Source organism: Eurypyga helias, unplaced genomic scaffold, assembly GCF_000690775.1.
Source record: "Eurypyga helias isolate BGI_N326 unplaced genomic scaffold, ASM69077v1 scaffold5967, whole genome shotgun sequence".
NCBI classification, from domain to species: Eukaryota; Metazoa; Chordata; class Aves; order Eurypygiformes; family Eurypygidae; genus Eurypyga; species Eurypyga helias.
In genome coordinates this window covers 518-54059 of record NW_010259753.1, presented here as the reverse complement: position 1 = coordinate 54059, position 53542 = coordinate 518, and the positions used below count along the sequence as shown (strand labels likewise).

Below are 53542 nucleotides of genomic sequence, written 5' to 3'. Positions count from 1 at the left end.
CACCCCCACCCCCCACCCCCCCAAAAGCCAAAAAACCCCAAACCCTAACATTAATATTCCATTCTTTAAATTGTCAAGTCATACACTGGCTACCTTTTCCCCCTATATATCACTTTGCATCCTGGTGAACATTTATTCTTATGGCACATCCCTTCTTGAGTGATTTATAGCATTTAAAAGCTTAGATGATCTCGTGGGCTTCTTGGTGCTTAAGTGGACTCTTGGCTCTGCAGCAGTGATTCCAGATGTAGCAGGCAGACGGGTGCTACCGCAGTGCTTGATTGCTACCATACTCATCCAAGGACATAACTAGCAGTATGAAAGATTTCTCCAAAGACTGATGCATGCAATTAACTGAATTACTTCAAAAGGGTGTAGATAGGATAGATTTAAAATGGAGCCTGTTACTGTGCCAGTGGCTGCATGAGGATCCTGCCGTGCCAGTCAGGGGAAAGATAATCCTTCTCTGCCAATTCTCAAAGAAGTTCTTGCTGTGACAGCAGATCTAGCTCACACACTTGATTTAATGCCCTCTGTTACCATATCTTTGTAATTATCATCCATGTCTGATAGGTCTTGTGGAAACTATCAGGTCTTGAGTAGAGGATCTAGGAGTCTTGTAAGAATATAATGTCTTGAATTGATCTTTCTGTTTAATGTTTCATCACTCTGCTACCGATTGATCATTCTTTGAATAAAATGATAGCATAGCTGTATGCCAACACTTGTGATTCATTTTCACTTAGCTAATCAAAATGTTGTTTCACAAGACCCTGATGATGTTCAGGATGCCTTTTAGGAGGTATTACCTTCCTCCAAGCTGGCTGACTCAGATGGTCTATTTCTTATAATGTTACCAGACCAAACCTCATGATTTATAGGGCACATTTTCCTCTAGCAAATAGTTATTATGGAGGTACAGCCCACATTCACAAGCCTTGTTCTGCACTGGGAGGACTTCAACCAACCCGATGTCTGTTGGAGGGACAACAGAGCAAAGCACAAGCAATACAGGTGATTCCCGAAATGTGTTGATGATAACTTCCTTCTGCAAGTAATAGAGGAGCCGACAAGGAGGGGTGCCATGCTGGACCTTGTTCTCACCAACAGGGAGGGGCTGATGGGGAATGTGAAGCGCAAGGGCAGCCTTGCAGTGACCATGAAGTGGTAAAGTTTGAGAACCTTAAGGTGGCAAGGAGTGTGCACAGCAAGCTCACTACCCTGGACTGCAGGAGAGCAGACTTCAGCCTCTTCAGGGAACTGATTGGCAGAGTTCCATGGGATGAAGCCGTGGAGGGAAGAGGAGCCAAAGACAGCTGGCAAGTATTCAAGGATCTTTTCTGCCAAGCTCAGGAACGATGCATCCCACTGAAGAGGAACTCAGGTAAAAGAGCCAGGAGGCCTGAATGGATGAACAAGCAGCTCCTGGAAAAACTGAGGTACAAAAAGGAAGCCTACAGTGGGTGGAAGCAGGGACAGGTAGTCTGGTAGGAATACAGATAAATCGTCCAAGCAGCCAGCAATCAGCATAGGAAAGCTAAAGCCTCTGTAGAATTAAATCTGGCTAGGGACATCAAAGGCAAGAAGAAAAGCTTCTGTGGGTATGTTGGTGATAAAAGGAAAACTAGGGAAAATCTAGGCCCTCTCCAGAAGGAAATGGAAGACATGGTTATCTGGAATATGGAGAAGGGTGAGGTACTCAATGACTTTTTTGCCTCAGTCTTCACTGTCAAATGCTCAATCCAGACTGCCTAAATCACAGAATGTAAAGGCAGGGACCAGCAGATTGAAGAACCTCCCACTGTAGGAAAATATCATGTTCAAGACCATCTAAGGAACCTGAAGGTGCACAAGGCCATGGGACCTGATGAGATGCATCCATGGATCCTGAGGGAATTGGTGGATGATGTTGCTAAGCCATTATCCTTCATATCTGAGAAGTCATGGCGGCCTGGTGAAGTTACCACTGACTACAAAAGGGGAAAAATAATCCCCATTTTTAAAACAGAGAAAAGGAAAATCCAGGGAACTACAGGCCAGTCAGTCTTACCTCTGTCTCTGGCAAGATCATGGAGCAGATCCTCCTGGAAACTATGCTAAGGCATATGGAAAGGACATGATTGGTGAAAGCCAACATGGCTTCATCAAGGGCAAATCATGCCTGATAAATCTGTTGGCCTTCTACAATGGAGTTACAGCATTGAATAAGGGAATAGCAACTGACATCACCTACCTGGACTTGTGCAAAGCATTTGACACTGTCCCGCAAAACATCCTTGTCTGTAAATGGAGAGAAATGGATTTGACGTATGGACCACTAAGTGGATAAGGAATTGGCTGCATGGTCACACTTAAAGTGTTGCAATAAACAGCTCAGTGTCTGAGTGGAGACCAGTGACAAGCAGCGTTCTCAGGGATCAGTATTGGGACTGGTGCTGTTCAACATCTTGATCAGTGACACGGACAGTGAGATTCAGTGCACTCTCATCAAGTTTGCTGATAACACCAAGCTGTGCAGTGCAGTCGACATGCTGGAGGAAAGGGATGCCATCCAGAAGGACCTTGACAGGCTGGCAGTGTGCGCTGGCAGCCCAGAAGGCCAACCATATCCTGGGCTGTATCCAGAGAAGCATGGCCAGCAGGTAGAGGGAGGTGATTCTCCCCCTCTACTCTGCTCTTGTGAGACACCACCTGGATTTCTGTGTCCAGCTCTGGAGCCTTCAACATAAGAAGATTATAGACCAGTTGGAGTGAGTCCAGCAGAAACCACGAAGATGCTCAGAGGGCTGGAGCACCTCTCCTATGATGAAAGGCTGAGAGAATTGGACTTGTTCAGCCTGGAGAAGAGAAGGTTCTGGGGAGACCTTAGAGCACCTTCCAGTACCTGAAGGGGGACTACAAGAAAGCTGGGGAGGGACTTTTTGCAAAGGCCTGTAGTAACAGGACAAGGGGTAATGGGTTTAAATTGAAAGAGGGGAGGTTTAATTTGTGTATCAAGAAGAAATTCTTCACAGTGAGGGTGGTGAGGCACTGGAACAGGTTGCCCAGAGAAGCTGTGGATGGCCCATACCTCCTGGAAGTGTTGGAGGCCAGGCTGGATGAGTCTTTGAGCAACCTGGTCTAGTGGAAGGGGTCCCTGCCCATGGCAGGGGGGTTGGAATTAGGTGGTGTTTAAGGTCCCTTCCAACCCAAACAATTCTATGATTCTACAGAACTGTTTCATTACGAAGTTTTTCAAATAGCGAGAAATCATAGTTGGTTTTTTTTTTTTTCAGTTGAAGTAACTGCAGCATCTCAGCATATCCTAGATCAATAACTGCAGGTTTTCTCTTTTTACATGAAACTTAGGGATTAGCAGAAGATTTCTAGCCTTGTCCATACAGTTCAACCATTCACTCTTAGCTAGCCAAGCCAAGCATCTGTTTTTGCTCTATGTCATGCTGCAACCATAATGCTAAGATTCAGACACTGACTTGCTTTTAGGACATCTTCCTTTAACAATGTGAACAAATTAAAAGAAATTTTTTCACTTCTTCGGTAGTCATGGACCTTGTTCATGCTTCTAGCTGAATTTTGAAAGCACATACCCATCATTCAGGGATGTGATTCTTACTTTGTATGAATAATAGTTGCTCTTTTTACTGATGTAACCCTAGTAAATTAAACAGTGTAATGGAGTTTGATGTTTGCTGTAGTAATGAAGTGGTAAGATCACCTTTAGGAAGGCTTAACCACAGAAGTAGGGAGGAGCAGTGCGTCAGGATACCCTAAGGTAGTTAAGAGACTGTAGTTCTCAGGCTGCAATAGTAAGCACATGTTTCATGGGTCCTAGGGACACAGGTCAATTTTATCCAGAAAACTAAGCATTTTCCTACAGTTTTATGTCCAGTATAATTATGTTCTTAAATTTTAGCATATTTTTTTATATTCCATGAGCCTCAGTAGCAGTAGCATTAGGAAAATTACACTGCTGCGCTGAACACTGTCTGCCTACAGCAAAGACAAAGTTCATAAAGGACGCATAAAACACAGAGCCCCTCTTAACCTTCTGTGAATTAATTTTTGTTAGTACACTCCACGAAATCAGTCTTTTTTCCCCCTAGGTCTTTGTACAGTCTTGTATGTTTTCTTTTCTAAAAAGAGAAGACACCCCTGTAGTCATTTCAAAACTATCATCAGCTTCAAAAAGACCATAGAAGCATCTGGTAGGGCCAGAATTGTGGTTCGTGATGTCAGCCACTGCCTTTCATGTTATTTTTTAAGAAGTGAGTTAAACTGCCTCTCAAACACTGCTGGGTTAAGAAAAATGTGAGCAAACAAGCCTTTCTCAAAGTCCAGTGATTCACCTGTATTATCCTGAGTATGATTACAAATATTCTTATTTAAAGTCTTGCGCATATTCCTCCTCCACAGACAAATATGTCAGACTTCTAACCACTTGCTTTTGCTTTCTACAACATTGATGGTCCTTTGAGTTAGTGATGCTTGTGCAATTCCAGATGAGAGCTCCCAGTGCTCACGTGGTACCATTTCTTCCTGATTAAGCAGAACAAGTGAGCACCTGATTGACTTTTGCCATAAATGCTGACATTCTTCAGCTAAAGGGGAGAGAAGGGAAAAAAAAATCTTGGATAGTGCTGAAAGCACACAGGCCATTTTCAGCAAAGATTTCCATTTCAAGAGATTTGTTAGTGTAGTCTTAGATTAGTCTATGTATCGGAAGCTTTACTTAGGAAGATTTTCATCCTTTAAGGCACAGACATACCAAAGCCCTTTGTTGTTCTGAAGCTGTATGATTATATGCTGAATAATGAATATTTTTTTAAAAGCTTTATGCAGCCACACTGTGACACCTCACCAATTTCAGCCAATCTCATTCTCTTTTTTTTTGACATTTCTTAACATAAAACTTTTACCAAAGACTTTTTGCTGAGATGCTGATTAAAAAAAAAAAAAAAGTATCTTATGCTGATTTTGTTTTAGAAACAGCTGACTAGCTGCAATTGAGGTTAATTGACCTTTATAATGGATACACAGGACAGTACTCAAGTTGTATACATAAACTGCAAGTTTATTTGAAAGCAAATTGTTTTAATTGACATTCATTGTGCATCTTTCTGTTGTTTATTGCTAGTTGCTCATGTGAATAGTTTGTTGATATTATAGATAGGACAAACATTTGTTTCAGATAAATAAGATTTTCAGTTGAATAGGTTTTAATTGAATGATCCCCTGTACTCAATTTTGAAACTGTGAAGTACTGTACATTATGTAGCTAATCCTGTTATCTAGGATCTTGAATTGTTGAATCGCATCTCATACAAATCTGTTTATTTTTGGCAAATAATGTCTAAATTCTCTGAAAGAACAAGATATAGTTCTTTCTCCAGAGTAAAGCATGAAATTTTGGTGCTACAGAGACTGAATTTAAACAAGAATTATAGGTGGTTGGTTTGCCTCACAGGGTAAACCAGTGTTACATTAAGCATGGATTCAGTGCTGTGTTTAAAGCATAAGTCAGGGTATACACAGCTTCTCTCATGCATGGGTCCTGTTCTCCTAGACACTCTTTGTGTTTTCTCCCAGAGACCTTACTACCCACCTGTAGAGCCTGGCCAATATAACAGTAGCCTTAATGCTTTTCACAACATACAGTATTTTTGATCCCTCATGTACGTTCTACATGTGTCTTCAAATTCAGTCCAAACCAGTCAATTTCCCCATTTTTAATCTAGTGAAGGGAAGCCATAGCTGACAAAGTCACTGGTCACAACAACAAATAATGGCTTTCCCTTCACTCTGAAAGCAAACTGAGAAGCAACCCCTCCTAGGTCCCGGATGAAAGCCTTTTCTAGGTTACAGAGACCGTTTTGCTTAACAAAGTAAAATGAGGAAAGATTGCTAATACGTTTTGTCTAAAAATAAAGCAGAACTAAGAAGACAGGTAGATGTCCTGTAGGCATGTTCATAGCATTAATTGAGTGGTGCAGAGCTATCAGTTACGCTAATCATCTTCTAGCTCTTTCTGATACTTCATTACGCTCTTCAAATAGCCATGTAGCTAGACACATAGGCGAGGAACTAAAATAACTATTTACTGTATATTTTTACCGAAAAGGTTTTTAAAGAAAAATAACAGTTCTTCCAGTAAATTACGTTTTATCTTAATATGCCAGTGTAAAAAATTATGCTAGTCATTCACCTCTTCTTCTAGAGATGAGAGCAAACTTAGGAGGCAAAGTAGTTAGGTAATTTACAGAAAGATTTCTTTGAAAGCATGCAAGTTCCTCAGTTTTGCTGTATTCATTTTTCTCTAAAGCCTATTTTCCCCACATGAGTGGCTTTCTTTTTCCATTTCTTTTACATTTGCGCTCTGTAAAGTGTAAGGTTATTGCCGACAGCATTTTAAGAAATATATTCCATGGAGGATGTTTTTTGATAGCCAGCAAGGGACTGCTCTCCAATATGGTGGTGAACATTTTACACAGATTTGTGATATAATGTGTGTCGCAGACACAACTTACAAGTACTTTGTTTCTTTTCACAGAAAAGTGGCAGAAGGCTGGGTATGCTAGTTTGTACTCAAGCTAGCTATGATTCACAGTTTGGCTTGGGCATGATTCATGTTGAAGTCCTCCCACTGACTCCCTTGGTAATATGGACATAACCAGTAGCCACAGTGTCAACCAACTTGCCCAGTCTGTCAAAACTGCCCCATGGCCCCACACGCTTTTGGCCTGTTTCCGTGTCCTAAATGCTGAGTTGCACACCATGTCTACACCTTTGATGTTCCACTCTAAAACCCCATGTATGGCACACGAGAGAGCCCTTCCATATGTGGAAAACACCACCAGGAAGGGAGACAAGTATTCTGGAAAACCTGGGTTCCACAGATTTTCTGATGTAAGAATAGTGGGACAGTAGTGAGGGTGCATCTAACCTTCAGTCACTGTGAGTATGGAGGTGCCATGGAGAATCAAATTTCAAAATCTGAGATCTCTGAATGTGGATCATTTGAGAAAGCCTGGGCTTTGCCACAGCCTCAGTTCAGAGGACCAGTGAGTGGGAGGGCATTAGTGTAGCCAGTTGGAATGGGGAACGGGCCTTAGGAGGTTAGAACATGTGGGCTCTGCCCAGGGAACACATGCAGTGTGGGATATTGCCCAGGTTTAAGCAGCCAGCGTACGTGAACTAGTAAGGAACACCACTTGCTCTCCAGCCTTCTTGTCCCTCATTTGTGCATGACTTCCTGGCACAGGCAGATTTTCTATGCTCTTCCTGTCAGCAGACAGATCTCATGCCTAGCAGAGATAGCTAGGCTTGTCAGACCATTTCCTGCACAGCCACAAAAAATGAAATTACCATCTCAGATACCTCTAACCTATCATGGACCCCTTCCCACCTATTTCCTCCTTCTAGAGAATACGTATTTCTCAAGAAAATAAGGTTCATTGCAATGACTACTGATTATTATGTGTATGTGATGTGACTTTAAAAAGGGTAAAAAGGAAGATCAGGAAACAACAGGCCAGTTAGTCTCACCTCTGTGCCTGGCAAGATCATGGAGCAGATCCTCCTGCAAACAATGCTAAGGCACATGGAAAATGAGGAGGTGATTGGTGACAGCCAACATGGCTTCACCTTTTGCCACATTCTTGTAGTGGCATTTCTTGGCCTTTCTGAGACAGAAGTAAATGGAAGATTTGACACCACTTTTGTTGATTTTCCAGTAAACAGAAAAGCCCTTCTTCTAAGGCCAGGTAAAATATAGAGCTTGACAGAATCACTGGCTGGTTGTCAGTCTGCAGCAAGGATGCTAGCTCATGCCAGCCCTCTGGCCAGCCCTCAGGACGTTAAGGTCAGACAAGGAGCTACAGGCTGATGGATTCATCAGGTAAGACAAACACTGGAGACATACAAACTGAATGCTCTGCACGGCCATTTTACAGTCTTTTCGACATTCTCCCCTGAGATGAAGGGAAAAATCTGCTCATCCAGCAATGCAAGTGAACAACTCATGCAGGAACTCAGACCAAAAGAAGATGCTTTTACCATCTTATGTAACATATTCCTGGAACTGACCAAAGGTGTCATTGCACAAAGCAGTAGTAGAACTTACACAGCCAGCAGACATCACTGTGATGCAAATATTTTCTTTAGTTGTTAACATAACCAAAAACCTCAGCTCTGAGTTGTGAAAATGAGGCAGAGGGTTTGCCATGTTGTTACTAGATGTGATGGAACCACTTCCCTCTGACAGGAAAGGCGGCTCAACCATCTATCCCTCTTACATGAAAGAAGGCTCAACCATCTATGATGACATGTGACACAGTTGCAAAACTGCCATCAGGGCTGTCTTAGGAAAGACACCAAGCTGTTAACGTGACCCAAGGAACGTTAGAGTCTATGGCACGTCTTCCCTTACGTGTTGACACCACAGATTTGTGTGTACATGAATGTGTACCCATGGGCAGAAAGACCTGGATTGACCTTGACTTGATAAAGAGGCAGGTTTTACTCATCCTGTGAATCTGGTGACATCTAGAAACCGGCCTATGTAGTTCACAGCACCTTAGGTATCCCTTTTTTCTTTCACCATTGCCTTGTGCTGTCTGTATGAGCCATCTTTTCTAATGGCTCCATCAGTGTGGTGCAGATCCCCTGATAATGCCAGAAATAATTTGAATTGTCACTATCTGGAAGCAAGTGCTATGGAATAGAGGCCCCTTTTATATTACAGCTAGTGAGCTGGGGGCTTCCTCACATCACGGGAGAGACTGGCCACTCTGGTAGGATTGGTGAACTCTGGGATGGATAACTGGGCAGTAAGGTGGGTGCAAAATTGGCTGGAATGCTGGGCTCAGAGGGTTATGTGAGCACTGCTAAATCTATAATCAGTCCGAGTCCCTCAGAGATCAGCCTCTTCCAGAATTTCCACCAGTATACCCATGTTCTGCCTTACGCTTCATGTGCTCATTCACACCTTAGCAGAATGAATGCACCCTCCCTCCTTGTTGCTAGCCTCTGTGCTGATGCATTCATGCCCACTGACTTTCTGAAGATTTGTTACAAATCCTGGAGACCGGGATGCTGACTCCTGTGATCTGCAGGCTAGTGTGCATGGATCACAAGACTGCGGTCTGGCACCCTGCTACCTTCTTACACAATAGAGCACCTCTCCTTTAATGCAATGGCAATGAATGACAGTCAAACGGGGCTGAGCATGAGGCAATGCTACTCAAAGCAGTGTTAACTTTGACCAGAGGCAGTTCTTCCCTGGGGACAAGGGTGCCTGCCATCACCAGAACTTTTATGCAGGTCACCTGTGTCTTTCCGAGTCACGGACTTTCTGCCACGGGCAAGCGGCAGTGCATGTGCTAGCAGCCAGCTCCGTGCCGCAGCCCCAGCCCCCCTGCTGCACCTGCACTGCGGCCCTCTGAGGTGGCGGAAAGCCCCGCTGGTACGGGCTAGCCTTGTTGGCTTCCCCTCTACTATTACTGTCTGGGTTTGCATCTTTTTGTATGCTTTGGAACTGCAGGCAACAGTGAACTCTCAGTTATCTGGAAATAAGAGACTTACAAACCTCCTTAACTGCAGAGTGAAGTTAATAAAAATGAAAAGGGACATGACACTGTAAGCAAGTGACAGAGAGGAACAAAACCTCTGCTGCTTGCTTCTCTTCCCTGTCTCTGTGGCAGTTTAAAGATTCCTCAAAAGTCACTCAGCTCTCCACCAGACTTTCTCCAACAGTTGCTAGAATTATCTTTTATGCAGATTATCCAGCCCTAAAGCCGGTCGGAGGACTTTGTGCTACTACAAACAGTTTAATCCATGATCAGTGTGATTAACAAGACCACTGAGAGATGAAAGAAGGTTGGGTATACTTCTTGTAGGAAACGCTTTTTTTTTTTCTTTGTGGTACGAAATTTCCTCATTCTTTTTCTCAGAATATCTTGAGAGAACGGAAGTTTCTCAGTTTGCGATCTAATCTGTCTGCCTTCACAAGAAGTTACAGATGTCTTGAACAAGCTTTCAGTTGACACATTTTTCTAAACAAGAAGCCCTTTGGACAAAGCCTTTCTGATTAGAGACAGAAGTGGTCAAACCACAGCTCATGACCATAGTTACCAATGAGTTAACCCTACACCTTTATCCTCTTGCCATCAGTCCAAGTTATGCAGGGTTTGGTTCCTGTAAAACGATCGCAGCTGCTGGGTGTTTTGCTCTGCTGAAAGCCTTGCCTCCCTCACTGTAACTAGTTAAGGCAGCCTATTTTCATTTGCAAACCTAAGTAAATAAACTTTTCTTGGTGCATTTGTATCAGGGTACATGTCTGGTTTTTCGTCCTTGACCCAGCTAACTTAGCCGTTACTTGACAGTCATAATCATATTTAAACTTACCTCAACATATTTTTGCAGGTTCAGCACTTCCACAGATGTGTAGATAGATACAACCTGAAGACTAAGCCCCTCTGCCGCAAAAGCCAAAAGATAAGCCTGTCAGAGGAATTCAAGCTGAGTTTAGTCCTCTAGACTGAGGAGATGATAGAAGCCAACCCAACAACACTATTTCAGAAAAAGTTATTGAAGTCATATTAAGTGAAGTCAGTAGTGTGTCATGACATACTACTGGTTAGAAAACAATTAAGAAACGGATATAGCTGTTTGATGCAAGCTGTCATGTACTTCACCCCTTCAAGAGATTTTGCATCCCCACCATGCCTGGCAACATGGGGTCATTGCTGCCAAGTGATAATGACTGTTGCCAGCATAAAAGGGAAATTAAAACCAAAACCAAACCTTAGCATCTCCCATTCTTGCTTATTTTTCTAAGCAGAATTTATTTACTCCAAATCTTTGAAATCTAGTTAATTCAATGTTCTAAAATTGCCGTTTTTATACTACTGCCTTCAAGCAGATGTGTATTAGGAGTCTGACAGCAGAAGCCAATGAATGGTCATGAAAACTGCAGAAAGCTTTTCAATGGGGTGGTGGGGGGGTGGGTAACAACAAGAAAAGCTTTCCATTTGTTTACAGTATTTCTTCAGAAATACTTTTTTTGCGGTGGAACTTTCCATGTTTCATCTCTTCTGAAGGTGTTTTCTTTCAAGCTGTCAGCAATATGTGGAAACTTTGTATCATAAATGCAAAATGCCCTAAATTATGAAAATTGTGTGACTAATTGATGAGCAAAAAGTTTCTCTATTGATTTGATCCATAGATTATTTGTGTGGTAAAAATGCTCAGTGGAGTTGCCATTTACTGTGTTAGTCTTATAACAGAGCAGTCTTTGAAGTGTAATGACCACATTAAAAGTCAAGTAGTTTTTAAAGGGCTCAAACACATGATTCTGTTTATTTTTGAAGGAAGTACTCTAAAACAAGACAGGCAGTTAAAATGTGTATTCCTGTGCAAAACATAGTGGGAAATGACAGTAAAATCTCATATAAAAGACAATAGTTCACAATAACCATATTAGCTTCCAGGTTTTGTATACAAACAAATACCCTATTAACAAACTTCACACACAAAAGGCAAGAGCTTCACAAAAAATGAACATAAAAGCAGAGCATTGGTACTGATTTTCTTTGCTCCAAGCCTGCATTCTCTGTATACTGCTTGGGAAGAATGACAGCTGGTGGGTAAGTAACAATAAAGAATTTGCCTGTGCATAAGCCATTCAGATAGCTATGTTCTCTAAAAGATAATGAACACAGAGAACTTGATTCAGATTCACACGACAGGTCTTTTGTTCCTCCAGATAAAGTGTAAGAAATGATAGTCAACTTTAGAGCCCGTTTTGGAGAAGAATGGTATGAAACAACTTTAATATCAATGAGAATTAACTTGGTTCTTTTCAAAGTGGGCTGTGAATATATCCACCTTTTTATTACAATGATGTATCAATGAAAATACGTTCTGTACAAATATCAGCTAACACATCTGAAAATAGAGACAGCGAGAATAACCTGTATCTTTTTAAAATAAATATGTACAATATTTACATTTTGGACAGTTCCAGAAATGTACATGTCCAAATTATGTACCACTACCTAAACCAATTATAGAAAATGCAATTGCTGTACAAATATTTATAAATACATATTTATGAACTTTTTCAGTGAAATGTCTGTGGATTTACTGAAAAGTAGAAATTCTTATTATCAGCTAGCATTTGGCTATCAAGTGTCCACATATTAAACAGTCCAGAGCATTATACATCAGACAGAAGTAGATTTTCGGTGTTTGGAATATTTTGTGTTCTGCTTCTATGCCATCATAACAGCAAATCTGATTGTCTTTTCTGAAAATCTGCAGAAAAGCAGCAGGACTGATTCAGTTTGACTCAGCTATTGTTATTGACTGCACCATGTCAGACAGGGTTTCTGAGTCTAATTCTTCTTTACCATTATCTGAATTTTCCGAGGAGATATAACATCCAGAATCTCTTGGGCAGTCATTTAACTGTGATTTGTCAAAGCCATGTTGAGTGCTGAAGCTCTGCGTCTCTTGACCACCCTCACTTGTCTGCTGTTGTTCAACTGGAAGGAACAGAAGAAGAAAAAGATGTCAAAATAAGTATACTGGGAAGGAGTTTGAGATAGAAATATGTCTGATCTTGAAGAACTGTAGAAACAGGGTTGGTAACATACACAACTAGATTAATATCTTTTTCCTTTCAGAAACAGAAACCTCAGCATCAAAGAACTAAAAATACATCATTACATGAGCATAACAACCTCTAAGCTGATGTTGAGGTTGGCTTTGATCCTGCAGTATATTGCTCAGAGATGAATGCTGGAGACTTTGGCCTCATCCTTTAGACTGAAGTCCTTCAGACTGTCCACAGGTGCAGCAGTGACCATGCGTGGTCAGCACGGCCCCAGTAGAGATGGCAGCTTTTCCCCTCCCTCGCTCACATATTCCAGAGCCTGCTTGTGCAATTAATCACGTAGCCTACTGTGCCTTGTTTCTAACATGTCGCATTATAGATGTTGTCTCTTCCGACTGTGACCCCCACAGTTTACCTACTCTGTGCACTGTGTAGTGAGAAATGATGTGCTGGTCTTCAGCAGCGCTCAGCATGAAGATGTGGTAATCAGGCTTTCTAAGACACTGGATTTCTCAGTGGATGTGGGTGGCTGATGGAAACTTCCTAAGCTTTGCTTGATACTCGAAAGGTTATTTTCCAAAACAAAAAGGCCTCAGAGAAAGCTAAGATGCCTAACTCCTGCTGTATGGTTTTTGAACACTGTTCCAAAACTAAGTAGAAGGAAGTTCCCTTGCAGAAGGAAGTCCTTTTTTAGATGCTGTATGACTAATCTATTCAAACTCAGAAATCGGCAACTTGAGGACGACTGACCTTTGAAAAAATGCTCAACAGGTTATGTTTGTGTATCATGAATCTAATATAACTTATGGTTAAAGTTTGTGTTCATATTTTATGTCTGTGAAATACATGATGTGTATTCACAGTAAATTTCTTCAGAAAACAAGCTATAAAACATAAAATCTTTCCCTTTCATACTTTTCCTTATTGCCCTCCTGTAACCGTAGTTTTGCTTCAAAATGTTGCTTGCATTCCAAAGTGTAAGGAACAGATCTCTCAGGAAACATAGTTCTATGTCAGATTTTAACCCTTCAGAAAAATGGTATTTTGCTTTTGCAAAGAAAGTTCCCTTATTTCACTTAACCTGTTACTCCATGGTTAAATAGTTAGCTTCGAATCTTTAGTCAGATTTAAGCTCTCTCAATTCACGTACAGACAGAATGGAAGTCCTAATACATGAAGGATTTTATATTAAACTAGTTTGGCTACAGGGTAGAATCCCAGAAGTATAAAATTTCCACCAGGAAAATTTGTACTGACATTGGCTTCAGTTGTTGTAAATTACAAGCTTTGGTGACATGGGAAAGATTTAAAATTTTTGTTATTATTTTGAAAATATCTTATGCTATATTGTGTAACAAAGAATAAATTAGAAATTAAAAATCAAAATGTTTCACTCCGAAAATACTGAAATGGAACAGCAGCAGGACAGTCAGGACCTTTCTTCATTGTATGAGATTTCAATAAACTTATTTCCTAAAGTATTTTGATATATTGAAAAACATTTCTAGGACCTGATGGAAGTCTTGAAGATTTGTTTGGACTGATTAATTCTGTTTAATTCAGTTGCTTAATTAAGTTAATAAACTAATCTGATTTTGAAGAAAATAATCCAACTTCTCAATAATTTTTGCATTAATAGGCTACAGGCATGAACTTATGTAATTAAAAAAAAATCTGATTACTTTAAATACTTTCCAAGGACCAGAAGTCCCACCTTGTTCCCAAATAAGTTAATGGTTAATTGCACTTGTTTGAAAGAGTACACCTTTCATCAAGTTTCATTGATAAATGTAACTGGTTGATCTCCTTCTCACCTTACGGAACATAGTTTGTCATGTCAAATGTTATCTCTTTGCAGGGAAAATATTTGATCACGTAGGGCCCAATTGATTTCTGATTTAAGTCAGGAAGGAATTACGAAAAGGCATTACACCAGGAAAGGTATTACTGCTGCTATTAGTAGCAACAGAAGTAGTTCAGCACAAACAATGACAGATGCCCCAGTAAAGCCTTGTCTAAACTGTGTCATTAGCCCCTCGAATCCATCCCACTGGCACGGAGACGCCCCAGGTCTTGGTCACTGTGGGCTGGCGAAACTCAGCCCATGGCTGGGTGAAGTCCTCCTGAGTGGCTGCGACAGGGTTCCCCTGCCCCCCGCTGTAATCCCCTCATCAGCCTAATGCTGCTTGCTGGTACTTTTATCAGCTTCTCTAGCATCATCTGCTGCCCTGGCAAGCAGTGACCTAAAAGTGTTAATCCTATTTACATTTTGAAGGTCAAAGAGGAACCTTCATCCACTTTGTTTGTTTTACAATGGAAAGAAGACCAAGAAACTAGCATATTGAAAATAAAATGCCATTTCAGTGAGTGTGTTACTGCCCTGCAACTAGTTGTGATTATCTGAGTCGTTCCTATGTGAAAACAGATCCTAAAGTCCTTTGTAAAGATGTCTTTCCCTTCTGCATTTCAGGGAGAAAGACACAAACAAACTTGGGACTGAGATTTTCTAAAATCTGAATTTAGACCCGTTAGGAGAATAAATTTCTATTTACAAAACATACGGAAATGTAAAACTTGTGTCTCTTCCCATAACACTAGAAGAATTTTTTACATAGAAAACTGAAACCCAAAAATGTTCAGGTAATTCAGACAATGAAAATACTATATTTTCTATTTTTCATTTTGAGCAGAGGGTTGATGAACAACCCCACATATTTTTTAAGAACAGACTGAAAGAAAACTTTTGTGACCTTTTTTCCCCTCTTTTTAAAGCAGCGTTATATATTATGCAGCATCTACTAAACCACATGAACAGGATACTGAGTGTTATAAATATACATAGCATGCAACTTTAGATGTTGCTTTATGAGAAAAGAAACTACAGTTTTTTATCATTTCATTTTTTGGGTCTCACATTCAGTTCTATTTAATGCTTTCCTCTAACATGTACATGTTCAAGTTTCACATTAGTAAAGGTAAGTTTTCTGTCTTGATCTTTTGGACATCAGAAGAAAGATACAATGCACAGGAAACAGGAATTGATAAAATTAAACTGCCGTTAGATGTTGCAGAATCATCAGAAATAACTATCTTATCAACAAATGGGAGTCCTATCATTTTTCTACAGTAAAGCAGTTTCATATAAGATAAATAGCTTTCAGTCACTGTTGTCTATGATATGGCCAGAAGAGCCCAAGATATGCATCATTTTGACACAAATATTGTCATACTACTTTAGACGGTAGGAGTATATTCAGGCTTCCAAAAAATAAATTTAAGGCCTTTAGCCTTGGTCATAGATGTGTGATGCATACTTATCTTCCTTGCTATTTAGATCTTTAAAATTAATATTTGTTGTTCAATGACAGATGTGCATGACAAATGCAGGTATAGAGCTCTTTTTTTCCTTCACCCGCTTTTTTCCCTTTTTAATGAGTTTAAAGTCCTGATTAAGAAGACACTTTAAGCTTAGGTTTAAGGCAGTTCAGCTCATGAATGTACTGAGGTCACACTGACTCCCGTGCGGTTGTCAGTCTAAACCAGATGAGTGGCAGGAGGCCTGGATTTTGTCTTGAGGGAGAAAGGTCACCCAGCAGCAAGCCATGCTTCCTGAGTGTGCCCTCTGAGAGTTGGCCTTCATGCATGTTTACCCCAAAGGAGAACCGGGGTAGGAGCACCATGCTTTAGGCTGAGTCCGTTGTGTGCCCCCTTGGAAGGTGCAGCAGTGATGTGCTGAGCAGTGCAGTACAGCAACTAAGTAGAAAAAAGTGTGTCTTCAAATCTGCTGTTAGATCTCCCAATTACACGTGAAGGCCACCAATCAACCTGTATGTGGTGCCTGCGCCAGTTAGACCACCTAAGTGTTAAAATTAAATGAAAAATCACAAAGCATCAAAATCAGAAAGGATCATTTTCAAGCAGTAAATGGTACTCCCTGCAAAAGACAGAGAGAAACCTGAAGTGGGCCTGCATACATGTGCAATACTTGGAGTACTCAAAACAGTAAACCTTTTGTGGATATTTACAGGTATAGAATTTAAAAAATTGCACTCACTGAAGTCAGTGGCACAGCTTTTCTGGGAGGGATACTTAACTGATGTGAGAGAAGTTTCTATGGTGAAAATAGAAACAAGCAGCTTCTTTTTTTCTCTAAAATCTGCAAGTAAACGGATGTGCCTGAAAAAAGGTGAAAAATACTAATACTCATGCAAGGATGAGCTTCCTTGGGAAGTATGGAAATATTATGTCCAGGTTAATGAGTTGTACCACAGTACAGAATGGGAGATTGTCTTTGAGCACTGTTTGACCTTGGCATGATATTGTGTAATCCCACATGCTTAAAGGGGCAGTCCAGTGTAAAAATGTTCTTGTGATGCTAGGTCCTCACGTTAGGAATGCAACTGAGAACTGAAAGTCATGACCACAGTTATCTGCTATCTTGCTGCCCAAGTACAATAAATAAGAAACAAACCTTATCTGGTACTGACAGTGGGATTTAGAGTATGATCTGGCACTTAAATATAAAAAATAAGCTAAGAAAGAGGATCTGGGGAGATAAGCATAAAATATTATCACCCAAATAGCACATATGCACCTTTTTTTAATCTGTATAATGAACTGTAGGCACATATCCAATGAACTCTATTTCTTTTTTAATTCAGGATAGCTTTGGACTAATGTAACCTACTGGACTTCAGGAATGAACCTCTGAGCTTAGATAATTGTAAGAGAGAAGAGAATCAAAGCTATTTTGCACACACAAAAACCTGTGTCCTAGGAAGTGGTCAAGAAAAAAGTTTCAAACTTCTTTTATTACTTTAGTCATTAACCATCCAGCTACAACTTCACTTTAAAAATAGCATTCTACAAAAGCACAGACATCCATCTCCTGTCCAAAAACCATCTGGGAGAAGAATGGAAAGCTATTAAGAAATATGAAAAAGAGCAGGTTTTTCCTCCCCAGCCATGAATTCATGGAAAGCAATAATTTTGTCCCAAATATATAGGTCTGATTAACTTATAGAAAATCTAAAAAGAGATCTGGAGGGTTGGGGAAGGTCATGAGGAGCTTACAAGACCTTGAAGTTCTAGGATAGCCTTGCTATGTGAAGTACTTGAAGATGATGGATTTGGGCCTGGACCCTGTGGAAAGCTAGAAAGAAGATAGTGCACCGTCAGGAAGCAAAGTTTGTTTAAAACGCACTATGTGGTGGTAGCATTTCCTAAATAACATTTTCTAATTCCTGGTGTGACATGAGTAAAGTTTTCCCTTTCAAATTAATTCAGGTCTGAATCAAATATAAGATGAAAAAATTCTCAGTGACAGAAATCCTACATTTTGGATGGCTTTAAGAAGTGTATAATGTGGAAACTATTGCTTCAGGTGTTTTGGTTAAAAAGCTCAATACCTGTTCATTCTGCAATATGAATTCTATAGTCACAGGTATGTGGCATGAAGCAATGATGTGGTATAATATACAATAAATGTCAAGAAAAAGCCAAGGAAAAAAAAAGAGATTAAAGGCCCTGTAAAAACATCTGGACATTTCACAATATCAGGTATCACATTAAGGAAATATTAAATCTCATTTTACTACATTTATAGTAGAATCTAGTAAAGTGAGGCTATGTTCCAGCGCACTTGGCTGTTCTGAATAATAGCAGGGTCACAAAAACTCAGAAACCCTTGCATTTCAACTCTGGACCAAACCTGAGACTCCATCCATTAATCAAGCACATGCTTCATGGAAGCACAAATGTAATGCAAAGACATGGAAGTCTCCCAAGCTCTATGAGAAAGATGGGCTTAGAACAGTAAGTATAGTCTATGGCCTTAGTATTTTTTTTTCAGAAAGCTCATAAAAAGTGAACTTTTACCTGGAAGGGTTCTGCATTTCTCTCTAGAATACTCTTGGCCAGTAAACAGATTACCTTGTAGCTGTGGGTCATTATGCTGCTCACTTCTAAGCAATGCAAAAATCAATTTTAATTAAAAAATCATTTATGCTGGACAGAGTCATGCCCATTTAGGGAAAAAAAAAATATATATATTGACCAGGGAAAGTTCAGTTCAGATGCAGAATTCATTTTCACAGTAGCACCCATGTCTTTCAACCCAATTTTCCAATCAGATTGACGTGAGGACAAAGAGGTCAAATGATTCAGATGAAGTCAGACTCATGCTGAGCTTATCCCCAAGATCATCTTGACTCCCCGTCTTTCGTTACAGTGACTTAACAGATGGCTTCTATCAATTTTAGTCTTTCGTATCTTCCTTTTCAGAGCAAGTTGTTAAATTCGGTTCTGTCACCAGTCACGTGACAGATGCTATGAACCTTTGGCAACCAGATAAGGCAAGGATTTGATTCAGTCCTCATTCAAGACAGTATCCCAAACCAGGAAATTATTTATGCATGGCTTACCTTAAAATATATATGAGTCTTATGAAACTCAATTAGACTTAAACGAATGCTTATAGCTGGCATGGTATATAAAGATGTCTAGGTTCTGGTCCCTGTGAGTATTCATAAATTCTGGTAAAATCTTTTTATTGAATATGAATACTAGAAAGATTTGCTATACCTATCTAAAGTGGATGTGAAGCAAATACTCATTTCACCTCCTGATCTAAGACGACAGTGTCATCACTGATTTTGAAGCATGCGCCACTTTATAAGATTTAATGTTATTATTTCCAGAGCCATTACAAGAATTTAAACTATTAAGGTACTATACAGATAACATCAGGAACACTGTTTTGCCTGGAGAAGTGTCTTAATCCCATGCTGCCAGTTAGGAAGAGCCCTCTTTGGATAATTAAGGTAAATTTATTAATTTTCATTGTATGGGACATGTAAGGACCTTTTTAGGCTTGATCTTTCCACAGGTGTATGCGGAATAAGTGTTAAGACACCTTCAGAAAAGAGAAAAACTTTATGCCATCTCCTAAAACATTAGGTGTCTAAGGCTGCTTGCTATGTTTTTGTTACACAAGGAATAGAAATAGAACACCATATCCTCAATACTTCACAATAGTTTGACACTCACATGGTCTGTTAAAACCCATAATGTGCTGGTTTGGTGTGTGGTTTTTTTTTTTTTTACACTAAAGGTTTACAAAATTACAATCTATGGCTTTTTTTGTTTTTTGTGTTAAATATTGATATATTAAAGTATATACAATAAAAGGTGCAGAGTGAAGCAAAACTAGTTAACAAGAAATACACACAAATATATGTATACTCTGTGTAAGGGCAAACTGGGGAAATAAATGCTTTTCTAGATGACCTCCAGCTATATCCCTGCAATATAGTTATTAGGAAATATTTTTTTTTTTTTCCCTGGTTTCACTCTTTCAATCATTACTTCTACACAGAGGGCCCTTCAAGAGTTCTTTTCTAGCCTGCCATCTCACAAAGCTACAGACCAGAAAGAAGTACTGATCCTGGTGAGCAAAGAAAACCCTTTAAATGCCCCTCCAGTGTGTTTGCAAGATCTTACATTTCCCTGGAAGCTGACTAAGAAGAGGCAAGACTACATGTACAAATGGGGTCCCGAAAAAAACCCCAAATGAATAGTCAAAACAAAGGTTAGCAAAGACATGAAGAGGGAAATTAGAGAACATCTGCAAGGAGAGCTGAATGGAGGAAGTAGCCGACGGCATTCTTAGAAACCCGGAGAGATTAATGCCCTGACGTACACAGGGTTATACGTGTGCATGCAGATATGTGCGTACGTATGTGCACGTGCTGAGTGAAAAATGGAAAGTGACCTATCTACCAAAAAGAGAAAAAGTGGACAGCTGACAAAAAAATATATCAAAATATCCCAGCTATATTTTGTTATATTTGATACATTCTGATTGTGATATTTATATCCCCCATATAAAATGTAAAAACCCATTGCTTTTCCAGGTCTCCTTTTCTTTCTTTCCTATACTTCTCAACAGCAAGTGCACAGCTGATTAAATGTTTGCTCAGGCTAAGTGGTGAGTATGCACAAATATTAATTAAGTAGAAAACATCTCCTGTTTTGTCTGAGTGTCTAATTAAGTAGATGTTTAGCTGAGGTTTCTAGGACCTTGACAGAAATTGTTTAAAATTAGAAGTCAGGCTGGAAATAACACAAAAATATTATGAAAAGAGTATTTGGTGTTCTGTATCGCAGATTTTCAACTCCCAGTGAAAAGAACAAATGCAGAAAACATAATGGTGATGGATACACATACATATACACATTGTATGATCAGCTTTCAGAAGCTCGCTAGAAACCTGAGTCAGAATCATTGTGAGAAAAGAATGCAAACCAGCTATTAACTTGGTGGTGTGGGGTTTGTTTTGTTTTGTTTTGTTTTAGAAAACCTTCCTATAAATGAAACCGATATGGATAAGGATTTAAATGTGGAATGAAGTGAGGGAAGGAAAAATTGTATTCTTTGGGACAATGTTGTTTAAAAAAATAAAGAATTATTTATGGTACCTATTTGAAATAAGCTCTATCTTGGTTAAGATACTAGTGCAGAGTTTGGGAGGCTTTATTTTCTGCTCTTGCACAGACCTTATGACTTTTGGGAAGTCACTTAACCTCCCTGAGAGTTGGTTCCCCAGCCCTAAATAAGACTATTCGAAAGCAATAGTTCCTACCAATCTGTAGTTTATGACTTATAAATGAGAAATTTTAAATCATTCATGTGTAACTAGTATAGCAATCACGTACATATCTAGAAAAGATGTACAGTTTGCTATCTGAACCAGTAAGAAAACCATCTAATTCTATGTTTCATATATAAAAGAAAAATAACAGATCAGTATGAGAATCACTATTTTTTTAAATGTTTTTTCAATTAAAACTTGCACATGACTCTTAACAAAGCTTAAACACTTACTGTCACAGTCCTGTAGATTTTCAATTGCTGATAACAATCTTGCCCTTTCTTCTGGGTTTGAAATATTTAATTCAATCAGGTGACTCTCCTGTAGATCCTTTAAGTCCTCTAGAGTTTCATAACCATTTAGCAAGAGGGTTGAGGCATATTCCTACAAAAAGAAACAAGCAAATCCTGTCATGTAAACAAGCACCATGCTTAGTAGAGGAGTAGGCACAATTTCCCATTTACTTTTTTGTCAGGTTGAAATGGGCTCCACTCTCCAGTGTGATTGACCTGCCTTCGGCATAAATCCTAAGCTGGAGAGTGAGAGAGGACAGAGGCAGAGATGCCTGGGGGTCCTCCTGACTATCCTGACATCTGTGTCTGAGTTGCCTACTGAAGTCCAGCAGCCACAACAGAGCTCTTCCAGAAATTATTGAACCTGCTGGACTTCTGTGGGTCACCCCATAAACACCTCCCATGCTGGGGCCGGCAGGGCCTCTGAGGAAGGGTGTCCTCTGCCTTTGAGCAGAAGGAGCCCTTAGATAGGAGCAAGGGTGAGGAGTTGAGCCCTCAGCCATGCTGTCACACATGGTCCCCCTTGATCTGTATGAAACTCTGCATATACTCCAGGGAAAGGAGTGTTTTCATCAGCACCAGAACAATAACTGTTATTAAAAATGTTACTGGTAAATCATGACCTAATTATGCGTTGACACTTAGTCAAGAACTAGGGTTGCAGAGAGGGAGAGAAGCACAACACGAGCACAGTGCAAAAAAACTATTGCTTCCTAAAGATCACAAGAAATTAGAAAGCCAAATTCTAAGCGTGGATGCTGGAGTCAGACTGCAGTCCTGTCCCTGAGGTGTCCACAGTCACAAACCCCCTACCCTTAGGCACACAGTTGCAGTCTGGTTACGGCGAATTGACAGGTCACCACTGTACCTCTTTGCATGGAGTCTCTTAGCCTAACCAAATGTTGTGGTAAAATGAAGCTTTATCAACCACTCAGCATCAGATACAATACAGACATGAAACTGCTTTGCTTTGCTGACATCAAAACTGCTGAAAACTGCCTTTCTACTTCTGCCTGTAAATGACACCCAGACCCGGGAGCACAGAAATGAAACATTTGAAACACAGCTGGGAAATGCATTGCCTGACCTGCAAGTGGACACAATCCAGAAGTTCTTGCAGTGTTTTTGGTTTGGTCCTTTTGCTTCCTCTGTGCGGCTTTATCTTTCTGGGTGCAGCTTCTTCTTCCAAGATAATATCCACATAAATGAACTTGAAGTTTCCTACTTTGTTGTTTAGCATGCCTGTCCATATGCCCATGGGGGTTTTGCAGATGATATCTATAATGTCTCCTTTCTAGAACAATAAAAAAGAGCACATTGCTGATTACACATTGGGTTCGTTATATGAAGCTTTTCCTCTATAGGCCAAAACCAGCACAGACAGCACAGAATCCTAACTAGTCAGTGCAAAGTAACTTTTTAAAATTAACTAGATTTAGCTTATTTGCTTTTATAAAAATGCAGCAAAGTGACTACAGAAAATGAAATTGATCCTTATCTCCACTGAAGGGGAATAGGGTTGCATCACTAATCAACTTCTGCTGGGGATAATGGGCATAGCTTTGGCAAAAAGCAAGGTACACTGTGAGGTTATTTTCCAAATATGTGCCAAAACATTTGTACAATAATCTTATTATCCAGCATCTAAAGGGTCTTCAAAAACCAATAGCTGAGCTAAATGAATGGCGAAGTCTTGCCCATTTTACAGTAAAAAACACTGTCTACATTTCTCAATATCTTAATTAATTCTCTTAATATTGTCCTGTCAGTTCTTCCCAAAGGACTGACAAATTTTACCACTGTTATTAACACAACTGACTGAGAAAACAGTGGACAATGGCTTAGCAGACAGAACTAAAGGACTTAGCCCTTCACACTTGTGTGTCCACTCACAAATGTGAGTGCAAAAAAGGCTGACAACACAGCTACTTCAAGAGGACTTTTTGGTAAAGGTGTTCACAGCCACACTGCGGAAACCAAGGTCTCAGCTCAGCAGAACAGACACTCTGAGTAATTCTCATAGCAAAAAGGCTCCCTTGTAAGTCATACCCCCAACACAACTTGCTCCCATGACCTCAGAATTGAGTCCTCTCTCTGGACAGGTAGCTCAGAACATAAAAAAAATGTGGAAAGTCTTTAAAGAGTTGTTGAACAAATCCCCATGTGCACCCTTTATCTGACATTCTGTTAAAAAGTTAAAAATCAAACTCAGTTTGTTAAAATATCTGTTAACAACTCCAAGACTTTTGAATCTTTTCTGGACTGGTCAAGAAACTGCAAGTAAAGCAGTCAGCCCAGTTTTGGTATAAACCCAAGTATGAAATTGACTGTGTAACAGTGCCCTAGTTTTGTTAAGAGTATGGAGCTTAGAGCTACAAGCACATTAGAAACGGAAACTAAACAAACATCTGTTTAAAGCTCTATAAGCACGCATATTATTCTACACACTCAGGGAGGCTCAGGAACTTCAGTGGTGGATGCAGACCAGGATTAGGCTGTGGCTCTACCCCAAGTTGCAGGCACACTTCAGGGCACTGAAATTTTGTGAGATCGATTTAGGGGATTTCAACCCTAAGTATTAGTTTATAATTCTAAAATATACATCCCCCATGACTAAAAAATGAACCTGTGTGAGCCAGCAGATGTTTGCCATTCCATGACCAGTTAAACAGTTTAGAAAGAAGTGCCCTAGGAGTGGAGGGCAAGTGATGAAGACTGCAAGTGCTGGTAGAGCAATGGCTGTAATGCAGGCCAGAGAGGAGGAGGGAGATACTGCAGTGAGATACAGGTGAGGATTTTGACAAAAGGAAGAGGCTATGAAGAAGAAGAAAAGATGCTGAAGTGTGAATATAGTCTGGGTATGAAGGTGTTTACAAAGAGGGAGAAGAAAGAGGTCCAGATTACAGACATGAGTAGTCTGAAGGATGATGATATTGAATGTATCTGTGCATGGAAGGAGAAGAAAAGGGATGAGCTTTTTATTAATGCCCAGCTGGGCCCAGGTCTGGATCCCCTTTTTCTCACTCACACAGGCTGAACACTCCTTCCAGGGCCAGAGAAAATTGATGGTTCAAAGGTGTGCTTAAAGAAAGACTTAAGGGAAAGATTAACTGTTTCCATTAAAAGCAAGGAGTCCAACTGAGTTTTTGATATATCTAGCCGTAATTGAAAAAGCTGGGGAGGCAACTTCACATCCCATGAGACTCACGTTTTTCCTGTCTTCACCTCCTCCTCTGTGGGAAGCAACATGTATTTTACTCTGAGGAAAGCCATGCTATCCAGGTAGATGCCGTGATGAGGTACCTACTTGAAGTCTTTGCTTTAAAAAGCCATTAGCAGACATTGGCTTTGCAGCATTGTCTGAACTAATTCCATATAGAAACATTGCAAAACCAGATTGGTCTTGCTTTTAGAGTGCTACCTGTGCTGAACAGTTAAAAATTCATTAGTAAAAATTCTTCACATGTAAGAAATGTCCCCTTGGCATTCTTACTGGAAAAAAAGAAATCCTGGTAGTTGTCTTACCTTAATTTTCAGAGAATCGGTGTCATAAGGACTTGGTGTGAAATCGGTGTGAACTTTGGCTCGACCACAGAAGGGCCCACTGTAAGGGACTTCATCATCAAGTCGGAGGCTGTCCCTGTTGCTTGTTCCATCCGAGCAGCTGGTCACTCCGCCTTAAAGAGAGACAAGTTGAGATGTCCTGCACCAAATGCCCAGACATGTAATTCTGCACAGCAGCTGAGAGAAAAGTGTTCAAAAGTACAGAATTGGAGAAAGAATGCACTGTGTGTGTTTTGACACATACCAGGAAAAATACATTCAATAAAAAGCATACTACAAGAGACTATAGAAAATACATAGGAGAGCTTTCATTAACATCTTGCCTACAATAATCTTTTTCTGGTGATGATACTAATAGACTACACATTTTACTTACAGAGTTTTTGAAATATTACCTCTGCAGATTAATAAAATGTACTCTAAAAATGCAATTTAGAGAATTAATTCTGCTGAACTTCTCCTGTTTATTCAGAGAAATGAAAACAAGTACTGTAGAAATTATGTTATTTCATTACAGAGCTAGCTGAAACATCAAAGGAACCTGCATTGCAGAGACAAATTTTAATCTTATCAACATTTCTGCCTGTCATTTTATCCAAGTTGAGCAATAAAATATCGGCACAGTAATTCAAGCAAATTTGAGAAAGCTCTGCAATATCCCATCCAAATATGTTTTTAGATAACAGCAGCAGTGTGTTGGAAGTAAACTCACATATACGATTTTCACAAATCACATCATAGAAAATGATCATAGAAATAGTTTTGTTTGAGGTGATTGCTTAAGTGCACAGCTCTGTCTCAGGGCCAGATTAACTACTAAGTGAAAATGGTCTGGACTGCCACTGAAGTGCCCACTTAGGCACCCCCCGTGGTGCCTGCAGTGGTAGCACAACAGTGTCATCATGGACAGCTGTGGCCTCCTGCCCAGCAAATGCCCACAGCAGAGCAGCAGATAGATAGGTGGAGTCAGAATCCACTTCTCATCAGAGATCCATCTGCCCTCTGGCTGGGGAATGGTTTTCAGTGTGTTTGTGGAGAAGCAGGTTGTATCTCTCTTCATCATGACCTGAAGCCATCAGGTCAGACCCCAATCACCCATTATCTCAGAGATCCCTCTCACTTTGTGCATCTCACATCTGCAAGGCAAAGAATGAACTTACAGTGACTACTCCAGAGAGGATGCTTGTGTGCCTGTACCCAGTGACTGCAACCCTATGCCTGCACCGTAGCAGTGATAGCCCCAAAAAACTTTATGGCATATATACAAGCAAAATCTCCTATAATCTATGTTATTATTTTACCCCATTTAATATTTTCACTCTTAAAAACACAGCTTACATTTGGAGAGAGGTATATCTACCCTACCTGCCAGACATTTAATCAAATTATACTTTTGTCTGCCAGACTGAAGAACTCTCCACTATCACATCTTTGATCACTAGCTCTGATACGTCAGACTTAAACAATAACAATATTGATCCAGTGACTGAATAAGAAGTATGGATATCTTGTACTTACTAGATGAGCTCTGGCCACTGTTCAGACTATAGAGACTTTCCATAGAGTCACTGGCTTTTAGGGAGACCTTCTCAGTGTGTATTCCACCACCAGGATCACTGTCATCTTTTCCTTCTTCGTTCTGTAACACAAAAATCAGATGTTAACCACCAAGAGATGTGTTTTAGACAAACATCTGTTTTTTAATTTTAAATTATCATTGAAAATTAAATCATCATTATATTTTATTAAGAATCACTCCAAAAGAGAAAGCATTTTAGAAGCTGATGCCTGATACTGAGGATGCCCAGCACCACCACTTGCTAGTGGGGATGCTTATGATCTTGGAGAAATCCCCTGTCTCCTCTCAGCCACAATCACTTTATTCCACTCTTGCTCAAGCAGCTAAACTGATTCTCCATGTCAGAAGACTGCGATATACCACAGCAGCGACAAAGGCTTGTAATGGGAAATTCACAGATAGCCAGATAAGTTGGTTTTTTTCTGATTGTCTCTAAGGAGGAAGTGTAAAGTTTAATTGTGAAAGCACAATATGAAGTGCTAGTTGAGGCCACTGTGTTTTGTGTTGAACTTCTGAAAATCATGGGTGCTTGGCAGCAGGCTGGCACCCCAGACAGGACATTCAGAAGATTACAGGCATGTACAGCATCGGTATGTTCTAGCACTGTGCTCACTACATTGCCCGACCTACCCACTGGCCCCAAGATGCAGTGCATTTCCAAATTAACAGATGCATGTTTCTCTCACAAAATTTAATAGTCACGTGGCCCCTTGAGTTTATAACATTAAATCACCTCAGGAATCTCATCTTATCCACAGGAATCTCAGCTCACACAATTAAGGAATTCAAAACAATAAGATCCATATTTCAGTAACAGGTAAGTTAGGCATGATGTAACAGCTAAATGAAATTATGAGTTTTCAAAGGAAGGAATTTTTTCAGTGGATTTCATCACATTGTCAATGTGTGTGATATTCTGATGCACAGGAAGAATCTTGCAGTACTTAGGATGTTACGTCATATTTGGGGAAATGTTAATTATGCATCAGTTGACTGATGAAGTCAAGCAAAGATGACAGCATGTTTATGAAGTAGAGACCCTTACAAGTACAAATAAAACATAGCATTGAAATGAAAGGCTTCATTGGTTTTCAACAAGGACGGTGCTTGGTGGATGAATCACTGGACATGAGCCATCAGTGTGCACTTGCAACCCAGAAGGCCAACTGTGTCCTAAGCTGCATCAAGAGAAGAGTGACCAGCAGGTCAAGGGATGTGATTCTTCCCTTCTACTTCACCCTGGGGAGAACCCACCTGGAGTACTGCATCTGGGTCAGGAGCCCTCAGCAGAGGAAAGACATTGGCCTGTCGGAGTGGGTCTAAAGGAGGGCCACAAAAATGATCAGAGTGCTGGACCACCTCCCCTGTGAGAACAGGCTGAGAGAGTTGGCCTGAAGAAATGAAGGCTCCAGGGAGACCTTACTTCAGCCTTTCAGTACTTAAAGAAGGCTTATAAGAAAGATGGGAAGAAACTTTAACAGGGCCTGTTGCAACAGGACAAGAGCTAATGGGTTTTTACTGAAAAAGAGTAGATTTAAATAAGATATAAGGAAGAAATTTTTTATGGTGAGAGTGGTAAAGCACTGGAACAGGTTGTCCAAGGAGGTGCTAGATGCCCCATCCCTGGAAACAGTCAAGGTCAGGTTGAACAAAGTTCTGAGCAACTTGGTCTAGTGGAAGGTGTCCCTGCCCATGGCAGAGGGGTTGGAACTAGATGATCCTTAAAGGTCCCTTCCACCCCAAACCATTCTGTGATTTTATGATTGTCACACCAGTTGGCACCACAACCCATAGATTAACCAGCGCACCCATACTGATTGTCATCATCTCCTGCAGGAATGAAGATCACACTACATGTGTGTCCAACCAGATAATTAATTGAATTTCTGTCACGTGAATAGTTGCTGTAAAGGTACAGAAGATAAATGTTGAAATTCTGATTCTTCTTTCTTATAATACAAAAATAGTGGATTGCAACTTCCTGAATTTTAGTAAAAAAGGCAAACTTATCTAATGAAATAGATATTCTTGTCTTTGACCTCCAAAAACTATCAAAGGTATCCTGTGAAATACTATTTTCTACTTACAAAGTTTCTTATTTTCCCTAGTTATTTGATACTGACAAATGTGAGCTAGGATGCAAACTAGCTAGATTTTTTCAGGATGGTTAGGTATGACAAGTCCTTTTTCCATGTGTTTTAAAATTTGGAACTCACTGACACAAGATATAGAGAAAACAGTGTTGCAGCATGTGAAACTTTTCTTTTATGTTTAATAAAGATAGGTTCACTGAGATTAGATGAGGTAAAAGCAGATAAGGCATATGATTTGTCACGCTCTAGGATAGGATGCTGACTGACCTTTACAAAATGGACTTTGGAAATAATTCTTGTATTGAAAGATAAATTCTTCTAATGAAGCAGTTTGTACAGGGTGAGTATCAGACTACTGATGGGGTTCATCTGATACTCCCTTGTGTCCACATCAGGAGATTTTTTTGTGATGCTTATCGAAATGCTTCTTAATGTCAAAGCAAAATTTGATGATGTAAAACTCCTATGTCTAACTTGGGCCTGTGTGATGCTTTAATTGTGTACGTGCATGAGTGTGTGCATTATCATGCACAGAAAAGAAAAGGTACGTAGTAAAAGCTGTTTTGAGTATGTGTAACCATGTTTTTGTGGCTTCTCATAACTAATAGCTGTTTGAAACATGAACAGGAAAAATTCACATAACATTTTCACTTCACATGTATTATCAGCAAAAATGAGATCCTTAAGCCATATTTACCATCTCCTCAGAGACTGCCTTGATGTACTTTTTACCCATCTTTTTCTTCATGGTAAGGGAAATGGCTCTCATCTTCTTGCCCAAACTTCCTCCATTATTTGCTGCTTTAGTTTGTATGGCATCTCCAATGTCACTTATAGTCTCCAATTCAGGTATCTGATTTGAAATAAAAAAGAAAGCAACAGCTCACCATGAAAATGAAATTCAGTGTAGTGGAATAGGAAGTACAGGGAAATATTAAGGACAACAATTCAGTTAGGATGACAAAAGTCAGTCATAACCATTTTCCTGGGGAATTGTACCTAAACAAGTTTGTAACACACCACTGTAGAAAAGAAAATATATTTTATGCTGGAAAATGTTGATTCCCTTTGCTTATTTTTCTTAATACAAATAAGAATTGAAGTGATTTTTGCAGGTGTCTTCAATGACACATCTGTGGGTGTCACACACGTGCCAGTTGCTTTGGCATGCACCAACCTTAAGCGCACTTTTGTCTTTTTGAAAAGCTGTACATTAAAGTACCCAAGTTTAGGTGTGATTCTCTTGTTCATTTTGGGAAGGACTCAATCACCCAGACAGATCCAGGTACACAAAGTTCTCACCAGTGTAAAATTTACACAGTAGCTTCCCAATGTTTTTGCATAACTGTCGTGGGAAAGTGCACAGAAGTAAAACTTTGTGTTATACAGACCTCAGGTGAATCATCTGTCTTTGATATTGAGTGATGCCTGAAACGGTCAAAGCTTCCAAAGCTGCTTGTGCGCTGTAAAGAAAGAGAAGACAAACCCTGATTCACTGGTGGTGTTTTGTTCTGTTATTAAGACTTAAATACAACTGTCAAGTCACCCGTTTATGTTAAAAATTCCTCCCAGATCAGTGGACCATGAACTGCTACATCCAGCTAGAAACAAACTAGGCGGTGACTATAGGGGAAAATAAATTGTGACTGTACAGCTAGAAGCAGAAAAATGAGTAAGAGAAACAATACTGCTTCAAATACTATATTAGGCAATGGATAGGATTATGAATTCTTCTATATCAGTTACACATTACTTACACACCGATATCTGTTACACAGATGTGTTAGGCGAGGTCGCTGTCTGTGAGCTTAGGAAAAGAGCTATTTCCATAAATATTATACAAGCTATAGAGTTGGTTATGGTGGTGTAAACTGGCAATTTACACCATTTACTTTCACAGCTGGGGAGATTGTTTATGGTTCTTTACTAACAGGAATCAGCAAGGACCGCCAAAGGTTATGAATACATTTTGTCCAAAATGCATAAGTTCTAGATAGACTAAGTAACAGAATAATCAGATGGGGCTTGTGTTTTTCTTCCCAATCTTCCAATTGGAAAATCTGATTCTTAAACATAAACAGGTACAATTTTTCCCCTGTGCCACAGCTTTGCTTAACATAAGAAAGGCTGCATCACCTGAGCTGTTCTTTAAGAGACTGTGAACAGGTTGCTTTTATTTCCTTCTAATTTTCAGCCTCTCTGTGTGTGGATAATTGATACGGTAAGGAGGGAAGTGGCACAGCAGCCTTTTGCAAGAGAGGTCATACAGGAATACCTTCCAGACATGCCCAGGCAAAATTATCCGACACTGTGCGGCCCATGGTAGCGAACTGCATAAAATTGTCATTGATGACAGGGCGGAAGTCCCTTTAAGTGTGGCCTTAATAACAGCCAGAATTCAGACATTTATCAACTCTATGGTGTCTTTAAGAGCTTGGTTTTACATCTTCACCAGTAGTCAAAGCTAAATCCATAACAACTCCTTTCTTTAAAGTTCTTCACTCTTCCATACTAAATGAAAGTCTTTTAATACAGTATCAGAGTTCTTTCGCAGGGTCTACTATTGTATACTATGCAACATCATCTCAATATATTTCTGAGTATTCAAAATCCCCTCTGGAGGTAAAAAACATGGAACTAATAGCAAACCACAAAATAAATACAGTCTGAAATGATTTATTAAGTGAATTTAGACTACCTGGCTACAGTTTTCCTGTATTTATACATCCATTTACCTTGCCCACGTGATTCAAACCTGTTTCTTGCTCCATTGCTTTCTTCCCCCCAGGACACATGATCCGTCTTTTAATCTCCCACCACATTTCTAAAGCATCCATCGTGCCCCCTTCCCTGGCATCTCCAGCTACCTCTTTTCACTCTCCACCTGGGAACGCCACAAGCCTCCAAGGGGCCTGCAAGCTCCTGTCTCTGTTCTACCATTCCAGCCTCCCAATCTTTCCTATCAGGTAAGACTTTTCATGATGTAGCCTCAGAGGCAACTGAGGTAGCTTATTCTTCGGGCAGGATGTTCATCAAAACTATACCGGCTACATGGAGCACACACATACCTCCCCTGGCTGCTTCCATCCAGGAAGGACCCCATCTTATCCTGTCCCTGCTTATAAATCACAGCGTTACTATCCATATCAGCTCCTTTATCTCTTACACACAGTCACTTTTAAACTAAAAATAGTTTGTAGAGAGGAAAAAAAATAACACAAAGCTATGGGAAATGAAGTGAAAATACTTCTGAAAGTCTCGATTTGAGTAAAGCAAAATCAGCATCCCCTGGAACACAACTGAAAATAAAAGCTCGTTGCTGTTTAATTTCCCTGTTTTCCCATACTTATTAACCAGATCCCCCTGAAAAATGAAAAAATTTAATGTGAACATAGCAGTGGGAGAGGCCTAAGTACAGCCAGGTGGAAGTGGAAAGTGTACCCACATTTTGGGTCCATGTCCTAACCACTGCAGTGGAAAAGAAAAAGAAATAACATTTTTTCACTAACATTTTTGGCCACATCTAACCTGAAATATATTTCCAGGCAAAGGTTATTTGAAGAAGCTGACCCAGATTTGTGAATATTTTTGGACAAATAAAATGACATTTACTATTCACTGAGGGGAGAAAAAAAAAGAGAAAAGATAAAATCACACAGCTCTCCTCTTAACTGATTGTAATCTCGCAGAAAATCTCCATTGCTAAACATTGTGATTTTTTTGTTTGTTTGTTTTTACCCTGTGAAATTGAAAAGGACAATTTGGATTGTACACTTTATTTTTATCTTAGATTCCCATAAAGAACTTTGCTATTAAGTAGGTGAACAATATCCTGTGACAAGGGGTTAGCTCAATAGTATGATATAAAAACACAGCAGCAAGGATTGTGCTTCTATTAGACAGGATTAACACCTTTCACTGGCTTGTCAACCCAGCCAAATGTGCCCTGCAGCATGGAGCGGGAGGGGTAGAAAAAGGGAGGCTGGGATTCACAGCAATATTGGGAAAGTATAAAATAGTCTCACACGGTGATCTCTAAACATACACTGACCTTTCTGTTGCATTCAATCACTTCAAGATGTCTAGTAGGAATGACTGTATATTAAAGTGCAGATGTGCTGCAAATACTTTAAAAGGAACAAGAGGAAAAACATTGTTTATTGTTGGTCTTACCTATAAACAGCTTGAGCACAGGGAAATCAGTTATTCTTTTTTGACCCTTGAAACAACCTTATATCCTACATGTGCAGAAGCCGTGGGCTATTTTGTCGTGTACTTCAATGTTGCTTCATCCCTATTAAATATTAATAAGGGTTACAGGATGGGTTCCACTATTCTAGATAATGGCCTTGTTGCACTGGAGAGCACTAAATAGGGCTGCTTCAGCAATTCTCTATACTAACTTTTTCCATTAAGTAATCAATAGCTACCACCTTTTAAAAAATGTATTCAACCCCATTATACTGATAACAAAAAGCAGATTTAGGAGCTCTGGACTGCAAAGGGAATGGTACTATTACTTTCAGTAGTGTCAGTCACTGCATTAGTGTCAGGGAACGCCTACCTTGTGAAGATACGGGCAGACCTTATTTCCAGGTGAAGTGAAGCTTTTAAAGGAAATGCAAAGCTGCTAGGAGAAAATATGCTATTGACTTTTGATACCAGTATTCAGCATCCTATAAAGTTAAGTGATTTTTCTGTCTGGATTCATGCAACAGCTACCAATGGATATGTTAGGCAAATATGAATTTGCCCAGTAAAATATAATGGAGGCATGGGCAAGGGAGAGACACTTTTCTCACAGAAAGACCAATCAAATAATTTCTACAAATCTGTACATTAACTTTTATCCCTTCCCCTTCAGAATACCAAATTAGCATAATAGAAAATATCAAAGATATATTTTTTTTAATTTTAAATCCTTCTCCCATCTTTTCCTGTATCTTCAATTCTCTGAAATCCAGGAACTTTAAGTAATCATTTTAAATGGGTATATGCTGTGTAATTTCTACTTACTTTAATTTGTACAGCCTGCAGTTGGTGATCTGATTTGCCTGCAAATAGCCTATCATTTTCCCCAGGAAATGGTGTGGTATACCAGTAGAAAAACAAGAAGAAGTTGTTCTTCAATCTGTGTCTTTCTGTTATAAAACATTCTTTCCTTGTAGAGCATATCATAGGAGAAGTCAGGTAGTTCTTATGATAAACGAGTCAGAGCTCCTCTGTGTCTAAGGACAACGTTTGAGCCAAAACTGACAGCAGTTATCCTGCTAAATAATCATTATGGGTGATATTAATTTCATGTTTTCCTTTGGACAATCTACACTGCTCAGTGATCTGGTCCCCTGCTGTGAGGAATTCTGGTCCATTATGTTTTGCTTCAAGTCCTATTCAAAAGCTTTTAAGTCCAGGATGATGCAGTGGCATTGTACTGACCCTCTTGTACAAATAAACCTCTTCAAATTCCTCCATGCATTTTCATTTTTAGCTTCCATTCATTCTCAGACTACCCAGACCATGTAAGCTGTGTAGGGGCAAATGCAATCACTTAGAGTTAACATAAAGGGAGCTCAGCATGCTGCCCAATTTCCTCTCCTGCCACAGACACTTGTATTCTTTCCTCTCTGCTCAGAAGAAGCCACAGAAGCTCCCAAGAGGACAGTCTGTGCTTGCTGCTTTGATAGATGAAGATAAGTGGAGCTAAGAATTTGATTCATTTCATCTGGTCTCTGATGTTCCTAGTCCCTCCAGAATGAGGAGACTACTCTGGGAATGAAGTTAAGAGTTAACAAAGTAGGGATGACTGTTGCCACTTTACTCACTTATCTTACTGCTTGCTTAGATAATCAAAGAAATGATCCCCTACATTCCCAGAAGGGAAGATTGCAAATTTTAGCTTTTGGGATATTCTGTAAAAAAACAACAACCAAAACCCCCTCACTTCTGTATAAAGAATGAGAATTTGCATACAAGATTCAGTAACTCTCCAAAGAGTAATAAAGAAGTAAAAAAAAAAAAAAAAGAAAGCATCATGACCTCCCTACCTCAGGGATTTTTTTCCTATTTACACATTAGTTATACATATAACACTTCTGACCACTAACCAAGCTATTAATATAACTTTATAGCCTACGCGAAACATGGCCTAAACCTCATACTTCGCTAGTGAAAAGCAATAAAAAAGATACAGCTTGTTCTTGCTAACTTAAATAGGGCAATCTACTGAAATGGCATTTTTAACTGGCTTAAAAATGACTCCATAAAAGACTGGTTGTTATCGTGGTCTTGTATTCAGTAACTGCATGGAGGTGGGAAGAGAAGGGAGCAAAGTGGTCTTTGAAGAAAATGGCCACAATGAAGGCTTGGGTCAAACACCCTAATTTTAATGATGGAAAATGACTGGAAAAGAAAAGCTGTATAAAATAATGAGTTAATTGTACCTAACACTCCTCCAGGTCAACAAACTTCACTCTCCAAAGTAAACACAAGCAGCTGTTTTATCAGTACTGCTATCTCATACCAGCCTCGGTCTCTCAAACCTGAACCACGCTGACACAAAGCACGTAGTTTCCGATAACCCGGTCCACACGTCAGAGTTTCCACTAGAAACTCAGTTCTTGAGTGCTTTGAGAGGGCACCCCGTGCAGGAAGGCTGCTGACGCAGCTGAGAGCAAGGGGAAAGCAACCGTTCACGAAGTTAAATGGGGGCGAGATGGTTTGCAAGGTCTGTAAGTCTTCCTCAGGAGCAGGCAAACCATGTAGGAAGTCTGAGCAAAAAGGCATTTCATCTGGCAGAAAATGTGCTGTGTTGATTAAACAAGTTTGTGAGGAACTAAATAAGGAAGCAATTTAAGAAATGTTGATCTTAACACTAAAGAAGTCTTTTGCAACGGAGTGCTGCAAAATGTGCAAGTGGGGGAAGGACCTGACTCCTCTTCCTTCAAATGCATGCTGACCCTGAATTTTGAGCACCTTTGTCCCTGCTTAGTTACTGCAGAGCACTCTCAGTTCCCGGTGAGAAAAGTCACTCCAAGTGCTCTCCTGGCAGTCTGTCCAATTCTGGGAGTGTGCACACAAGTATTTGCAATAATTATGTAATTAAGACTTCATTATTTATATGACATTTAATTAAAAGTGACTTTCAATGGCACACAAAACCATGAAAAGAAAATGACTTTAAAAGAAGGTTAAGGATGTGTGACAAACTCTGAGGAGCTATGAAAGTTACAGTGAAGGACTTGGCATGATGTGCACTTTTACCTCCCTGCTATCCTTTACCCTTTGTGAGCAGAAACATTGAGGGACAAACCTGGATACTCACCCTCCGCAGAACTCTGACTGCAGTAAAAGGGAGCACTGTCTAAGTAAAGACTGGTTAAACGCTACATAAGCATTGCAGGCTTTGATCTTTAATCCCTTAAATACCAACATCTTTTCTCTCCTGAAACTTTCTCCTCTCCAAACCAGATGAATGCAGACAACTTCTCATATTTTAAAAACGAATCACCTTGCTTCAATTAAAGTCCTTTCCCTTCTTACTTATGCAGCATGATTTTATTAATGCTGTGTGTTATCTAGGTCCTGACCTTGTAGGGTTCAGCTGGATTTCTTGTGCGAGAAGAATTACCCTCATGCGTGCTTGCAGAATAGGCTTTAAGTGAAGACAAAAATATGTACGCCCAAAGACGAGCCAAAAAGCTCACAGCCCCCAGGGGGCTCAGTTTTAAGGGAGCCCCGTGCCTGTCCAGCACACAGAGTGCTGGGCAGCCAGGGTACTCCCCCAGCATGGGTGGGCATCTCCCACGTATGATTGCCTGGAATGCTCCCACGCCAGAGCAGAAGCGGCCACACGGAGCCTACCACCTCATCGTGCTGTACATAGCACACGGAGTAGCGCTCGGAGACATGGCATGTCCGAGGGCACTGCTGCTCCTTTTGAGAAGCCTGAGAAGCGGCCACAGCCGCCGACTGCAGCACGCTCGCTGCCAACCCCATGGCGAGCAGCAAGGGATAGGTAGACAATACTCCTGCCCAGTGTGACAGTGTTCTGGTCAGAGCCGCTGCACCTTAACTGTTGCACCACGGCCATACGCAATCCTTTACAGGGGTTATTTCGATGGCAGTGAGAGCCTCCTTGCCTATTTTATGCTTTGTTCATGCATGATGTGGAAGCTGGTCCTGCTCCCAGGGAGTCACTGAGAATGAAAGGCAGCTAGGGAGAGGCACGTTTTCAGTGGAAGGTGTTCTTTCAGATGACCTTCCAGAGGGAAACAAGATTAAAAAATAACCTCTAAGTTCAATCTGACCATCCCAGAAGCTCACTTGGTTTTTCTGAAGACTAAGCAAACTTAAGAAAACCCTTTACAAGTTTTACTGCCGTCCTGCAGCCTTATCCTTGACAACAGGTAATGACCAACAATAAGCTAATTCCTAAGAAACTTGGGGGAGGGAGGAGAAAGAGGGTTAGTTTTTATTACTTTTAAATGAGTGTTTGATACATCATGTTGGTTCCCTTGATTAATGTTCACAGCAAACTCAGCCATTGGAGTTGTAATGTTTCTGCAAGCTTCCCTACAGCAAAGCTTAGCCATTAATTCAGTGGCATATGTCAGCTCAGCAGAGCAAGGTCACTCTTCTCTTTCAAGGGGAACCTTTTTAGAAATAATAAAACTGACAGAAAGTTCTTTTTTGCATGCTTTATGTCACCTGAGGTTGAGTGCTGCAGTTAATATCACAGAGCTTATAAACACTCCCATCTTCAGCAGTCTCCAACCCCACTGGGCTCTCAGAACCTCTAATTTTTTTTTTTTTTTTTAAGTAATATAGTGACAGCTTTATGTGGGGCAGATATGTAATCCTAAATGAGTAAAAAATGAACAAATCTTTTCTTAGGCTCTTCAGAGGAGAAATTTTGGAAGGCACTAAGAGACTGCTGATGCTGCAGTGTGTATTTAGGATGCTAGTGCTTAGAGGAAAAGATGTAGGATTAAGGACTTTGTCTCCATGGATGTTTGTACCTTTGGCTAAAAGGGAGGAAATTCTAAAATGTTGCTGGTCCACCTTGTTTCCATTTCACTGTTAACTGATACTGCAGGCTGGAAATCTGTATAGGCATGCAATGTAAAGAGAGAGAGAAAGTTAATTGTTTTATTTTTGGAATAATTTTGAACTGATAAGTAGATAAAGATGTGTTAGTCATCTGTTATGATAACTAATTTTGACTAAAACTTATTTTTTTGAGATACAAATACTATGGAGCTTGGTAAACAAAATAACTAGCTGAAGAATAAGATCCAAACAATAGACCAATTTTTTCCTCCTCATTATCTCCCTTCAGACATCCTGACTACACTTGATTAATGAATCCATAGTGAGATTAGCTGAAATTGCCTTAATGGAGATGCACTACAGCAGAGAAGCAGAATTCAGTACAGTATCTATCATCAGTCACTGTGAATTTTAGTGTTTCATCAAATCTATACATCCATTTATTTACATTATTTTTATCATACAAAACACAACAAAACAAAAAAGACCATAAGAACTACAGTGGGTTGACTTTTGACTCCTCTAAAATGGTGAACAGTGGAACCATTTTTCTCCCTTTCATGTATCCCCCCTTGTCAGAAGGCTGACTTCTAATATTGGCTTATTGCCATCAATGGATATGCTTGCACAACGTATGCTTGAGAATGTAAAATATGGTCCTTGGAAATTTGAACTCATAAAATAAATGTTATAAGCTTTTGGGTTTGGACCAGTATGGAAGCTAAAAGAAGGTTTCCAGCTCAAGGTTTCCTCCTGATTTAGTACTCCATAAGAATATTTGTTAGTGCAGAAGTAATGATCTGGCTTTTCTTTGTAGCATAGGTTTTATAACTGCAGTTCCAGGGGAAAAAAAAAAAAAAAAAATCTAGTCATCTGAAGACATGATAGCATTCTGTTTCTGTTCAGGTCACTCTTATACCAGAAAGGAATGAATACAATCCACAGCTCACCGGAGGTACTGGGCAAAGCAAATGGTACTAGTCTAATATGGGTACATCAATTCCCCTCTCCATTCCATTATCTTTGTGGCAGTGGGGGTTACTGCATTCATATCTCAATGGAAAACAGCAGTTTCATCTGCTTGAAGTCTGTTTTCATTCTGAAATCATGATAAAATTGAGACTAAGCTTTCACTCCTCCCCTGCTCCTGCAGTCTCCATGAAAACCACGTATAGTTGAGAGACAGTCACCAATGAGAGAATGCTACCGAGGCACAGACACCAGTGAGGGCTTTGAGATGTTCTTTGAATCCCAAGTTCAAGACCATACTTCAAATCCTACTCAGATCTGGCCTATCACTGCAAAGGGGATTGTGCCAGACAAAGTTTTAAGCTTTCATGAACAGGTAGGAAAATGTTGCCTCTTCCTTTTCCTTCTGACACTAAGCAAAATCCAAAACACATAGTTTTCAAACACTTTACCACAATTATATTTATTAAGCAAATAATCAAGCTCCATTATAGAGACAGGAAGAATATCATGGAAACACCCAACAGAAAATATCAGAAGAGCCTTGCTATGTACTTTGGACTAGAGCTGAATCATATAATCATAGAAGGGTTTGGGTTGGAAGGGACCTTAAAGACCATCTAGTTCCAATCCCCCTGCCATGGGCAGGGACACCTTCCACTAGACCAGGTTGCTCAAAGCCTCATCCAGCCTGGCCTTGGAGACAAACAGGAATGGGGCATCTGCTCTACCTGCTCTATCAACATCAGTCATTTCATGCACCCTATGCACAGGTTCTGAGCTGCTCATCCATCAGTGAACCATGTCTCCTTTCCAGTTCTGTGAAGCTGGTTTTGGACTTAACATCCGATCTCAAACAAGGTGTCAGACAGACAGAAGTATGGGAGAAAAACAGTGCAGCTGTGGCAAGTGAATGCAATTCATGAGTGGTAAAGCTCAGCATCCACTTAGCACAGTTGAAGACAGCAGAGACTCAAGCTGCGTGAGCTCATTCTGTTGTCTCTGTCATCTCATCTTCACACATCTGCTTTTGGCTGTGCTGTTGCTAAGTGAAGCCAATTTCTTTATCTCACGGCTGCAGGCTGTCAGTGACAAAGCTCCATCTCTATCTCAAACATAATGGCAGAGGGAAGACATGCAGCTGCACCTCTTCTCCCTGAAGAAGCCATGAGAAACCCTGCAAAAAAACCTAAAGCCAAGCACCCAAGTATTCGAGTAGCCCCACATCTCACTTGCCTTTCAACATACCTGCAAGAACAGCAAACCTGTCACACCTTCTGAATGAGCTCAGCGTGACCAAACAATTTTCTCTGGTTCTCAAGGAAACAACCATTCCGAATCCCATAGAAATCAAGGACAGGAATGTGAGGTTACTTGGTTGTTCTTCTGAAGAGGATAAAAGAGGTGGAGACATAAAAGGGTAGGAAAGGAACTAAAACTCCATCCAGAAGACATGATGATGCAAAACGTGGATCACTTTTTCCCAGAGAAAGCTTCTTGTCAGTGCTGGGTGATGGTTAGAGATGGCAGACCCTTTGCTGCTGACATTCAGCTTACCAGAAAGATGACAGTAGATGTTAAGATTCACAACTAAGAAGCCTGAAGTCTGTGTAAAGGTGAAGATGTTATCCAACTTTCTGTGTATCCATGGAATAAGCCAAAGAGGTATGGGGAAAAAAGTGGCAGTACAGTATATATGTATAGTTAAAGAAGCAGCTTCCCTAAAACAGTTAAGAACTTCCAGACTTTTTGCTAGGCTGGAATTCCAGATTCAAGTTTGAAAAGAAGAAGAAAAGTAAGAACATGGTCTTGTGCACACTGTAAGTGGAATAATATATAAAAAGATAGAAAGGTAAGACCAAACAAGTATAAAGAAGAGATTTCATTTGGGAGAAAGGTAGATGGTCATTCATCTTCCTGTAGAATATCAACACACGTGCACACAGATGCCTTCATCTGGTGTACGAAACAAATTTCCTTTTGGATGGTTTAAAGAACATATGACTTACTAAATATTCAGAGCATATATAAGATGTAGCCTGGTGCCAAGCAGCAAAATGTCTAGAGCTAAAGAACTGTGGAAGAGAATACAACTATTTCTAACAACTGAAGTAACTCTGCCATCTCTGTTGCAAGCTTTCAGAATACAAAAGTTTGGGGAATATTGTGATTTAAGGAACCTGAATACATTTTTTTTTCCTTCTCTAGAGTGGGCATTGCCTGGGGTTTCAACCTGCACATCGAGGGTTTGATTCTTCCAGATAAATTGTTTGCAGCTGCCCACAAATTATTTATAACAGGTGGCTAGCCATGGCTTTATAATGACTTCAGTATGGATTTCTGCTATGACACAAATTACTAGAAGAGTGTTGAAACCTACAGAAAACTGTAAGCCACATCCTCTGTCTGTCCTGCCCATATACTGTTACTGCTTTTTCCAGAAATGACAGGTATCTCAGCAAATGTTTAATGTGAAAACATTTTGGATTTCCTAGAAATACAATATTGAAATAAGTCAACTGCTGTATAAAGTTAATTAAAGAATTATTAGGCAACTAATGCTGATCTATGTCACTTTGGTAGTTGTTCTGCAGTATTTATCAGAGAGTACAGTTAAGAATTATGTGGTTGACAGTCTGTTTCCTAAAAATGGCTGAAGAAGTTTGTTCAGACCTCTTGAAATGCTCTTGCTTGCTTAGGAAAGTAAACAAAGAACTGAACTGGATTTGTTACTCTAAGCAAAATTCATATTAACGTGAAAATATTCTTCTCAGAAAATTTAAAACTTGTTTTAAAATATTTTGTTATTAAGGGCTTAAGCTTGGCTAGGGAAGGAAACCAAGACAAGGAAGAAATAAAAGATCACCTGGATTTTGTGCTAAGTTGGTGAAAATTTAAAACATGCTGTAATCAAGGGAACACACAGAAGAGGGCAGGACTGGACCAGGCCATAGGTGTAATTTTTTTCCTTTGGCACACTAGCTGGTCTGGAGTTGAATGAGCCCTCAACTAGCCTGTGAGTTGATCTGGACTCTGGACATCTTATTCAGCCTCCTGGCAAGGGGTAGGAGAGAGAGAGAGGGCTGTTCTTTCCCCACAAAGACCTTGGACCCTTATTTCCTGGTGTGAAAAAAAATTCCTCAAATTTCAAGACCCTACTATAAGAGATATGCTAACATATGTGTTAAGAGACAAACAACCTTCTAAAACTGCTATTGAAAAAAAAAAATCAGCCAATGGTCAAGATGCAAGATACTAATATAAATGAAGAAAAAATACTAATACGATTGTAGAGCCTTCCACTCACACAAGAAAAATAACTTAAGGCTAACTCTAACCTTGTTCTAGTTTTTCATTTCCTGAAGACAGGAAACACCTTCTGAAGTGTCACCTGCAATCCCTTTTTTCCCCATCTACACATAGTTGGTTATAACAAGTATCATTTTTTCTTACTCTGAACCCTCCCTGATAAAGGCCCACAGGCATTTCCACTCTAAACCAGGTTCTTAAGTCTACTTCCCAGATGTTGTCATCCATTTCTGCTTATTTAACAGAATTCAAATGGTTTTTGACAAACAGTCTTTCTTCAAGAGGCAATGCAGTAAAGACCTTTAATGACAGAACTATGTGTCATCTTTGCCTATAAGCATAAATTTGCACAGCGGGCAGTACTGTGAAAACAGCTTATCATCAACTCATCACCTCTCATCATTGTAAGAATGAAATGCAAATGGAACCGAACATCACTTCAGTCATGGTTGTGAAAATTAGCATCTGTGACATTAGCAGTAGCTCATTTATTATGTACTTAAAATTTCAGGGGGAAAGAAAAGAATATAAAACTTCTATTTTCAGAACTCTGCCAGTCTTTACCTTTGAAATAAAATTAAACCCCTTTCAAGGATAAATCCTAGTTAATATTCATTAACACTGAGCAATCTCTTCACTGAAGGTCTTGTCCTACAGAGATCTAATTAAGCCTTGAATTATTTTTGATGTTTAGGTTTGTTGTACCTATTTTCTATTTTCTTTTCTTTATTAAATATTCCCCACTGGAGAGTCACAAAGCCACTGTCTAAGAAAAAAGCAGCACCAAAATCTTGCTTATAGCATCTGTTTGCACTACAGGTTCCAAACACTTAGGCAAGCGATAAACTGTACTCAAGTGACAAATCCCATTGAAATCAATAAGATCACATCTAATTTATTCATTTAAGTGTTTTCAGAATCAGGCCTTCTGTGAAGAATATGTACAAAGGGAAAATCCTGGCCTCAAGTCTATGGCAAAAATACGCATTGATTTCTGTGGAGGTAGGGTTTCATTTAAAGCTTATAAAAAGGAAAAATATTGGTATGAAATAGTACTAGGTAACAAAGTTGCACATTAAAATTTTTCCTCCCATTGGATTTGTCACTGTTTTCTCATAAACCTGAAAATAAATAATATTTTATCACCTAAGTAAGCGAATATTGATTTAATTAGAAGCTTGGACATATTTTTGCCTAAAAAAAATGCACAGGCATTGACCCTGAATTGTCTTACACACCAGAAGCAAGCTGAGTTTCAGGCACCAAGTGCATTTGGAAGCAGAATAAGGAAACAAAAACGTCTCAAACCTTTAGCATAAACATAGATCAACTGTCATGCAGAATAATGACACAAGACTTTCTTAAGTCAAGCCAGAAAAAATGGCACAAAGTCATCCTTGCTTCAGCTTGAAGTAAAGCCAAGAATCATCAGGCAGGTCTTGAGTTTGCTATGTCCGTAGGAATTTGAGAGAGAGAGAGAGAAATAGGCTCTACCCAGGACATTACATACCCTGAAGTGGGCAAGATAAAGTGGGGATGTTTTACAGATTATTTGCACCTTACATTGTCATTTACACCTGGTCGAATGTGTAAAACAGTACAAAGTGGAATGCAGAGTAGCTGCGAAACGTTTTAATGGTGTTTTATTTGTATGCTGCCAGGATATGGTGTTGTCTGAAACATATGAAGAAGACAAGACTAGATCCTGTATAATTTCTTACAATGTTTTTTTCTTATCATCTTTCTAAATCTGTTTCATGCCACTCCCCAGATACACAGACATCTGTTAATGTCATAAGGACCAAAGAGGCTAAAATCCAGGTAGTTTTTAGGAGTTTCACCCTCTAAGACAACTATTCTCCTCCTCCCCAGCTCTCCAAGGGGTAGTGGAACAGACTGCACAAACTCATAGCTGAAACACCTCTAGTAAAAACATCCTTCCCCCACTTGCTATAGTACTTCCCTGCTCTGCACTTAGAAGTTCTTCACCAGAAGAACTTAGTGTTCCAACAAGAACTTAGAAGTTATTCATGGAAAGGGTGGTGAGGCACTAGAATATGTTGCCTGGAGAAGCTGTGGATGCCCCATCTCTGGCTGTCTTTAAGGCCAGGCTGGATGTGGCTTTGAGCAACCTGGTCTAGTGGGAGGTGTCCCTGCCCATGGCAGGGGGGTTGGAACGAGATGATCTTTAAGGTACCTCCCCACATAAACCATTCCATGATTCTATGAAGGGTAGCAATGCAAGAGACATGCTCTACCTGCAGTGAGCTGCCAGAGCTGGGCTGACTCCAGTAGTCAGCATGACCACAAACCTCAGGGCTAGGTGATAGACCTTGTTTGTTTCACCTCACCTACCCCCAAATAATACTGCAGCTCAAAACAGCTATGCCATATAAACAAAGCCCTGCCTCCTCTGCCAGAAAAGAAAGAAGGACAGGCGAGGACAGAAAGGAAGTGCTGAGAGAGAGCTGCCTCTTGGTGGATGCCCTGATGGGAGGTGCACAGGTTCTCTTGTGATAGAAAGTCATTTAAGGTCTTGGACAGACAGACAGGTTAGTTTAGACAGGCTCAAAATAGACAGCTTAGACCTTCCTTTGGATGAATATTAAGCAAGGTATTTTTAAGCCTTAGGACATTTCCTTTATAATTCAACTACTTGGGTCCTCAGCTGGTGTACAAGGTATAAATGTACAGTTCCACAGCAGCATGTGCAGCTACAATGACAAATATTGGCAAAGGATCAGAATCCTTCCAGTACCTCTTTTGAAAACATTCTCTCATTTCTCTCCCTATTTTCTCTGGGATGACACCAGGTGCAGATTTTTTTTTTCTTCCTAGCAATGAACGTTTATTTATTTAGTTTACACACAAAGCATACAGTAGTTATATTCATACCCATGCATATGCAAAAGCTATCAGATATGCAAAGAAGGTATTAGCATGACTGCAGCACTACAGAAAGCCTGCTGTATAATGAAACAAACTTCAACACGACTATTTCATGGCAATGGACAAGTAACAACCCTTTCATAGAAGACACTGAGAGTAGTAGGATGCTACTTTTTGGAGTTGTAGGATGCAACTTTTTTCTATGTAGCACCTAATGTATCTGCAGAAATCCCTTAAGCATCACAGTAATCAATGTAGTAAATGCATTGTATACAGAAAACTGGGAGTTAGATACTGAAAATCTGTATTAACCCTTCATTGGTCATTGACTTGCCCACCACTACTAGAGGCCTTATATATAGGGACAGCAAATTGCCTCAAAAAGTGTTTTAACACCAGACTTGCATGGTATTTCTTCATCTTTATCAAAAGGCATAACTGAATGCCAATATTCTTATTATTAGAAAGCAATGAAAGCTAACGGATTAAAAAGAAAATGCCAATGAACACTTGAATTAATGCACAGAAGTTCATCAAATTATGATAAAGACAACTGTGGGTAAGACTCAGTTCCCTAAAAAGATCTTTTTGGTGTCCTCTTTGCAGGCCTAAGGTAGCAAACCTGATTTTCACTTAACAGTCCTGACCTCATGGCTCTCCCATAGGTCTTGGGTCAGCCCTCTGTGGATGTGTTGGAGACACTGGGACAATCTAAGCCACCTAAAGGCAAGGTGAGGTAGCCCAGGACCCCCACAGTGACAACAGCATCCAGCCCTGAGAGTATGAGGAGGTACCAAATGCTGACGCAGTGAAGGGGCAGCCAGGAAGTGATCTAGGGAAGTCACTTGTGAAATCCTGTAAGTTTTGTCAGGAGGTAAGGACCTGTGCCCCATGTTACCCAATTCTGCATTACACAACTTCAGTATTTGCGTTGCTTGCGCGAGGCCCTTTTTGAAACATGCTACAACAAGCTAAGATTTCTATTCCATGTGAGGCAGGGCTGTCTCCTCCCTCCTCCTCCTCAGCAAATAACATTTTCATCATGGAAAGTTTACACAATTCTGTGCAAAAGTGGGGCTACTGTAGGTGAAGTGTTTCAAAGCACACTGAGGCGGAAAGAGATCTTGAGCCACTTTACCAAGACATCTGAATTTTTGTAAACATTTACAATAAGACCAAGGCAGCACAGCAAAGTCAGCAGGCTTGACACTGTCAAGTGGTTAGACTTTTTTTATCCCTGCTTTACATATATGGTGATTCAAATCCATGACCATGAAATGTACATATATATACTTTAGAGAAGCCACAGTGCCAGCATTTTAATAGCATGGAATGCTGTTCATAATAAATAACTCGGGGGGGTGGAGGTGTGGTGTGTGGAAATGAAGCTGTTGTTAAGGAATGTCTTATTCTATAAGAAGGTGGTGACCAAAACTGGCTTTGGAAAATCTTTAACACAGGAAAACAAAGCCCATCCACAGACTATCCCATTGTCATTCCTTTCTTAAGCTACTGTGTAATTAGATATTCATCAAACTTCTTCCATGCCTTTAGAAATCTGTATGATGATTGAACAGAAGAAACATACCATAACAACCAGTGAAATGGTTTAAAAAAAAACCATTAAGATCTGTGGGAAAATGGATTCAAAATTGTTTTAAATCCATGGAAAAATACATTAATTTTAATTGTTAATGAGTCATAGTCTAAAACTGCTAATGCAATACACAAAAGGAAGTGCTGTGTAAAACCAGAAGACGTTCCAGCTAGAATAGTGACTGCAATAATCTTTTAGGACCCAGAAGCCACAAAATTAGGTGTATTCCCAAACAATAAGAAAATAGTTCTGTAAACTAGGAGACACTGAGTTACTGAGAGCAGAGGTATACTAAAGGCTTTTCTAATCTCTTTGTTAAATTTTCAGCACTGACAAATTGAAATGGATACTGAAGTGCTCAGGTCTAGGAGTAGCCATTTCTCTTCAGACTTACAACACACTCGCAAAGGTCATTTTGCACCCAGTCCAGGGTCTGAAAATAAATTTCTAGCATAGGACACATCCTTGTGCATCTTGCAAAACTCTCACTTTCTTTTTTGTCAATTCCAGACTGCTGAAAGTGTCTAGTGTAGCATATTATCAATTTGTTCAGAGTATTTCTTTCAGGCTGAAAGTATAATGACTCCCAGAAAAGTGAACATAACAAATACTGATTGACAAGTACCCTCTCCTCCTTTGGTTATGATGGTGCAAAAGCAAGGAATGAATTCCTCAAAATAAGGAATGAATTTAATAGCTTTTCTAATTTTTCACTGATTCTCACACTCTTCTGTGGGACATCGTCAATTTATCATAGATGAAAGGGAGAGAGGGGATATTTGTGAGACCCTCTGTTAGAAGTGTGATGCAGGCAACGTAACAATAGAAAATGTCCGGTACCAGAACTCTTTAGCACAGCTACAGCAGCTTCACAGGAATGATTCCTTGAATTGAATCATTACTTTTATAAAGTGAGTATACCTAAATAAATTCCTGAGATTATGACACTGAGGCACTAGCTAGCACATCAGGAAATCCTGAACCTAGGATTTAAAAGGAAAGCCTCTTTTAAAAATTTGTTAAGAATTCCTGCTATTATTAATTGACAATAAAAATTAAACATTCTTACCTTTGGCTTTTGACTTTTCTCCTTATCTGACACGTTAGATGGTTTTCTCTTCAACATTTTTACTTCAGGCTTATCCAACAGATGTGCAACTGCTACTAGCTTGTAACCAAACTAAGTACAACGAAGCGTGCTACACAAGTAGACACTAGTTACGCAGTTCCTTATTCTGTCAGGATGTGACTTCACGCAGCTGCTTTGAGGCATGGGTGAGTGAGCTGAAATCTTTGTTTGGGGAGGGAGGAAGGAAGGGGAGGAAGTGATGGGGAAAAGAACGAGAGAGGTACACTAAGGAGATCAGCTGATAATGGTGACAATGTTCAGAGTGAGAAATGCTTTAAATTTATGTCCTTCTGTGTCACCATCCGGCCTTGGTAAGACTTTTGACAGCCTCAAGAAAAACATCCTCTTTTCCTCTCTCATTTTTCCCCACTTAGTTTTGTAGCAACAACTGTACCCTTCATTTCAATTTCTGCTGGGAGTCAATATAGGTAACATGTGCTGCTGTTCAGATGACCAAAGGATTTTACTGACCAGCAGATTGGCACTTCATTGTGGTACATGGTGGTCTAGCTGGTCCCTAACACCTTCCTTTCTCTCTGAAAGGGAGAGATTTAAAGTCAGTGTTTGGTAGTGAAAGGAAGTTTTCTCAAGCCATCTTTTTCTTCTGCATGGTGGAATAATTTTTTTGCAATTCATCACAGATTTGGACACCCTGAAATAGTATTTTTCAAATCTCCATTGTACTTGATTTGGTGACAAAATCACAGGGAGAAGAAGCAAGTCTAACAGCGGGCTTACAACACAGAGGCAGAGGAGAATGACAAAATTCCTTCATACCCACTTTAAAAACAGCCCAGAGGCTTAATGAAAGAGAAGGGATTAAGATAGATCAGAATTTCTGCTCCATTTTGCTTGAAATTATTTGCCAAAGTCAAACAAACAAAAGTCTTGAGTAACCTAAGTAAAACTTATTTGTTTTGATCATAGGCCACAAAACCTGAAACCATGAAAAATTCCCAACTTTTTGCTGAAAGATGGAGACAGATTCTCAATTTCAAAGCCCAAACTTTTGGGTACCTGCAGAGCTTCAATTAAATCTCTATTTGATGTTACTACAAATGAAAAAGAAATCTATTTCTAAATAAGTTGCAAAAAAAGGTTCAAGAATATGTGTCCAAAAAAAAAATCTGTAATTTTTTTTAATAACATTTTTTCACTTTTTTTTTCCAAGCAAATCTATTCTAAGCATCTTTTACTCATAAGTTTTACATAGAAAAAAGCTCTTTTAAAAAACAAGTCACTGTGGAGGTCTCCTGAACAAAATGAGAATTCTGACGTCCTTGTTAATCCAAATGCTCAGTGCAGACCCCTTTGTTTCTCTATGTCATCTTTTTAATATTAGATCCCATTGAACTCAGATTTGAAGGAAAGCTAAAAAAAGAAACCATCCAAACTGAAAACCAGAAGAACTGATGGTGGAAAGTTGATGAGGAATGCACAGGTCTTATTTCTTAGAATTGCCTTGCCCAGTCCCATAAACACTTCTAACTTTTCAAAGCATGCATGAGGAGACAATGCTAGTTGGGCAGGTAGTCTCTTGGCTGAATTGCTCTCTTCCCCCTCTATCCAATGAATACTACAAGGAGGGGTAAGACACTGCTCATCAGATGAATTCCCATTTCAGTTTGCTATTTGGACTTCTATTTAAACGTCTAGGAAAAGTTTTGGAGGCATTCTTGGATTGTGATGAGCGAGCAACTGAATAGGCTGAGACTGACTGATGAAAGAAAAATTACAGTATGTTAATGGTATAATGAGGTTTTCCTTTCCAAACATTTTAAGAACTGAGAGGGTAAGAAGGGGAGGAGGAACTGGAGTTAAGGTGCTGAAATTCTGCCAAATATAATGCAAGGTTTTTCTTTGGGTTATTGGATTGCAATGGAGTATGTGTTGAAACTCAGCCCATTAACCAGGATGTTTCACTTCACATTTTAATCTGAACTACACTAATTGAGAACAGAGTTGAATTTATTATTGTTACTATTAATAATAACATTAATCAGCATTCATAATTATTATTATTAATAATCAGTAAATAATAAATAATAGTAATATTGACAAACTGTTTCTTTCCTGTATCTGATAACAACACCTGAAAAGTATATTTAAGTTTCTAACCACAAGGGGGTTTTACCATGGATATTTAATCAACCTTAACAATTCAGTAGGGCCATATGTTGTTATAAAGGCTGTATATATGTTCTATAGTAATTAAACCAGATTTTTTTCTCTACACAGAAGTACACAGTATATTGTGTTTCTTTTAAACCTGATTCAAACCTGAGGATTAAATCAGGCTCTGGTGATCATTAGACTATGATTTCCTGTCTCAGGCCACTGTTAAAATCTTCATGATTAATAAAATGGGAACCCATCTGAAGAGTAATATATGAGCTTCCTTTCTGTAGAATATTTATTGTTAAACAGGAAGAAAGAGGCCATTTCAAGAGATATAGTACCCACCCATATCTATTTCCTTTCCTCATCCACATATCAGAAAAATTATAGCAGCTTGAAAGCTGACCTGATTATGTTCTTGCCCTTGGAAGGCTGACCCACACTAGTTTTAAAAAGTAACAAAGTGAAGAAAATCTAACATATATAATATTAAGTGAATTTAATTTAGTTAACCAATACATTTCAAAAGGGGAAATTTTGAATTAAAAATTAATAATAAGCTCGGTGCTTATATCCTTTGTATTTGAAGATAATTTTTCAGAGAAGAATGAATATCAACGTAAAATTACAATAAAAATTCTCATGCTTAGTTTTCTGTTGGACAGGACTGCAGGTAACTTAGTCCATTTCCTTTCTGGTCTTTGAACCTGATCCAAACACCAGTGAAATCAAGAGAAGTTTTTCAGGTGAATTTTATGGGTCGTGGGTTAGACACCTCCGTACTGAAATACCCAGGCAATGTCACTCCTCTCTGGAAAGTCCTATGGGGAAAAAGACTATCCACTTAAAAGTAATTAAGATGACCCTATGAGAATGATACCCCATATTTATAAAAGGCGACATACATTATAGCTCATTATTATTATTGTTTCATTCTAATGAATGGACCATGATGAATATTCCTGGATATTCAAGTGCTTTATGTGCCTCCCTTCCACATGATATCAAGAGCTGCAACAATGCCATATCGCCTCAGTGGCTCCATCCAGTTACCTTGCCCTAAAGGAGAGATCACTTCCAGCCTAAACTGCATGTGTAAACTTATCCTTTCAATACTTGATTATTCTGATAAAACTAAAAAGTAGAGTGACAAGTAGATTGAAGGGTTTAGCATACTGGGCACCTGTCAAAAAGCAAATTAAATGAGACTTTTTTTGTATTGGCAACTCACTTTTCATTGTCTATCAGACAAATCTGGTCCAAGTTTAACTGGACACTCGGAGATACCTTGGGGCTGTACATTGCTTTCACTAATGCTAAGTAATCCCAGAGTGTTTTAGTGTGTTTATTTTAATTAAAGTAAGAGTGGTATTTTGTAGAAGAAAAGAATTGTGCCTTCATCCTCTGCTTTTATGGCCATGCCTCTCACTGTATGATCTACCTCCCCTAGATATTGCAGAAATCTCGGAATAGCAAGTGGAGCTGAGTGAATAATTTGCAGTGAATAATTTACTTTAAAAATTTAATCTGTATTTCCTCAAGGAATTTTCATGAGCAGAACACAATTTCCTCATATGTATTAATTATGGGACAGAACATAACTAGACATTTCCCTCTCCTGGTCTAATCTGAGCAAGGGCCAGCCACAATTACAGTCATTGTTAATCCTCAGCAGAGCTCTCTCCATAAAATACCACAGCAAAGACCCTGTGGAAACTGAAAGGAACAAGCATGAAAAATTCAAGTTAAGCCCTCCCTTTCCTGCCAACAACCAATAAAAGAAGCCAGGTGTTGCTGTGTGGGTTGTCTTTATAACTATTTAAACTAAACACTCACTTTTAATTTTAAACTCCAAAGACTGAGGCTATGATTTCCCATACCATGATTTCCTGGTATGCTAAGGAATGAAGCTGGATGCTTAAGCCCCCATCTTCAAAACTCCTACACTCACTGCACACTCATCACTGAGAGCATCCAGAACCTAGTACTAGAAATTTGTAAAAATTGCTTAGGGGCTTCATGCAACAAGGTGTGTAATTTCCTGTTGAATAGGCTCCTATGTGCTTTTCATCAGATATAAACAATGAAGAAGATACAAAAACTCAGAGTCTTTGAGACAGAGGACGGGATTAAAGAATATTTTAAGCTTACATCCTTGATTTGGCGGTGTTTTGACACTATATCCAGGAGAATCCTATCCTGTAACAAAGTATAATACTTAGAAGCCTGCAGAAACTGGCTATTCAGCAAAGCTAATAACTAATATCTGAATTCTGCTTCAAAAACTCAGTCTTTTCTAAATAATTTACATTGGGGGAATTTTTAATGCCATACATCCACTGAAACAGCATGAGGGAACAACAACAGAGTGGAGTGTAAGCTTGTTTATACAACTGTCAGAGTGCAGAGCAGCAGCATCATGACAAGTCCCAGGAATTGTGAATTTGGACTTTCTCTGGCTTTCTCTTTTCCTGAAAAAAAAAAATATTTTTGCAATTCTTCCTTCTCTTATGTTAATCCTTTGCCACTAAGGTCAATGGAGTCACAAAGAAAAATGGCAGGGACAGGCTACCAGAGCTCCTACTGAATTTAATGATGTGTCTGGTACAAAAAGCAGTTGCTACTCTGTGAGTAAGAAAAAGTGTCTCATTGCAAGGCCCTCAGAATATGTCCTTGGCATGCTCCCAACACTGTCTGGCCTAAAGAGAAAATGAAGTACCAAGAACTTATCTCAAACTTTGATCCCAACACACTCTCTTGCATTAGCAGTAGATGAACAGATCAGTCATACCTACACTATGTCAGGTTAGCACTAACACTAATAAAAATCTATACTATTGTGACAGACGGATTCTCAAGGAGATCGGCTTTCACCTATTGAACAAATCCCTTTCTTATTATCTTGAAGAGTAAGAGCCAAAGTTGTGTCTATATCTTCTAGGTATTCCTGTTGTGAAAACTCAAAGTCAGCAAGGTTGGTGTCTTGTAAAACACAGCCACAGGCTTATCCAGCATCTGTGTAATAATTTCCGACAGAAATATGTGCATCACTGGTGGTTTTCCTGTACAATTTATTGTAAGAACTTTACTATCTGTGATGAATAACAGAAAGTAACTGGCAAGATGATGCTGCTGTGGGTTCAGGCATGTAAGTGAAGAGTATGCTGTTTCTCAGAGTGAATGTTAAAGTGAAGCTCAAAGCTAAATCACAGTGTTCAGCCTGAAACACCTCAATGGATTCTGCCAGAGAACACTGCGATTACTAATCAGCTACAAGGGCATTTTATCCCACGTAATTTGCAGGTTTATATGACTGTTGTTTTATAGTTATCCAGCTGAAGCTCAGTCTCCGAGAAATGCATTTACAGATAAAGAGTGACAGTTGCCTTGCATATCTATTCACAAAGCTCAAATATGAGATTTTCGATAAAGGGAACTGATATAAAAATAAATTTAGGTGCTCTATTTTAATCTCATACACAAAACATGACATGCTTCATTCAGCATTTAGAAGACCAGCTTAATGCACAAGCACTGGCAGTGCAGCAGGGGATTTTTTCAAGGTATGTACATGATGTCTGCCAGCCTGCGTCTGATTAGAATCAAGATCAACAAAAGTAAATTCTGATTAACTCTAATGCGCAGCCTGCTGTCAGGAATATCTTTGTAGTTTGAACCATCTTTTACCAG

General features: G+C 39.5%; 1 protein-coding gene across 1 annotated transcript; it reads right to left on the bottom strand.

Moving 5' to 3' along the window:
• Positions 1–12108: 12108 nt before the first annotated feature.
• Positions 12109–47845, bottom strand: SAMSN1 (SAM domain, SH3 domain and nuclear localization signals 1). The gene is made up of 8 exons (XM_010154756.1): positions 47675–47845; positions 30185–30256; positions 29491–29646; positions 26640–26760; positions 25083–25234; positions 22645–22851; positions 21498–21648; positions 12109–12542 (listed from the first exon to the last, which is right to left on the bottom strand). The coding sequence occupies exons 1-8, from the start codon at positions 47729–47731 to the stop codon at positions 12337–12339; spliced, it is 1122 nt and encodes a 373-aa protein (XP_010153058.1). The 5' UTR covers positions 47732–47845; the 3' UTR covers positions 12109–12336.
• Positions 47846–53542: the final 5697 nt, after the last annotated feature.

What these genes read in the sequence shown, in the direction of transcription:
- SAMSN1 (XM_010154756.1), bottom strand. Translation starts at nt 47,731, where the DNA reads ATGTTGAAGAGAAAACCATCTAACGTGTCAGATAAGGAGAAAAGTCAA. An exon ending in AGACAGATGATTCACCTGAG is followed by an intron (nt 29,647 to 30,184) that starts GTCTGTATAACA and finishes ATTTCAAATCAG; the next exon opens with ATACCTGAATTGGAGACTAT. An exon ending in CCGATTCTCTGAAAATTAAG is followed by an intron (nt 22,852 to 25,082) that starts GTAAGACAACTA and finishes TTATTGTTCTAG; the next exon opens with AAAGGAGACATTATAGATAT.